This window comes from Nicotiana tomentosiformis, chromosome 11 (assembly GCF_000390325.3).
Source record: "Nicotiana tomentosiformis chromosome 11, ASM39032v3, whole genome shotgun sequence".
Classification (NCBI taxonomy): domain Eukaryota; kingdom Viridiplantae; phylum Streptophyta; class Magnoliopsida; order Solanales; family Solanaceae; genus Nicotiana; species Nicotiana tomentosiformis.
The window spans coordinates 105308563-105380651 of record NC_090822.1 but is presented as its reverse complement, the minus strand read 5'-3'; the positions used below and the strand labels follow the sequence as shown (position 1 = coordinate 105380651).

Below are 72089 nucleotides of genomic sequence, written 5' to 3'. Positions count from 1 at the left end.
CACTGCACGATATATGGAAAGGTATAGAACAATAGTAAAAGAGTTCCCCAACAATGATATGACGGAGAATATAATTCAACAAACTTTCTATCGGGGGATCAATACCACCAACCAATGTGTAGTGAACCAACTTGCCGGTGGGAACTTCATGACTACGCCCTATGCAGAGGCGTGTGATATTTTGGATGAGATGGCAAAAAATCTAGAGCCAATGTTCCACAAGGTGACTCAAATATGATTCTTCTTCATAAAGAAGTACATGACCATGGGCAAGCCATAGCCGAGTTGACAGCCACCATGAACCAATTGGCAAAGGCTCAACTTCAACAAGTGCGAAACCCAAGGCAAGTCAATTCTATGGAGGGAGTCAATATGATAGTAAACAAAAGAAGAACAAGAAGTCCACAAGTGCAACAAAGAGTGGACAATTTTGTGCAAGATAATAGTGGATTTGATAAAGGTGATTCTTATAATAATCAAGAAGAAGATGTCCAATATGTGAACAACTTTCAAAGGCAAAGAAACAACTTCCAAGGCCCTAGTCAACAACAATGGAGACCTTCAAATAATCAAGGCAATTGGAATTCTAACAACTAAGGTATTTGGAATAGTGGAAACAATCAAGGCAATTGGAATAACAACAATCAAGGCAATTGGAGTGGAAGCAATAACCAAGGGAATTGGCAAAACAATAATAACCAAGGCAATTGGGAGGCAACAACCATGGTGGGTGGAACAACAACCAAGAAAATCGGGGGCCGGGTTTTCAAAGTCCCCCGATGAATCAACATCCGGGCAACCCACCTCCTTATCCTTCTCATGGTCTTAGTTCCTCCAACAATGAAATGGGTCATTCAAGCAAATTATGGAGAAGAATGCTGATTTTGATGCCCAACTTGCTTCACACAACACATCAATCCGAAACTTAGAAGTGCAAATGGGTGAAATCTCTCAAGCTTTAAATTCTCATCCTAAGGGGGCACTACCAAGTGATACGGTGGTGAACCCGAAGGATAGTAACAATACGGGACATGTCATGGCCATTACTACAAGAAGTGGAAGAGGTGGGAATGCACCTACCTCAAGTCAAAGGCAACTTGTGGATGATGAGCAACTAGTAGAGGAAGAGGAGATCCCAAACAATGTTGTGCACTCAAATGAGGAAGTGCGGATTGATATTGATAACACGGTGGAAGAGACTCAAGAGGATGTGAACCCGTCTAGGGATCATGTGATTGACATACCGGAACCGATAGTGCAAAAAGCTATGGCACCATTGCCTAAGACACCTCCTCCATATCCTCAAAGGTTTGCCAAGAAAAATGGCGAGAATCAATTCAAAAAGTTCATTGATATGATGAAGAGACTCTCGATAAATATACCATTAGTTGAATACTTGGAGAAAATGCCCGGATATGCAAAGTTTATGAAGGACTTGGTGACAAAGAAGCGGTCTATGAATTTTGAAACTATCAAAGTCACTCACCAAGTGAGTGTAATTGTGCATTCGATGGCTCCTAAGTTGGAAGATCCTGGTGCTTTCACAATCCCTTGTACCATTGGAAGTGCCGAGTTTGAAAAAGCTCTTTGTGATCTTGGGGCGAGTATCAATTTGATGCCTTATTTGGTTTTTAAGACATTGGGAATTGGGTAACTAAGACCCACATCTATGAGATTACAAATGGTCGATCGTACAATGAAGAGACCGTTGGGGGTGATTGAGGATGTATTGGTTCAAGTTGACAAGTTCATTCTCCCGACGAATTTTGTTATTCTTGATTGTGAAGTGGACTATGAGGTCCCGATTATTCTTGGTAGACCCTTCCTTGCTACGGGGAAGGCTTTTGTTGATGTGGAAGCCGGTGAACTCACTTTTCGGGTAGGTGATGAAAAGGTAGTGTTCCACGTGTGCAAATCTATGAGGCAACCGAATAGCAATGAAGTGTGTTCGTTCGTGGACTTGGTGACCGATGTGATTATTGATGATACAAGTGCCACGATTGATGTGGGTGACATGTTGGAGGCCGTTTTGCTAAATTTTGATGAGGACGAGATGGATAGCTTCATGGAATATGTTAATTCTTTGCAAGGGATGGGGTCGTATAACTATGCACCCTGGATACTTTTCTTAGATCTTGAGAATAGGAAAACTCCTCCTACAACGCCTTCAATTGAAGAGCCTCCTATCTTGGAGTTGAAGCCATTGCCTTCACATCTCAGGTATAAATTCCTTGGCCCTTGTTCTACTTTACCAGTTATTATTTCATCTTGTTTGACTAACGTGCAGGTTGACTATATATTGACGGTGCTCTACAAGAGGAAGAAAGCTATTGGGTGGACTTTGATGGATATTCGGGGAATAAGCCCCGCATTTTGCATGCACAAGATTAACTTGGAGGACGATGCCAAACCATCCATTAAACATCAAAGGAGACTCAATAAATCCATGCAAGACGTGGTCAAAAAGGAGATTATCAAATAGTTGGATGCCGGGGTAGTCTACCCTATTTCCGACAGTTCATGGACTTCTCTGATGCAATGTGTAAGAACGAGTTGATTCCCACAAGAACGGTGAATGGATGGAGAGTGTGTATGGAATATCGGAAGCTAAACAAAGTCACAAGGAAAAACCATTTTCCGCTCCCCTTTCTTGACCAAATGCTTGATAGGTTGGCCGGCCGTCCTTACTATTGCTTTCTAGATGGATATTCAGGCTACAACCAAATTCTTATTGCCCCGGAAGATCAAGAGAAAACAACTTTCGCTTGTTCCTATGGAACTTTCGCTTTCAAGCGGATGCCATTTGGCTTATGTAATGCACGGGTCACTTTTCAACAGTGTATGATGGAGATCTTTACGAATATGGTAGAGGACTACCTTGAAGTCTTCATGGATGACTTTTTGGTAGTCGAGGATTCCTTTGATGATTGCTTGGCAAATTTGGATAAAGTATTGGCAAGGTGTGAAGAAACGAACTTGGTGTTGAATTGGGAGAAATGCCATTTCATGGTCGAGGAGGGCATTGTCCTTGGCCACAAAATTTCAAAGATGGCCATTGAGGTCGACAAGGCAAAAATAGAGGTGATTTCTAAACTTCCACCTCCAACATTCGTGAAAGGCGTGAGAAGTTTCTTGGGTCACGCGACGCGGGTTCTACTGGCGCTTCATAAAAGATTTTTTCAAAGTGGTGAACCCCTTGTGCAAGCTTTTGGAGAAAGATGCTAAATTTCACTTCAATGATGATTGCATGAGAGCCTTTGAATTTCTCAAGTTCAAGCTTACAACAACTCCCATCACCACCGCTCCTAATTGGAGTATTCCTTTTGAGCTCATGTGCGATACTAGTGGTGTAGCGGTTGGAGCAGTTTTGGGGCAACGTATCAACAAGATTTTTCATCTGGTCTACTATGCTAGTAAGACCATGAATGATGCCCCAGTCAATTACACCATTACCGAAAAAGAGCTCCTTGCCATTGTGTTTGCTATTAAGAAGTTCCGCCCATACTCGATGGGTGCAAAGGTTATTGTTCATATGGATCATGTGGCACTTCGCTATCTTATGAGTAAGAAAGATTCAAAAGCTTGGTTGATGAGATGGGTGCTATTATTGCAAGAGTTTGATATTGACATCCAAGATAGAAAAGGGAGTGAAAATTAAGTGGCGGACCACTTGTCTCGTTGGAGGAGGAGGGGAGGCCGCATGATGGCCTTGAAATCAATGACTCCTTCCCCGATAAGCAACTCTTGGCTATTTCAATGAAGGAGGTGCCATAGTTCTCCGATCTAGTAAACTTCCTTGTGTGTGGAATCATCCCGGATGAGTTCTCTTCAAATCAAAGGAATAATCTCAAACGGGACAAAACTATTATTGGGATGAGCCTTACCTCTTCCAGATTTGCACGGATGGGGTAATTAGAAGATGTGTACCGGATGAAGAGCAAAATATTATTCTTGAGGCTTGCCATTCTTCGCCTTATGGTGGTTACCATGGCGGAGTGAGAACAGCGGCTAAAGTGCTAAGTTGTGGTTTCTATTGGTCTACTCTTTACAAAGATGCACGTGATATGGTGAAAAGATGTGATGAATGCCAACGGGCTGGTGGAATCTCGAAAAAGAATGAAATGCCACTAACTACCATATTGGAGATTAATATCTTTGACGTGTGGGGTATTAACTTCATGGGTCCTTTTGTGAGTTCTTGTGGAAATATCTACATCTTAGTCGCGGTTGATTATGTGTCTAAATGGGTTGAGTCCATTGCTCTACCCAACAATGAAGCGAGAAGTGTGGTGGCATTTCTGAAGAAGAATATTTTCACAAGATTTGGTATGCCGCGGGCTATCATAAGCGATGGGGGATCGCATTTTTATAACAAGGCTTTTGATACCTTGCTTAACAAGTATGGTGTCACTCATAAAGTTACGACTCCCTATCATCCTCAAGCTAGCGGTCAAGTGGAAGTCTCCAACCGGGAGATAAAGAGTATCTTGTCCAAAACAGTGAACTAACCAGACGGATTGGTCGAAGAAGCTTGATGATGCATTATGGGCTTATCAGACTGATTTCAAAACTCCTATCGGGATGTCTCCATACCGGTTGGTGTTTGGAAAAACTTGTCATCTTCCGGTGGAACTTGAGCACAAAGCCATGTGGGCTTTAATAAGTTGAATCTTGATTGGGATGCAACCGCTAACTTGCGGGTTGCACATTTGAATCAATTGGATGAGTTCTGGTACCATGCATATGCAAGTTCGTCCTTATACAAAGAGAGAATGAAGTACTTTCATGATAAATACATCCAAAATAAGGAGTTCAAGGTGGGCGATCTTGTTTTGTTGTTCAACTCATGATTGAAGATATTTCCCGAAAAGCTGAAATTCAAATGGAGTGATCCCTTTGAAATTATGGGTGTGACACCTTTTGGTGCATTGGACTTGAAGAACAAAAATGATGAGGTATTCCGAGTCAATGGTCACTGGGTAAAGCATTATTTGGGACAAGCTGATGATGGCCGCGTGGTGGCAGTTATTCATTTGAAATGATGCTAATCTGTGTCGTGCCGCGACGTTAAATCAGGTGTTTCTTAGGAGACAACCCATGTTTTTTTTTTCTTTTTCTTTTTCTTTTCCTCTTTTTTGGAGAAAGTGCGGACCGTACATGAAATGTGCGGACCGCACAATTTTGAATGCTACAACAGAAGGCAACTGAAGCTGCACAATTCTTATGCAGACCGCACAAATTGAGATGGGAAATTGCAAACTCTCTGAAGTTTAGTACGTTAGAGAATTGGCCATTTTGCGGCCGCACGTCGAATTATGCGATCCGCAGCCAAAATCTGAGGTCGCACCACAAATTATGCGGACCGCAGATCAATAAGGCTATTGAGCCTTCAGGTAATAGCAGTCGCACTCCTCCTTTGATTCCCCAAGTCTGCATCTAAGTATAAATAGTAATCTTGGGCTACTATACAAGTTTTTCCCTCTCTGAACACTCTTAATTCTAAAACTTAGAAATCATATGTTCAATCATCTGCCACACTCCATACACATCTGTGATCACTTAGTTGCACTCCTTAATATCTAGTATGTTGAATTTCTCATAGTATTTTTCACTTTTTAGTTAAATTTATAATTTGTTAGATAGTTTTAAGACAGTTGTCAATAGATTTCAATTTTACTACCATGTGTTATTACCATGTGGGGGTTAATCTGTGTTGGGTCAATTGCTAATTTCTTTATGGGGAGTGGGTAACTTGATTTTCATGCATAATTATTAATACCATGTTGAAACTGTGCAAAAACTTGAAAACCCTAGAGGTCTGATCGAGTTGATTTTGAAATCTGCGGCAGCATAAGCAATCGTGCGGTCCGCAGAGTTAAGATCTAGGGTCCTTGGTCAAGTAAGATTCTGCGGCCGCACTTGAAATTGTGCGGACCGCAGAAATTCCACCGCGGCCGCAGAAAAGTGTATGCGGTCACATATTAGGCCAATCTTTGTCATCAGAGAGTTGGCACTTTTGGGAATTCTTATGTGCGGCCGCAATGAGAAATGTGCGGACCGCACTTCAATTCTGCGGCCACACTTCCAAATTATGTGGTCCGCACAACCTAGTCTACGGCCGCACTTGCAATTGTATGGACCGCACTTCCCCACCCTGCACTCATGTTCTGCAATGTGATATACTGTCTGTGTTCAACTGAATTACAACTGACTCATGTTGTTGCTTGTTACAGAAAATTGTCAGATCTCGAGGTCATGGTGACACTTCAAAGGGGAGGGGTGACCCTTCCAGAGGCAGAGGCAAAAGAAATTTATCCCTTGCCCTCCAAAGGGTAATCAGCAAGAAAGCTACAAATAGGCAGAGGACGACAGCTTGAGCCTTCCGAATCTAGTTCATATGCCCAATCTCGAGAAGCATCGGAGGGCGACTCAGTGCAAGAGCAGCCTGCTGTTCAATCAAAGCCACAACAGCCACAGGGAAGGTACCAACTTAGAGACGAACCTTCCTCCTCACATAGCACTTCCGAGGGTTCGAAGAGTGCAAGTCAGGCTTTAGAGCCCTCTGCTTCACCTGTCCTTGAGGCACCAGCAGCTGATGTTGATGATATTCCAGACGATGGTCGAGGGGGTGATACTACAGTTGCCGACCTTGAGAGGTTAAAGAATAAAGAGGTCTGGGAGGACCGTTTTGTGAGCCTAGCTGCCTTAACCAGCTTTCGTGAGTGGTGGCTAGTGAGATCGCTCACTCTAGAGCGACAATTCCAACTCAAAGATCTTGACAAATACAATCCAGAAGTGTTGAGGCAGTTCCGAGTGAGAAAAGGTGGATGTGGTTCACCCAGTCAGTTGTGGACGCTAAAGAGTATTTGGTCCAGGAGTTCTATGCCAATGTGGCACATATCAAGAAAGGGACCAAAGTTATAAAAGTGAGAAATCTGAAGGTGCGGTTCGACCAGCTCACATTGAACTCCTACTTGGGGTTTGAGGATGTGTACTTAGTGCAGTACTTGGAGAAGTTGGCGATGGGTGATGCAGCTCGCCCTTGGCTAGTTGAGCTTCTTGCAGCCCCGGGGCCACCACCACCATGGATCACTGCAGGGGTTCCTATTCAGTGGAACACCCTAAATTTTGAGGCGAAGGGATGGCAGACCTTCGTATGCAGCAGACTAGACCCGTGCCAGAACGAGACAAACTTACCTATTCTACGGGCAGTTCTAGTCGCCTCTATTATGGCCGGGTAACCGATCAATGCGGGTGTTGTGATGTCGGCTAACATGTCAGTGATTGCCATGCAGGCTGATACTTCCTACCCGTATCCCAACACCATCACTGAGTACCTTACGGATGCACAGGTATAGCCCAGAGACTATGACACGAATTTTCGGGCGAATAAGCCCTTTTCTTGGTATTCTCTGATGGATGCACACAACCCAAAGAGAAAGAGTCAGCCGACTACCACCGTAGGCCAGTCTGATGAGCCATCGGTGGTGGGTACAGAGACAGCTGATATGCCATCCACTTCAGCAGAACCTTCTACCACTACAGCTGACCTGGTTCCACCTTCAGCCTTAGTACCTCCCACCTCGGCTTTGAAGCCTGTATCGATTCCATCTGCTCCACTCTCTGTGCTTCGAGTCTCCCAGACACTGGCGAGCCTCAACAACTGGATGTAGACAGCTACTGCAAAGCTGACTGACATATCTAGTCATGTTGTAGCACAGTCATCCTCTCCGGTACCCAGATTCCTCCCACAGTCGAAGAAACATTGAAGAAGATCCTAGACAACTAGAACACTATCATGGCTACTCTGGTATAGCATGGGTCCATGATTGAAGAATTGGTCAAAGAAGTAAAAAAGATACGGAAGTCACAGGCTTCGAAGAAATCGGTGGATAAGCTCCGGCGACAGGTCACCAACCTTGCAGCAGCCGAAAACATTCCATTCAACATGTTGATAGACCCGAACCACCCAGGACCAGATCCCATAGAGCCCATCACAGCAGCTGGCTAGTCTGAGGAGCCAGACCTTACTGCTGACACAGCTGAGGCACTCTGTCAGATGTTCACCAGCCCAGCTACTCTCGTACTTAAGGATGATGAGATCCAATTAGAGACTGAGGTCGGTGCCACTGCTGGCGACACAGAGATGGCCACAGAGCCATAGGGAGTTTTCTTCACTCTCACCCTTCTTATACTCTTATTTTGTTAAGCATTGGGGACAATGCTTATTTTTATTCAGGGGTTGGAGTTTATTTGACATTTTGATGATTCTGATTCTGTATTTTTATAACTATGACACATTTGGCCTGTAATTAACTTATTACTATTTTCTTCTTCTTTATCATTATGTATATATTCTCTCTATTCCCTCATTATGTATATTCGTTTAGCTTTCAATAGTTTTTGTTTTATAGCTTCTTTATCTTTTTGTTTGTCTTCCTTTTGACTTAGTAGCTTCTTTTGGATTTGCCTTTTGAATTAGTAGCTTCTTTTTGTTTTAATAGCTTCTTTTTATGATTTAGTGGATAATAAGCCTTTGGTTTTCTTAATGCCACGGTTCTTTCCAAAGGTATTTTGTGTGAACCGGGTGACCCTTCCCAATGATGGATGGCGTGACAACCTTCGTAAGGGATTGAGTCCGTTTTTGGTGTTTAGGTAAGAATAGTAGTAATAATGAATAAAAAGATCTAATTGAGTCATGCTCGAAGAGTCAAACATGCTTCACTTAGTACCAACACACTTAACTACATGCTTATGGTTAAAAATAAGGTTTTTGGAAAGAAATAACTTTAGTTAGTGACCTTTTGACTCTTGTGTTGACTTAGGCAATCATCGAGTGGTTTAGTCGAACCATAGTGACTTTCAATCTTGAATATGGTCGTTGTGGGCCCTCGACTTTATCCTCTTTAACAATCTAGTTGCATGAAAGGTAAGATGTTGTTGTTACAAGTCCAAGTACTCGTGTGAATGGTCTAGAACTTGCCATGAATATGTTTCTAGGCAAAATTTTAAGTTTTGCTTGGCTTGAGAAGTGATTTTAGGCTCTCCTTGACCCACTTGAAATTTGCCATTGCCCACCAATGTTGTTATCCCTAGTCAACCCATTTGAGCCTAAAACCTTTCTCATTTGATAACCATGTTACAAGCCTTTACCTATTTTATCGTGATCCTCTCTTGGCACCCGAGCTTTCCTTAACACTCTTGTGAAACAATTGGCTAAAAATGTAAGTTTGGGGGAGAGACGTGGAGTTTAAAAAAAGGTATCAAGGCACAAAAGAGAAAAGAAATGAAGAGAAGGAAATGCAAGAAAAAAATGCAAAAAAAAAATGAATAAGTTGAAAAGTTGAAAAGATTCAAAGAAAAGTAATGATGCAAAGCATGGAGAAAGCAAAGAAGAAAAAAATGAATATCATGACCAAGGAAGAGTGATGTTAAGTCTCTCTAGTTCCCCTAAGGAAAATAAAATGCCTCAAAGAGTTGGCAAAACATGAGCCAATAAAATAAAATGAAGTGCTTAAGGAAAGATGAACCCATTCTATCATAGCATATCCAACCTTTGTCCAAAAGCCTTCATTGCATTCCGAAAAAGCCCTATGTGATTTCAAGTCGAGTGAGTTTATATTAGTGGTGATTTACATGAAAGGCAAGCCTATGGTACTTAAAGCCGTAATTGCGATATTTGTTTGAGAGAGATGAGTGAACTTCTCACAAATCTGTGGATTGAGTGCTAAAATCTTAAGTGAGATATGCAAACGGAGAGTAGAGGAGGAGGAGTTTGGGATCCACAATGACCTACATGAAAGAGCGAGCTTCGTTGATGAATAAAGTCAACTCTTGATGCTCAAGTGTCGCATCAGAACTATTTGTGCTTAAAAGTTTAACTTGTTGCCTTGTTAATAATTCATAAGTGGTGTGGGTAATTGTTGGTACCAATTGATTTGTGATTGATTCACCTTTGATTAGTTGGAATAGCTCTTAACTTGTGGAGGTGGAAACTACTTTATTTGCTTGAGAACAAGCAAAAGCTTAAGTTTGAGGGAATTGATAAGTGGGGATTTTAACTATTTATTAGCGCCTTTTAGCTTTCGTTTTAGTCCAAAAGCGGTTAATTATGTTCTCGAAAGCTGATGAAATGTGTTTAATTGCAGGAATATTGGAAGATGAGCTCCCAAGATGAAATCCAACTCAAGAAGGAGTAATCTGAACTCAAGGACAAAAACAGGCACAAAACCTCATAAGTGCGGACCGCAGAATATCATCTGCGGTGAAGAAATCCCCATCAGAGAAATGTGCAAAGTGCGGTCCGCACATAAATTGTGCGGCCGCAGAAGCTGGATTAGAGCAAAAGTTCATAGAACCTGCATCTTAAAGTGCGGATCGCACAATTATTGTGTGGCCGCAGAAGAAGAAACACGCGGCCGCACTCACATTTGTGCGGACCGCAAAAGAGCAAGGTGCGGCCGCACTCAGAATTGTGCGGACCGCAGAAAGACAACAGTCCGGCCGCACACCAGAATTATACGACCGCAAATTTCCACTTTCGTCAAGCTGAAGAAAAGTGCGGACTGCGCATGGAATTGTGCAGCCGCAAAACCTCCGAAAGGGTATTTTTGTCCAAAAATTCTAGCTTTGTATAAATAGAAGAGTTTCACCTTTTTAGGTTAACTTTTGACATCAGCTGCTACAGTAGATGGTTTCTATTACTCTTTTTAGTAGTTTTGGCTATTTTGAATTATTTGAACATAGATTTTGTCATCTTAATTACCAATATGAGTTTAATTATATTTCTTCTCCTATTTTCTCTAGTTTAAGCATGAGTAGCTAAATTTTTACTAGGGTTGTGAATCAACCCTAGTATGTAAAATTAATGGGTGTTTGATTTATTGCTTATTTGTGGTTATGTGTTTATTATCTAGCCTTGTTCTTATTTTTATTTGAAGAATTAATGGTTGAAAACATTAATTCATGCCTATTTGACTTGGTCTCTACTTGAGAAAGAGAGACTTAGTCTAGGAAAACTTGACTAGCAAGAAATTGGGTCAATCGAGAGATTGATAAGCCCAATTAAAGGGTTGAACCTAGAGATAGTAAAACTCAACTTGAGCTTCTTATCAACTATTTTGGTCAATACCCATTTGGACTTGAGAAAGCCAAATTGGACAAAATCACTCTCTGACCGAGAGGTATTAAGTGGGTACTTGAGTGTTGATAGCTATAATACACCCCGACTAATAAAACAAACTTTAAAGTTTACAACCCATTAGGCAAATACCTAGGTGAAGGTCATAGCCCTAAGCCTTTTATATCATTTGAAAAACAACAAAAATAATTTCCTAGTTTCATTCTTTGAATCGCAATCGTAGTTTAATTTAGATTTTCAAACAAAACCAAATATTGTGGAAGTGCAAATTTAGATATACAAACTAACGCGCTAAGATATATACTACTAACACACATTCATATAGCTCCCGGCGGAATTCAACCCCGACTCTTGTTTGGGTATTACTATTGCATCGACCGTTTTCATAACCTCAAAGAGGAGTGAAATTGGACGAGATCAGTCTTTAATTTCACCATGAACTTGAAAATTTGATAGTCATGACCCTCTTAGATGTTGATATGGCAAAAAGCGTGAATATACTCTCTTTTAGGGACATGAGACGGGAGAAAAATTGAAAGATTAGCTTCCAAATAGGGTATTTTACAAATATTAATTGCCACATAATCAAACATAACGATTTATTTGTTCCAATTGTATTTCTCATTTTTTCTTAATATACATTACATATTTTTTTCCAATTGTATTTTTTTAAATACAATGAATGTATGTTTCAACTATGTATTCAAATAAAGAAATCTACAAAAGGAAGTTGAAACTCCATTTATTTTAGTCCAATAAAAAGAAGATTTTGCTAAAGTAATGAAGTTAAAATGATATATTTTTTACAAAAAGAAAAAAGTATTGTGTATTTATATTTTTATTTCATGCAATGACTATTTATTTAAATTATGTATTTTTCGTGTCAAATTCGCAAATATTTAGTCGAAATTTTACTATTCTTAGCTAAAAATTTTATTTAGCCAATATATGGAGTTCCAACGGTGTATTTTATTTATTTATTTTATATACAATCTTTTTCTGACCAAATATATAGAAGTAACTTGATTAAAATATTATTATCTTTATCCAAACAAAAAATTATAGTCAAAATAATGTTGTTTCAAGTTTTTTTATATAGATTTTGGCACAAAAAATAATTTAAATAGTTGGTGGACTTAAAAAGATAAAAATATATATTTTAGGGATAATACATAATTATCCATTTAGGGTTGTCCCACTTTATCAGTTGCACTCTCATACTTTGCGCGGGTGCTATGACCCCGCCTTTGTTTGAATTATAATACCTCACGTAACTAACACGAGTTTCAACAACATGCACCAATCATATTTTGACATGTATTTTTTACACTATATAATTTCTTTTTCATTTATTATTTAGTTTATCTTCCCTTTCTTTTTCTTTTTTCGTTTTCATTATTTACCCCCCCCCCCCCCCCCACACACACACACAAAACCAAGTTTTCTTCTTCGTCCCAGCACTCCCTAGTCCCCAACTGATTAGCTCTTATGTTTGGTTTTTTAATTTCAAAATTTTCTATTTATGGCTTCTTCCTTTTCTCGTTACATCCCATCCCCCCACCCATTTCTTCATCCTTTTTTTATATTAAATATCCCCGTTGATTAAAGTGTCACCGGAATCATCATTTTTTCGGGCAAAATAAAGAAGAAAAAGAAAAAAGGAAAGAAGAGAAAAATGTACGGGAGATGAGTTTTAGGATGAAACGAAAAAGTTTTTAACCGAAAAAGGCGGAGGTGGAAAATTACGCAGAGATAGTCACCGGAAAAAATGGCAACTTTCAATTATTATTTTTTTACTAAAACTGAAGTATCTTTCTCAGTTTTATATATTCTTGCTTGACATTTTTCTTTCATTGGATTAGTGCTAATTTGACGGTCTTCAACATTGGATTTTCTTTTTCAGTTAATATGGCTTTTTAGTGCCTTTGACTGTTGGGTATTCTTTTGTTAAACTAAGATGAAAGGTGAAAAGAAGAAATAAAAGAAAAAGTAAAAGGACATTAATAAAAAAAAGTAAAAATGATAAAATAAATAGAGTTGTGGCATTTTTTTTATTGCACGCTCTATAATTTTTGTGAAAAATAATTCAGATGTCACGTGGGCTCAAAAGGTGGTACTTATACCACTTAGAACAAAGACACGGGGTAATTATGTATTATCTGCATATTTTATTAAAGATACTTATCTCAGCAAAGTTTAAAGGTGCAAGTGATAAAATACGACAACCACAATGGGTAATTATGTAATATTCTTATATTTTATCGTAAAAATTGTCACATGGACAAAAAAAAAGTGTGGCAGCGAGTGTATCACACTTCATGGATTGTCGGGGAGGTCGAGGCTATAAAATTGCCAAGTTTAGGGATATTAAAGACCACATAAAATTTAAAGGGAACTACACAAAAGTTGTCATATATTGTCATAATTTATGTTGTGTATGCATTGTATGTATTTATAAATTATATAACAGATTCCTGCTATATGTTAAGTGATGATTAGAATGGTAAATTCTTATAACCAGTTCATTCTAGTGATCTTAACTATATATAAACCATGAAACCTTGATTTCCTTCCGAGGAAGTATTTACTTGGAATGCTACTTTTAATAAAAATTTGTTATTCTTCTTTTATTCCCTTCCAAATTGGAGTGGCGTACTTATGTGTCTAATAAAGTTAAAATATTGTAAAACCAGTCAGTTAAGGCAGGTCACTTCTGGCAAAATGGATTTATTTTTTAATTTTTAGAATGCACTTAACCATAAGTAGTGTTACTATTAAAATCTTCCTCTATGATAAAAATCTAATCATAAAAAGTTAAATAAATTCAAATTATATCCCTTGACAATGTTACATCATTTTTAAACTTTCAATATGACTAGATTGCTTATATCAAGCTAGTTACCATTTATTTTATGTTATCAATCAATACTTTGATACTTTAGATCGTTATTTATGTGCTTCACATTGCAAATTAAAGGAAATTTATTAGATAAATGAGTGAATCACGCTTCACGTGGAAGAGTAAAATACTTATAAATAGATTCACAATAGAATCACAAAGAAACATTCATTACCAAATTCTTTTAATTTGCAATGAAGATGAATAGAATTTTCCTATTCCAATGGCTTCCTTTGCTTCTTTTATTGATCTTCTCAAAAACCTCAATTTCTGTAAAACCCCATAAAATCCCAAGGCTTACACCACTTCTTAAAAACATCCTTAAAGATTTTAATACCCTTTCTAATTCTTCTACCACTTTACCAAAAGAGTTTGAGACTTATTTCTATACACAAACACTTGATCACTTCAATTATGGACCTAAAAGTTATTCCACTTTTAAGCAAAGATACATAATTAATTCCAAGTATTGGGGTGGTTCCAATTCAAGCTCTCCAATTTTTGCTTATCTTGGTGCTGAATCTTACATTGATAATGATCCTCTTAGTATTGGATTTCTCACTGATTTTGCCCCTCGTTTTAAGGCTCTTCTCGTTTACTTGGAGGTAAATTCACTAATCCATCAACTATACCAACTAAAACCACAATTGTCATATTTTTTTCCTCATGTTTCTTGATTGTGAATAGTAAATATTTGAAAGTTAGGGGTATCAAATGGCGCATTGAGCTTAATTTAGGGGTTGCGGGAGTTAAAAAATTGTCATGCGTTTAAAAATAACTTGAATTGAGATGGGCTAAAAATAGGGTCGTAGCCCAAACCGTATAATTCTTTTCAAGTTTTAGTACTTTATCTTTGTTTATTAATTTATAATTTGTTTAATTATCAAATAAAACTAATATTTGTTTTCCTTTATTTTGACTATATGTAATATATTAAACCAGAAGTATTTTTTTATAAATAAATTGATAAGTTTTTTATTGGATCAATTTGGACTGTACATTTAATCCAATTAGTCCGACTTTTAAATGCTCTTAATTGGGTTGGTCAAAATAGGCTGAACGAATAAATGGCTGCATCAACTTGAACGGGTTGGACGAGTCAAGCTTTCATGTGCTAAACTTATGCTTTGGTTTTTTCAGCATAGGTACTACGGACAATCAATACCATTTGAGAAAATTGAAGAAGCTCTAAAAGATGAAGATAGAAGAGGTTATTTCAATTCAGCACAAGCAATAGCCGATTACGCAGAACTTCTGCTGCATGTTAAAGAACAATTCTCAGCACCTAATTCTCCTATTATTGTCATTGGAGGATCTTATGGAGGAAGTAAGAAAGAAAAATAACTCTTTTCTTTCTTTTTTTTAGTCTTTTAATTTTAAATAATGTAAAGTTTGAGCTTTATTATATTAAAACTCTATTTTTTTAAATGTGCAGTGTTGGCTTCGTGGTTTCGATTAAAGTATCCTCACATAGCTCTTGGTGCTCTAGCTTCATCAGCTCCTATTCTTTATTTTGATGACATTACTCCTCAAAATGGATATTATTCGATTGTCACTAAGGATTTTAAAGTAAGTAAATCATTGCGTATATTTTTCGTACTTTTAACACTTTTCTAAAACTAACAAGTTGAATCCCATAATTATTTTAGGAAGCGAGTGAGAGCTGTTACCAAACTATACGAGATTCATGGTCCATAATTGACAAGATTGCTTCTACAAAAGATGGACTCGCCTATCTCAGTCAAAAATTCAAGACTTGCTCGTAATCTTTTCTTTCCTTTTATATTTCAAAAAAACAGTTTCGCCTTTTTCTAATCTTTATATTCAATTTTGGGTGTGTTTTATATGAAGCGAAAATATTTTTCAGAAAATTATTTATCATTAAAATGGATAAAGACTTTCTTGCATATTTTTTTCTCCATTATTCCATTTGAAATTGTTTCTAAATTTTATAGAGCATTGGATAGCCTTGTAAAACAGTCACTAATGCTTGCATTAGGATAGGATGTCTACATGAGTCTCCCTCAGGGTGCTTCCCTTTGCAGGACCATATGTGGACGCGGGATGACTTGTACACCGTACTACCATTTTAGAAAATTATTTTCCTCAATACCAAACACATCCTTAATATTGATTTTTGGATTTCAGGCCGTTGAATAATTCTTCCGATTTGAAGGGATATTTGGATTCGACATATGCCGTTGCTGCTCAGTATGACGATCCCCCTAGGTATCCAGTGACAGTGATTTGTGGAGGAATTGATGGTGCAACCAATGGAAGTGATGTTCTTGATCGTATTTTTGCTGGAATTGTTGCATATGAAGGGAATAAATCTTGTTATAATATTCTCCCTGGTCAAACTGACTTGGGATGGGATTGGCAAGTAAGTACACCAATTATACTGAGCTAACACAGTTTGCTGAAGTTTTTCATTTTTCCGAATTATCATCCCATGTTTGAAGTATATAAAAGGCATTCCGGTGTACTAAGCTCCCACTATACGGGGGTTCGAGAAAGAATTGGACCACAATAATCTATCGTACATAGTCTTACTCTACATTTCTGCTAGAGACTGTTTTCACGACTCGAACCCATGATCTGGTCACATAGCAACAAATTTACCAATTATGCCAAGGCTCCCCTTTCCATATTTGAATGAAGTATATAATATTTAGAAATTAATTCTACCTAGTTTTGTTTTTGTAGACATGCAGTGAGATGGTGATGCCTATAGGACGAGGCGAAAATGATACAATGTTCTATTCAGCTCCTTTTAGTTTGGATGAGTTCATAGAAGATTGCAAGAGCGACTATGGTGTCTCCCCTCGTCCACATTGGGTCACAACTTATTATGGCGGACATGTATTCTTCTTTTCATACTCTAATTTACATCATTCTATAACTTTTCCTAGTTATGTATGTTATTCCCGGTCAATATTCCTGTATTTGTAAATATTAATTCTGCAAAATATAAGTTAACGTAATGAAACAATAATAATAATGAATTCGAGCCCACTGAATTCACAGTGTTTCCTTAAGGAATTTAATCCCCTCCTAGTACCCAAGGTAATGGATTATTTCCTCCCAGGATAGAACGAATTACACACTGGTGTAGCGGTACTTCAAACCCCAGTGTTTCGGCGAACACAAAGTTCGGTAGCAAATCACACTTACAGTTGCTTTGTTTGAAGTTTAAAAACAATGCAGAACAAAGGAGGAGATACTCAGAAAATCGAATGGAAATGCTGAGAGGAAGCAATGCAATGTATAGCTAATTGTATGTTGAGTTCTTCTATCTTCCTTCAACATTGCTGCTCATTTATATAGCAACCAAGAAGGAGTGCAAGACCAAAACGTCCACCCTTCATGGTGGAGCAAGCATTAAGTGTTTGTGGAGCAAGCACTTCATGGTGTGTGGAGCAAGCACTTCATGGTGGGAAGACCATTATCCGGCTGCCAATTATCAATACACGGATTGGAAAATATCCGTTACAAATACGGATAATCTTACGTTAATATTTACTATTAACAAATAAATTTGGTCCAAAAAATTAATCAATCAATCGATCATTTGACCAAATCCAAATCCAAATCCAAATCCAAATCCAAATCCAAATCCAAATCCGAATCCGAATCCGAATCCGAATCCGAATCCGAATCCGTAGCCGTAGCCGTAGCCGTAGCCGTAGCCGAAGCCGAGCCGAGCGAGCGAGCGACGACGACGGCGCGAGGCTTGCTTTCTTCTTAACTCTTTAAGAGCTACAAGAAGAGCAATCATATATATACCCACCAAAAATGTCTTCCACTTCCAATATGGGACAATGTCTTATTGTTAAGAGGGGGAAACTTAAAATTTTACTCAAAATTTCATTTTCCCTCCATTTCCCATTCACCCTCATTTTAAGAATATTACATCTTAAAATAAAACCTCAACAATCCCCCACATGAATGGGGAATGGCTATATCACGGAAGTATGCATGAAAAACTGTGTGATTTACAAGCAAGGATTAATTGCATCTGGATAAGTAGGTTTCCCTTTGAACTTTCCGTAGTAAACTTATGTCGGATATACTCGGTCAATCGGTAGATTTGATATCTTTGAACCGTCGATCTTTGGTGTATACCTAGACAACCATAAGTCACACAATCAACCCTTAACCGTCTTTGGTTCTCATTGTTGTGTTCGTTTCAGCCATGAACACCGCCTGGTTCATAAGTGCGTAGAGAACTGGCCTTACAAAGTTCTCCTTGAAGCGGCTCACACTTCACACTTAAATAGGTGATTCCTAAACGTGTCATCCTGTAGATACACTATTTGATATACCCCGTATCAAATTTAGAAATCATTAAAAAGCCTTAATGCTTTATCCTTGGTACTGAACATTGTCTCATCACGAGAATGGACTAAAATTTTATTTGACAATGTTGAACCGTCATTAATGACTTTGTTTGATCTCTTTGAACCTAGATCTTGGGATCTCCAGTCTTCTAGGTAGAGTTACCGCCACAATGACTTGTTCTCGGCCATAGCCCCATTCCCCTTGATGATTTCTCAACTACCTCTCTAGTTAGGCCTTTTGTAAGTGGATCCGACACATTATCACTTGACTTTACATAGTCAATTGTGATAATTCCTCTAGAGAGTAATTGCCTAACGGTTTTATGTCTTCGTCGTATATGACGAGATTTACCGTTATACATGACGCTCCCAGCCCTTCCAATTGCCGCTTGACTATCACAATGTATGCATATTGATGTCAACGGTTTGGGCCAAAATGGAATGTCTTCCAAGAAATTCCGGAGCCATTCAGCTTCTTCACCGGCTTTATCTAAGGCTATGAATTCAGCCTCCATTGTAGAGCGGGCAATACATGTTTGTTTGGACGACTTCCAAGATACCGCTCCTCCACCAATAGTGAAAACATATCCACTCGTGGACTTAGAATCAGTTGAACCGGTGATCCAATTTGCATCACAGTATCCCTCAATCACCGCAGGGAAATTACTGTAGTGCAATTCAAAGTTCTGGGTATGTTCTAAATATCCCAAAACTCGTTTCATTGCCATCCAATGAGATTGGCCTGGATTGCTCGTATATCGACTCAGTTTACTTATAGCACAAGCTATGTCTGGTCGTGTACAATTCATGATATACATTAAGCATCCCAATACACGAGCATAATCCAATTGTGATATGCTTTGGCCTTTGTTCTTTGCTAATGCAAGATTCACGTCAATTGGAGTCTTTGCAACTTTAAAGCCCAAGTGCTTGAATTTTTCAAGTACTGTCTTTATATAATGAGATTGTGACAATGCCAGACCTTGAGGAGTCTTATTGATCTTAATTCCCAGAATTAAATCAGCAACTCCCAAGTCTTTCATATCAAATTTGCTATTGAACATACGCTTAGTAGCATTTATGTTGGCAATGTCATTACTCATTATCAACATATCATCCACATATAGGCAAACAATGACTATGTGATTTGGAACATTTTTAATGTACACGCATTTATCACATTCATTTATCTTAAAACCATTTGACAACATTGTTTGGTCAAATTTCGCATGCCATTGTTTGGGTGCTTGTTTTAGTCCGTAAAGAGACTTAACAAGTCTACATACCTTCTTTTCTTTACCTGGAACCACAAACCCTTCGGGTTGTTCCATGTAAATTTCTTCCTCCAACTCTCCATTTAAGAAGGCCGTCTTAACATCCATTTGATGAATTTCAAGACCATACACTGCAGCTAATGCTACTAACATCCGTATGGACGTAATTCTTGTAACTGGAGAGTATGTATCAAAGTAGTCTAGACCTTCTCGTTGTCTATACCCTTTGACTACGAGCCTTGCCTTGAATTTATCAATAGTGCCATCATCTTTGATTTTTCTCTTAAAAATCCATTTAGAACCCAAAGGTTTATTTCCAGGAGGAAGATCAACCAATTCCCAGGTATGGTTGTTCAATATGGATTCTATTTCACTATTGACTGCCTCTTTCCAAAACAATGATTCCGAAGAAGTCATAGCTTCTTTAAATGTTTGAGGCTCATTCTCCAATAAGAAAGTCACAAAATCTGGTCCAAATGAAGTAGACGTTCTTTGACGTTTACTACGTCTTGGATTCTCCTGATTACATGTACTTTCTTTTGTTTCTTCCCGAGGTCGTTTAGATCCTTTACCAAACGACTCACATTCCTTTTTATACGGATATATATTTTCAAAAAACTCAGCATTATCTGATTCTATAACCGTATTATTATGAATCTCGGGATTTTCTGATTTATGAACCAGAAATCGATATGCTTTACTATTTGTCGCATATCCTATGAAAACACAATCAACGGTTTTCGGTCCTATCTTTACCCCTTTGGGTTTAGGAACTTGCACTTTTGCCAAACACCCCCACACTTTAAAATAATTCAAGTTGGGCTTCCTTCCTTTCCATTGTTCATAAGGAATGGATTGTGTTTTGCTATGGGGCACTCGATTTAATATTCGATTAGCCGTAAGAATGGCTTCCCCCACAAGTTCTGTGGCAAACCAGAACTTATCAACAACGCATTCATCATCTCCTTTAATGTGCGATTCTTTCTTTCCGCAATCCCATTAGATTGGGGCGTGTAAGGGGCTGTTGTTTGATGAATAATTCCATATTCTAAACATATTTCTTCAAAAGGAGATTCATATTCACCACCCCTATCACTTCTTATCATTTTTACTTTCTTGTTAAGTTGCGTTTCAACTTCATTTTTGTATTGCCTGAATGCGTCTATTGCTTCATCTTTACTATTCAGTAAGTAAACATAGCAATATCGAGTACCATCGTCAATAAAAGTTATGAAATACTTCTTTCCACCGCGAGATGGTATTGACTTCATGTCACAAATATCTGTGTGAATTAAGTCTAAAGGATTCGAATTCCTTTCAACTGACTTATAAGGATGTTTAACATACTTACATTCCACACATATTTGACATTTTGATTTTTCGCATTCAAACTTGGGCAGTACTTCCAAGTTAATCATTTTCCGCAAGGTTTTATAATTGACATGACCCAAACGCACATGCCATAAATCATTTGACTCAAGTAAGTAAGAAGAAGCTGGAATATTATTATTATTTTCAACAACCATTACATTGAGATTGAAAAGGCCCTCGGTGAGGTAACCTTTTCCCACAAATATTCCATTCTTACTAATTACAACCTTGTTGGATACAAAAACGCACTTAAAACCGTGCTTAACAAGAAGTCCAGTAGAGACTAAATTCTTTCTCATTTCGGGAACATGAAGGACATTGTTCAAAGTCATGACCTTGCCAGAAGTCATTTTTAGAAATACCTTCCCATATCCTTCAACTTTTGCTGTTGAAGCATTTCCCATATAAACTGTCTCTCCGGGTTCAGCAAGAGCATAGGTAGCAAAAGCCTCTCTAACTCCACAAACATGGCGAGTGGCTCCTGAATCAAACCACCACAGTTTAGGATTTCCCACCAAGTTACATTCAGAGAGCATGGCACACAAGTTATCAACATCATCATGGTTTACTACCATGTTTGCTTGACCCCTTTTCTTGTCTTTCTTCGGAGCACGACACTCCGTAGATTTGTGTCCGGATTTCCCACAGTTGTAGCAGTTTCCACTGAACCGCTTCTTGCTTGGGTTGTATTTCGGACCAGAAGCCTTCTTCCTCTTTTTGTTAGCTTCAACAATATTTGCTCCCATTATTGTTGAATTTCCACGGCCTCTCCTTTCAGCAGCTTTATTGTCCTCTTCAATTCTCAACCGAACAATGAGATCTTCAAGGGACATTTCCTTTCGTTTGTGTTTCAAATAATTTTTGAAGTCCTTCCACAACGGAGGCAACTTCTCAATCATTGCTGCTACTTGGAATGCTTCGTTGATTACAAGACCTTCAGCAAGTAGATCATGAATAATCACTTGCAATTCCTGGACTTGAGTAATAACAGACTTGCTATCTATCATTTTGTAGTCCAGAAATTTTGCGGCAACGAATTTCTTCATCCCGGCATCTTCAGTCTTATATTTCTTTTCAAGCGCATTCCACAATTCTTTGGATGTCTCCATGCTACTGTATACATTATACAGATTATCATCCAGTCCGCTAAGAATATAATTCTTGCATAAAAAATCAGAATGCTTCCACGCTTCAATCACGAGAAAGCGTTCATTATCTGGAGTTTTATCCGGCAGATCAGGAACATCTTCCTTGATGAACTTCTGTAAACATAACGTAGTTAAGTAGAAGAACATCTTCTGCTGCCAGCGTTTGAAATCAATCCCGGAAAATTTTTCGGGTTTTTCTGCCGGTGCCAACGCCGGTGTTCGGCTTGTCGTTGCGTTGGCAGTCGCCATCGGAACAGCTTGGTTTTCGTTTTCAGTCATCATCTTTTCTGTAAAAGAATGACACAAACAAACGTTTAATACACGTTTTCAAACTGGAGTAAAAATCACGTAGATTTTAATATCCAACAAAACGCCACGAAGGCTTTACTCTCCAAAACGGGAGTACACAAAACCACAAAGGTTTTAGTTTGCAGAATAATAAGAATAACACAAGTACAGAAATAAATATTAAATTCCTTAAGATTGTTATTCCCGGTCAATATTCCTGTATTTGTAAATATTAATTCTGCAAAATATAAGTTAACGTAATGAAACAATAATAATAATGAATTCGAGCCCACTGAATTCACAGTGTTTCCTTAAGGAATTTAATCCCCTCCTAGTACCCAAGGTAATGGATTATTTCCTCCCAGGATAGAACGAATTACACACTGGTGTAGCGGTACTTCAAACCCCAGTGTTTCGGCGAACACAAAGTTCGGTAGCAAATCACACTTACAGTTGCTTTGTTTGAAGTTTAAAAACAATGCAGAACAAAGGAGGAGATACTCAGAAAATCGAATGGAAATGCTGAGAGGAAGCAATGCAATGTATAGCTAATTGTATGTTGAGTTCTTCTATCTTCCTTCAACATTGCTGCTCATTTATATAGCAACCAAGAAGGAGTGCAAGACCAAAACGTCCACCCTTCATGGTGGAGCAAGCATTAAGTGTTTGTGGAGCAAGCACTTCATGGTGTGTGGAGCAAGCACTTCATGGTGGGAAGACCATTATCCGGCTGCCAATTATCAATACACGGATTGGAAAATATCCGTTACAAATACGGATAATCTTACGTTAATATTTACTATTAACAAATAAATTTGGTCCAAAAAATTAATCAATCAATCGATCATTTGACCAAATCCAAATCCAAATCCAAATCCAAATCCAAATCCGAATCCGAATCCGAATCCGAATCCGAATCCGAATCCGTAGCCGTAGCCGTAGCCGTAGCCGTAGCCGAAGCCGAGCCGAGCGAGCGAGCGACGACGACGGCGCGAGGCTTGCTTTCTTCTTAACTCTTTAAGAGCTACAAGAAGAGCAATCATATATATACCCACCAAAAATGTCTTCCACTTCCAATATGGGACAATGTCTTATTGTTAAGAGGGGGAAACTTAAAATTTTACTCAAAATTTCATTTTCCCTCCATTTCCCATTCACCCTCATTTTAAGAATATTACATCTTAAAATAAAACCTCAACAATCCCCCACATGAATGGGGAATGGCTATATCACGGAAGTATGCATGAAAAACTGTGTGATTTACAAGCAAGGATTAATTGCATCTGGATAAGTAGGTTTCCCTTTGAACTTTCCGTAGTAAACTTATGTCGGATATACTCGGTCAATCGGTAGATTTGATATCTTTGAACCGTCGATCTTTGGTGTATACCTAGACAACCATAAGTCACACAATCAACCCTTAACCGTCTTTGGTTCTCATTGTTGTGTTCGTTTCAGCCATGAACACCGCCTGGTTCATAAGTGCGTAGAGAACTGGCCTTACAAAGTTCTCCTTGAAGCGGCTCACACTTCACACTTAAATAGGTGATTCCTAAACGTGTCATCCTGTAGATACACTATTTGATATACCCCGTATCAAATTTAGAAATCATTAAAAAGCCTTAATGCTTTATCCTTGGTACTGAACATTGTCTCATCACGAGAATGGACTAAAATTTTATTTGACAATGTTGAACCGTCATTAATGACTTTGTTTGATCTCTTTGAACCTAGATCTTGGGATCTCCAGTCTTCTAGGTAGAGTTACCGCCACAATGACTTGTTCTCGGCCATAGCCCCATTCCCCTTGATGATTTCTCAACTACCTCTCTAGTTAGGCCTTTTGTAAGTGGATCCGACACATTATCACTTGACTTTACATAGTCAATTGTGATAATTCCTCTAGAGAGTAATTGCCTAACGGTTTTATGTCTTCGTCGTATATGACGAGATTTACCGTTATACATGACGCTCCCAGCCCTTCCAATTGCCGCTTGACTATCACAATGTATGCATATTGATGTCAACGGTTTGGGCCAAAATGGAATGTCTTCCAAGAAATTCCGGAGCCATTCAGCTTCTTCACCGGCTTTATCTAAGGCTATGAATTCAGCCTCCATTGTAGAGCGGGCAATACATGTTTGTTTGGACGACTTCCAAGATACCGCTCCTCCACCAATAGTGAAAACATATCCACTCGTGGACTTAGAATCAGTTGAACCGGTGATCCAATTTGCATCACAGTATCCCTCAATCACCGCAGGGAAATTACTGTAGTGCAATTCAAAGTTCTGGGTATGTTCTAAATATCCCAAAACTCGTTTCATTGCCATCCAATGAGATTGGCCTGGATTGCTCGTATATCGACTCAGTTTACTTATAGCACAAGCTATGTCTGGTCGTGTACAATTCATGATATACATTAAGCATCCCAATACACGAGCATAATCCAATTGTGATATGCTTTGGCCTTTGTTCTTTGCTAATGCAAGATTCACGTCAATTGGAGTCTTTGCAACTTTAAAGCCCAAGTGCTTGAATTTTTCAAGTACTGTCTTTATATAATGAGATTGTGACAATGCCAGACCTTGAGGAGTCTTATTGATCTTAATTCCCAGAATTAAATCAGCAACTCCCAAGTCTTTCATATCAAATTTGCTATTGAACATACGCTTAGTAGCATTTATGTTGGCAATGTCATTACTCATTATCAACATATCATCCACATATAGGCAAACAATGACTATGTGATTTGGAACATTTTTAATGTACACGCATTTATCACATTCATTTATCTTAAAACCATTTGACAACATTGTTTGGTCAAATTTCGCATGCCATTGTTTGGGTGCTTGTTTTAGTCCGTAAAGAGACTTAACAAGTCTACATACCTTCTTTTCTTTACCTGGAACCACAAACCCTTCGGGTTGTTCCATGTAAATTTCTTCCTCCAACTCTCCATTTAAGAAGGCCGTCTTAACATCCATTTGATGAATTTCAAGACCATACACTGCAGCTAATGCTACTAACATCCGTATGGACGTAATTCTTGTAACTGGAGAGTATGTATCAAAGTAGTCTAGACCTTCTCGTTGTCTATACCCTTTGACTACGAGCCTTGCCTTGAATTTATCAATAGTGCCATCATCTTTGATTTTTCTCTTAAAAATCCATTTAGAACCCAAAGGTTTATTTCCAGGAGGAAGATCAACCAATTCCCAGGTATGGTTGTTCAATATGGATTCTATTTCACTATTGACTGCCTCTTTCCAAAACAATGATTCCGAAGAAGTCATAGCTTCTTTAAATGTTTGAGGCTCATTCTCCAATAAGAAAGTCACAAAATCTGGTCCAAATGAAGTAGACGTTCTTTGACGTTTACTACGTCTTGGATTCTCCTGATTACATGTACTTTCTTTTGTTTCTTCCCGAGGTCGTTTAGATCCTTTACCAAACGACTCACATTCCTTTTTATACGGATATATATTTTCAAAAAACTCAGCATTATCTGATTCTATAACCGTATTATTATGAATCTCGGGATTTTCTGATTTATGAACCAGAAATCGATATGCTTTACTATTTGTCGCATATCCTATGAAAACACAATCAACGGTTTTCGGTCCTATCTTTACCCCTTTGGGTTTAGGAACTTGCACTTTTGCCAAACACCCCCACACTTTAAAATAATTCAAGTTGGGCTTCCTTCCTTTCCATTGTTCATAAGGAATGGATTGTGTTTTGCTATGGGGCACTCGATTTAATATTCGATTAGCCGTAAGAATGGCTTCCCCCCACAAGTTCTGTGGCAAACCAGAACTTATCAACAACGCATTCATCATCTCCTTTAATGTGCGATTCTTTCTTTCCGCAATCCCATTAGATTGGGGCGTGTAAGGGGCTGTTGTTTGATGAATAATTCCATATTCTAAACATATTTCTTCAAAAGGAGATTCATATTCACCACCCCTATCACTTCTTATCATTTTTACTTTCTTGTTAAGTTGCGTTTCAACTTCATTTTTGTATTGCCTGAATGCGTCTATTGCTTCATCTTTACTATTCAGTAAGTAAACATAGCAATATCGAGTACCATCGTCAATAAAAGTTATGAAATACTTCTTTCCACCGCGAGATGGTATTGACTTCATGTCACAAATATCTGTGTGAATTAAGTCTAAAGGATTCGAATTCCTTTCAACTGACTTATAAGGATGTTTAACATACTTACATTCCACACATATTTGACATTTTGATTTTTCGCATTCAAACTTGGGCAGTACTTCCAAGTTAATCATTTTCCGCAAGGTTTTATAATTGACATGACCCAAACGCACATGCCATAAATCATTTGACTCAAGTAAGTAAGAAGAAGCTGGAATATTATTATTATTTTCAACAACCATTACATTGAGATTGAAAAGGCCCTCGGTGAGGTAACCTTTTCCCACAAATATTCCATTCTTACTAATTACAACCTTGTTGGATACAAAAACGCACTTAAAACCGTGCTTAACAAGAAGTCCAGTAGAGACTAAATTCTTTCTCATTTCGGGAACATGAAGGACATTGTTCAAAGTCATGACCTTGCCAGAAGTCATTTTTAGAAATACCTTCCCATATCCTTCAACTTTTGCTGTTGAAGCATTTCCCATATAAACTGTCTCTCCGGGTTCAGCAAGAGCATAGGTAGCAAAAGCCTCTCTAACTCCACAAACATGGCGAGTGGCTCCTGAATCAAACCACCACAGTTTAGGATTTCCCACCAAGTTACATTCAGAGAGCATGGCACACAAGTTATCAACATCATCATGGTTTACTACCATGTTTGCTTGACCCCTTTTCTTGTCTTTCTTCGGAGCACGACACTCCGTAGATTTGTGTCCGGATTTCCCACAGTTGTAGCAGTTTCCACTGAACCGCTTCTTGCTTGGGTTGTATTTCGGACCAGAAGCCTTCTTCCTCTTTTTGTTAGCTTCAACAATATTTGCTCCCATTATTGTTGAATTTCCACGGCCTCTCCTTTCAGCAGCTTTATTGTCCTCTTCAATTCTCAACCGAACAATGAGATCTTCAAGGGACATTTCCTTTCGTTTGTGTTTCAAATAATTTTTGAAGTCCTTCCACAACGGAGGCAACTTCTCAATCATTGCTGCTACTTGGAATGCTTCGTTGATTACAAGACCTTCAGCAAGTAGATCATGAATAATCACTTGCAATTCCTGGACTTGAGTAATAACAGACTTGCTATCTATCATTTTGTAGTCCAGAAATTTTGCGGCAACGAATTTCTTCATCCCGGCATCTTCAGTCTTATATTTCTTTTCAAGCGCATTCCACAATTCTTTGGATGTCTCCATGCTACTGTATACATTATACAGATTATCATCCAGTCCGCTAAGAATATAATTCTTGCATAAAAAATCAGAATGCTTCCACGCTTCAATCACGAGAAAGCGTTCATTATCTGGAGTTTTATCCGGCAGATCAGGAACATCTTCCTTGATGAACTTCTGTAAACATAACGTAGTTAAGTAGAAGAACATCTTCTGCTGCCAGCGTTTGAAATCAATCCCGGAAAATTTTTCGGGTTTTTCTGCCGGTGCCAACGCCGGTGTTCGGCTTGTCGTTGCGTTGGCAGTCGCCATCGGAACAGCTTGGTTTTCGTTTTCAGTCATCATCTTTTCTGTAAAAGAATGACACAAACAAACGTTTAATACACGTTTTCAAACTGGAGTAAAAATCACGTAGATTTTAATATCCAACAAAACGCCACGAAGGCTTTACTCTCCAAAACGGGAGTACACAAAACCACAAAGGTTTTAGTTTGCAGAATAATAAGAATAACACAAGTACAGAAATAAATATTAAATTCCTTAAGATTGTTATTCCCGGTCAATATTCCTGTATTTGTAAATATTAATTCTGCAAAATATAAGTTAACGTAATGAAACAATAATAATAATGAATTCGAGCCCACTGAATTCACAGTGTTTCCTTAAGGAATTTAATCCCCTCCTAGTACCCAAGGTAATGGATTATTTCCTCCCAGGATAGAACGAATTACACACTGGTGTAGCGGTACTTCAAACCCCAGTGTTTCGGCGAACACAAAGTTCGGTAGCAAATCACACTTACAGTTGCTTTGTTTGAAGTTTAAAAACAATGCAGAACAAAGGAGGAGATACTCAGAAAATCGAATGGAAATGCTGAGAGGAAGCAATGCAATGTATAGCTAATTGTATGTTGAGTTCTTCTATCTTCCTTCAACATTGCTGCTCATTTATATAGCAACCAAGAAGGAGTGCAAGACCAAAACGTCCACCCTTCATGGTGGAGCAAGCATTAAGTGTTTGTGGAGCAAGCACTTCATGGTGTGTGGAGCAAGCACTTCATGGTGGGAAGACCATTATCCGGCTGCCAATTATCAATACACGGATTGGAAAATATCCGTTACAAATACGGATAATCTTACGTTAATATTTACTATTAACAAATAAATTTGGTCCAAAAAATTAATCAATCAATCGATCATTTGACCAAATCCAAATCCAAATCCAAATCCAAATCCAAATCCGAATCCGAATCCGAATCCGAATCCGAATCCGAATCCGTAGCCGTAGCCGTAGCCGTAGCCGTAGCCGAAGCCGAGCCGAGCGAGCGAGCGACGACGACGGCGCGAGGCTTGCTTTCTTCTTAACTCTTTAAGAGCTACAAGAAGAGCAATCATATATATACCCACCAAAAATGTCTTCCACTTCCAATATGGGACAATGTCTTATTGTTAAGAGGGGGAAACTTAAAATTTTACTCAAAATTTCATTTTCCCTCCATTTCCCATTCACCCTCATTTTAAGAATATTACATCTTAAAATAAAACCTCAACAATCCCCCACATGAATGGGGAATGGCTATATCACGGAAGTATGCATGAAAAACTGTGTGATTTACAAGCAAGGATTAATTGCATCTGGATAAGTAGGTTTCCCTTTGAACTTTCCGTAGTAAACTTATGTCGGATATACTCGGTCAATCGGTAGATTTGATATCTTTGAACCGTCGATCTTTGGTGTATACCTAGACAACCATAAGTCACACAATCAACCCTTAACCGTCTTTGGTTCTCATTGTTGTGTTCGTTTCAGCCATGAACACCGCCTGGTTCATAAGTGCGTAGAGAACTGGCCTTACAAAGTTCTCCTTGAAGCGGCTCACACTTCACACTTAAATAGGTGATTCCTAAACGTGTCATCCTGTAGATACACTATTTGATATACCCCGTATCAAATTTAGAAATCATTAAAAAGCCTTAATGCTTTATCCTTGGTACTGAACATTGTCTCATCACGAGAATGGACTAAAATTTTATTTGACAATGTTGAACCGTCATTAATGACTTTGTTTGATCTCTTTGAACCTAGATCTTGGGATCTCCAGTCTTCTAGGTAGAGTTACCGCCACAATGACTTGTTCTCGGCCATAGCCCCATTCCCCTTGATGATTTCTCAACTACCTCTCTAGTTAGGCCTTTTGTAAGTGGATCCGACACATTATCACTTGACTTTACATAGTCAATTGTGATAATTCCTCTAGAGAGTAATTGCCTAACGGTTTTATGTCTTCGTCGTATATGACGAGATTTACCGTTATACATGACGCTCCCAGCCCTTCCAATTGCCGCTTGACTATCACAATGTATGCATATTGATGTCAACGGTTTGGGCCAAAATGGAATGTCTTCCAAGAAATTCCGGAGCCATTCAGCTTCTTCACCGGCTTTATCTAAGGCTATGAATTCAGCCTCCATTGTAGAGCGGGCAATACATGTTTGTTTGGACGACTTCCAAGATACCGCTCCTCCACCAATAGTGAAAACATATCCACTCGTGGACTTAGAATCAGTTGAACCGGTGATCCAATTTGCATCACAGTATCCCTCAATCACCGCAGGGAAATTACTGTAGTGCAATTCAAAGTTCTGGGTATGTTCTAAATATCCCAAAACTCGTTTCATTGCCATCCAATGAGATTGGCCTGGATTGCTCGTATATCGACTCAGTTTACTTATAGCACAAGCTATGTCTGGTCGTGTACAATTCATGATATACATTAAGCATCCCAATACACGAGCATAATCCAATTGTGATATGCTTTGGCCTTTGTTCTTTGCTAATGCAAGATTCACGTCAATTGGAGTCTTTGCAACTTTAAAGCCCAAGTGCTTGAATTTTTCAAGTACTGTCTTTATATAATGAGATTGTGACAATGCCAGACCTTGAGGAGTCTTATTGATCTTAATTCCCAGAATTAAATCAGCAACTCCCAAGTCTTTCATATCAAATTTGCTATTGAACATACGCTTAGTAGCATTTATGTTGGCAATGTCATTACTCATTATCAACATATCATCCACATATAGGCAAACAATGACTATGTGATTTGGAACATTTTTAATGTACACGCATTTATCACATTCATTTATCTTAAAACCATTTGACAACATTGTTTGGTCAAATTTCGCATGCCATTGTTTGGGTGCTTGTTTTAGTCCGTAAAGAGACTTAACAAGTCTACATACCTTCTTTTCTTTACCTGGAACCACAAACCCTTCGGGTTGTTCCATGTAAATTTCTTCCTCCAACTCTCCATTTAAGAAGGCCGTCTTAACATCCATTTGATGAATTTCAAGACCATACACTGCAGCTAATGCTACTAACATCCGTATGGACGTAATTCTTGTAACTGGAGAGTATGTATCAAAGTAGTCTAGACCTTCTCGTTGTCTATACCCTTTGACTACGAGCCTTGCCTTGAATTTATCAATAGTGCCATCATCTTTGATTTTTCTCTTAAAAATCCATTTAGAACCCAAAGGTTTATTTCCAGGAGGAAGATCAACCAATTCCCAGGTATGGTTGTTCAATATGGATTCTATTTCACTATTGACTGCCTCTTTCCAAAACAATGATTCCGAAGAAGTCATAGCTTCTTTAAATGTTTGAGGCTCATTCTCCAATAAGAAAGTCACAAAATCTGGTCCAAATGAAGTAGACGTTCTTTGACGTTTACTACGTCTTGGATTCTCCTGATTACATGTACTTTCTTTTGTTTCTTCCCGAGGTCGTTTAGATCCTTTACCAAACGACTCACATTCCTTTTTATACGGATATATATTTTCAAAAAACTCAGCATTATCTGATTCTATAACCGTATTATTATGAATCTCGGGATTTTCTGATTTATGAACCAGAAATCGATATGCTTTACTATTTGTCGCATATCCTATGAAAACACAATCAACGGTTTTCGGTCCTATCTTTACCCCTTTGGGTTTAGGAACTTGCACTTTTGCCAAACACCCCCACACTTTAAAATAATTCAAGTTGGGCTTCCTTCCTTTCCATTGTTCATAAGGAATGGATTGTGTTTTGCTATGGGGCACTCGATTTAATATTCGATTAGCCGTAAGAATGGCTTCCCCCACAAGTTCTGTGGCAAACCAGAACTTATCAACAACGCATTCATCATCTCCTTTAATGTGCGATTCTTTCTTTCCGCAATCCCATTAGATTGGGGCGTGTAAGGGGCTGTTGTTTGATGAATAATTCCATATTCTAAACATATTTCTTCAAAAGGAGATTCATATTCACCACCCCTATCACTTCTTATCATTTTTACTTTCTTGTTAAGTTGCGTTTCAACTTCATTTTTGTATTGCCTGAATGCGTCTATTGCTTCATCTTTACTATTCAGTAAGTAAACATAGCAATATCGAGTACCATCGTCAATAAAAGTTATGAAATACTTCTTTCCACCGCGAGATGGTATTGACTTCATGTCACAAATATCTGTGTGAATTAAGTCTAAAGGATTCGAATTCCTTTCAACTGACTTATAAGGATGTTTAACATACTTACATTCCACACATATTTGACATTTTGATTTTTCGCATTCAAACTTGGGCAGTACTTCCAAGTTAATCATTTTCCGCAAGGTTTTATAATTGACATGACCCAAACGCACATGCCATAAATCATTTGACTCAAGTAAGTAAGAAGAAGCTGGAATATTATTATTATTTTCAACAACCATTACATTGAGATTGAAAAGGCCCTCGGTGAGGTAACCTTTTCCCACAAATATTCCATTCTTACTAATTACAACCTTGTTGGATACAAAAACGCACTTAAAACCGTGCTTAACAAGAAGTCCAGTAGAGACTAAATTCTTTCTCATTTCGGGAACATGAAGGACATTGTTCAAAGTCATGACCTTGCCAGAAGTCATTTTTAGAAATACCTTCCCATATCCTTCAACTTTTGCTGTTGAAGCATTTCCCATATAAACTGTCTCTCCGGGTTCAGCAAGAGCATAGGTAGCAAAAGCCTCTCTAACTCCACAAACATGGCGAGTGGCTCCTGAATCAAACCACCACAGTTTAGGATTTCCCACCAAGTTACATTCAGAGAGCATGGCACACAAGTTATCAACATCATCATGGTTTACTACCATGTTTGCTTGACCCCTTTTCTTGTCTTTCTTCGGAGCACGACACTCCGTAGATTTGTGTCCGGATTTCCCACAGTTGTAGCAGTTTCCACTGAACCGCTTCTTGCTTGGGTTGTATTTCGGACCAGAAGCCTTCTTCCTCTTTTTGTTAGCTTCAACAATATTTGCTCCCATTATTGTTGAATTTCCACGGCCTCTCCTTTCAGCAGCTTTATTGTCCTCTTCAATTCTCAACCGAACAATGAGATCTTCAAGGGACATTTCCTTTCGTTTGTGTTTCAAATAATTTTTGAAGTCCTTCCACAACGGAGGCAACTTCTCAATCATTGCTGCTACTTGGAATGCTTCGTTGATTACAAGACCTTCAGCAAGTAGATCATGAATAATCACTTGCAATTCCTGGACTTGAGTAATAACAGACTTGCTATCTATCATTTTGTAGTCCAGAAATTTTGCGGCAACGAATTTCTTCATCCCGGCATCTTCAGTCTTATATTTCTTTTCAAGCGCATTCCACAATTCTTTGGATGTCTCCATGCTACTGTATACATTATACAGATTATCATCCAGTCCGCTAAGAATATAATTCTTGCATAAAAAATCAGAATGCTTCCACGCTTCAATCACGAGAAAGCGTTCATTATCTGGAGTTTTATCCGGCAGATCAGGAACATCTTCCTTGATGAACTTCTGTAAACATAACGTAGTTAAGTAGAAGAACATCTTCTGCTGCCAGCGTTTGAAATCAATCCCGGAAAATTTTTCGGGTTTTTCTGCCGGTGCCAACGCCGGTGTTCGGCTTGTCGTTGCGTTGGCAGTCGCCATCGGAACAGCTTGGTTTTCGTTTTCAGTCATCATCTTTTCTGTAAAAGAATGACACAAACAAACGTTTAATACACGTTTTCAAACTGGAGTAAAAATCACGTAGATTTTAATATCCAACAAAACGCCACGAAGGCTTTACTCTCCAAAACGGGAGTACACAAAACCACAAAGGTTTTAGTTTGCAGAATAATAAGAATAACACAAGTACAGAAATAAATATTAAATTCCTTAAGATTGTTATTCCCGGTCAATATTCCTGTATTTGTAAATATTAATTCTGCAAAATATAAGTTAACGTAATGAAACAATAATAATAATGAATTCGAGCCCACTGAATTCACAGTGTTTCCTTAAGGAATTTAATCCCCTCCTAGTACCCAAGGTAATGGATTATTTCCTCCCAGGATAGAACGAATTACACACTGGTGTAGCGGTACTTCAAACCCCAGTGTTTCGGCGAACACAAAGTTCGGTAGCAAATCACACTTACAGTTGCTTTGTTTGAAGTTTAAAAACAATGCAGAACAAAGGAGGAGATACTCAGAAAATCGAATGGAAATGCTGAGAGGAAGCAATGCAATGTATAGCTAATTGTATGTTGAGTTCTTCTATCTTCCTTCAACATTGCTGCTCATTTATATAGCAACCAAGAAGGAGTGCAAGACCAAAACGTCCACCCTTCATGGTGGAGCAAGCATTAAGTGTTTGTGGAGCAAGCACTTCATGGTGTGTGGAGCAAGCACTTCATGGTGGGAAGACCATTATCCGGCTGCCAATTATCAATACACGGATTGGAAAATATCCGTTACAAATACGGATAATCTTACGTTAATATTTACTATTAACAAATAAATTTGGTCCAAAAAATTAATCAATCAATCGATCATTTGACCAAATCCAAATCCAAATCCAAATCCGAATCCGAATCCGAATCCGAATCCGAATCCGTAGCCGTAGCCGTAGCCGTAGCCGTAGCCGAAGCCGAGCCGAGCGAGCGACGACGACGACGGCGCGAGGCTTGCTTTCTTCTTAACTCTTTAAGAGCTACAAGAAGAGCAATCATATATATACCCACCAAAAATGTCTTCCACTTCCAATATGGGACAATGTCTTATTGTTAAGAGGGGGAAACTTAAAATTTTACTCAAAATTTCATTTTCCCTCCATTTCCCATTCACCCTCATTTTAAGAATATTACATCTTAAAATAAAACCTCAACAATGTATGGTTTGTCATTCTACTTTTTCTTATATACTCCGTCCGTGCCAAAAAGAATGACCTCTTTCTTTATTTAGAAACAATTTACCTTTATGCAATGATTTATAGTCACACAAAATATTTGTGCCTCATTTTACACCACAAATTCAAAAATCTTCTCTTTTTTCTTAAATTTCGTGTCCAGTCAAATGAGTTCATATAAATTGAAACGGATGGAGTATTAGATATTAATATTTAGAGCGATAATAAAATTATTTTTGTGTTAGCAACCATATGTTGACCTTTGTGTCAGTGTACATCACACCCTTTTGAGGTATGACTCTTTCCCAAATTACGTGAGTGAATTTGCAGGACATAAAATTAATTCTTCATAGGTTTGCTAGCAACGTCATTTTCTCCAATGGACTAAGAGATCCTTATAGTAGTGCAGGGTACGTACTTGACAAAAGTCTTTTCCTTCTTTCTATGTGGTGACATATGTTAAACTTTTATCCTCTTACATTTGTTTTTGTTTGTGTTTCTGTTTTAGGGTTTTGCAGGACCTATCAGATAGTCTAATAGCTGTCACGACGCGTAACGGTATGCCATTAATAAGAAAATATTTTTTTCTTTAGAATTTAGAATTTCTTTTTACAAACGTATCAACTATAAATTATAAGTTTAAATTCTATACATCGATGGTGTAAATCTATTTGCACAATTAAATTATTTATAAAGTAATTAATGTATTACTATAAATTATAAGTTTAAGTTCTATATATATATATATCGATCGTGTAAAACTATTTGCACAATTGAATCGCTTATTAAGTAACTATAAGTAAATCTCTATACAAACATCAATTAGAATGGTAGCTAACATGGAGAGGCAAATCGAGAATTTGAACTCTTTAAGTTCAACTTATAAGGTTTTCAACAATAAACTCATTATATTTTAAAGGTTATGGGTTCATATCTACTATTTTTATAATTTTAACGAATTTTTACTCCGTGTCAAAAGTTATGGATTCAATTGAACATGTGATTTTCACACTACATATGCCCTGCTAACATGCATGTTATTGTTTCGTCAAATTTCTTTTCATGATTTTATTTGTTTATTTTTGTAGGTTCCCATTGCCTAGACATTCTTACTAGCCAGCCAACAGATCCAGATTGGTTAACAATGCAAAGGAACAGAGAGGTTGAAATCATTGAAGGATGGATAACAACGTACTATGCTGATCTCAAAGTCCTCAAAAATGGCACAATGACCTAAAAGAAGATGTTCTAGCTAGTTTCTCATGAGTTTGATGAGTAATGAATACATGTTTAAATTAGCAACAAAAAAAAAAAAAAAAAAAAGGTTACACACTTGTTTTATTTGAAGGTGAAATAAGATCTATTAATTAGTTGGTGTTATGAAATGAATTTTATGAAACTTAAAGATCTTGACGGTACCTTATGGACAGTTCAACTCATGTCGGCTATGTCGGGAAATTTAAAATTTTCTAAAAGACACCTAGTTAATAAAGCGTTACCTTAATTGTGCATAGTGAAAATACTCTATCAGGTACATGTAGATAGTTAAATTATCTGAGTATAGGTTTTGTACGTTGTCGGTATATAATGTTTATGCGAATATGCGTCACTTGGACAAAACATATGAAATGGTTCAAATTTGTCCCTCTACTATACGAAAACGATCAATTGTACCCTTGTTATATTTTTGGCACAAAAATATCCTTACCATTTCACAAATGGCTTAAATATACCCCTTCTCTGTTAGGGCTGTCGTTAGGAGTGTGCAAATGAAACTGACAAATTATACCAACCCGATAATCCAAGTCAAACCGAAAAAAAAAACCCGACTATGATTTGGTTTGGTTTGATTTGGTTTGGTGTTGGGAAAAAATACCCAACCATGTTTGGTTTGATTTGGTTTTAACTAAAAATACAGTCAAATCGAAACCAAACTAACTCGACACTATATGTATAAAAGTTTTAAATATATTTAATACATAAAAATATTTATTGTAGTGTAGTTTATAAATATTTCTTAAGCTTTTTCATAGTTTTATCTTTTAACGTATTATTTCAAGTTTGGGCTTATATAACTCAAAAAAAATCCTAAATCAAAATCAAATCAATACTAATGCTAATAAAAAATATACAATTTAATTGTAGTATGAATGAAAATATTGTTGATATCTATTTTATTCTTTAATGCTATGTTGAGAGCTTAGGCGTACATTAGCCTTCTTGCTAATAACGTGCACTGAAAACCCTATTCCATGGCAAAGCGAGGTCGGGGAAGACCTCAGAATCAATAGGAAAGCAACGCGAGAATCACCATGGGCAAACAAACCAAGGGAAATGTGATTAACAATACTTCGTGTAAGCAAACAATAGGTGTGGCAGCAAGTTTGAGGGTTCCGGCGAACAGGAGTCCCATAACTCATCTTACTCAGTCGGCGACATCTGGATCTCAAACGGCAGGGAAGCGGAACACACCAGAAGGGAAGACAAACACTGGTACTCAATTCGATTTGGCTGGGACAGCTGAAACTCCATTTTCTCAATGAAACCTTCTGAGGAAGTGGTGAAGGATAAGGTCGCAACACCTATGAAATTGGTGAAGATTCCAAAATTAGCAGTCAACCCAGTGCAACAAGCTCGAAACCCACAGGAATCTATACCAAATCAATAAGAACCAGACCCGATTCCACAGGAAAACGAGGCAGAGAACGACCTGTCACGAAATTGGGTTGGATTGTTCCCTCGAAATCGAGTAGCTGCTAATGGTATGGCTCTGAATTTTATCCCTCCCCAAGTGATTAATGGAAAACCTACAATTGTGTTGGAGGAAGAGGAAATTAAAGAGCAAACAGAGATATGGAATAATGCACTAGTGATCTATACCATGGGTGAGTTACCTAGATATACAGTTATGAGTAACTACATATCTAAGAATTGGAATGAAGTGAGCACAACAGAATTATATCTACATGATGAAGAATTCTATATTGCTAAATTCTTAGATATTCATGATAGAAATGAGATACTATATTCAGTCCCATACACTTTGCGCAGTAGACCATTAATTCTTAAAATATGGACCCCTACATTTGATTTCCAACATGAATTTCCTCGTACAATGCCTATTTGGTCTAGATTGCCCAACCTGCCTTTGAACTGCTGGGGAGCTAAGACCTTGAGCAAAATTACAAGTGGATTAGGGAAACCTATTTTTGCGGATGAATGTACCCGAAAGCAGGTTCGCATATCTTATGCGAGGGTCCTAGTTGACATGGATGTCACTCAACCCATGCCATAGGTGTTGGACATCACAGATCCAACAGGCAGAGTGTTTTCTCAGAACATTGAGTACGATTGGAAGCCTTTGTTCTGCAAAACAATGTGTGAAATTTGGTCATGTCTGCCCTGAGGAACCAAAGAGGGTCAAAACTCAACAGCAAGGGCATGTACTAGAGAACTTGAACAAGAAGAATTCCAAAGCAAGAGGCGAGAATAAGGGTCACAAACCAGGGATGAATATGCAATGGAGACCCACAAGGGATACATATAGGGCAACATGTACCTCACCAAACAGCGGTGGTATGGGCACCTGTTAGGATGCGTGAGAAGCAACATAAGAATCTCATTCCAGAAAGCAGTCCAGTCAAGAATGATTACAATTTCCATATGCTACAAGGGAAGATGAGTCAGGGCCCACTAATAGGGGAGATGACTGCTACTGGATCTACTTCAACTCCAGGTGGTATTCATAAATCATGTGTAACTGCAGTGGTGCAACAGACAGTTGTGATGCCTAGTAAGTCTCCTGTTAGGTTGCAGAATACTTACTCACCACTTGATGGAGGAATTGTAGGGATATTGGGAGCTGGTAGACCTCCTGAGGGAGGAACTCAAATACCTGCTCAATGAATGGTGTATTGTGGAATGTGAGGGGAATGAATAAGCCTTACAAATAAGGGGAGATGTGTAAATATCTTAAGAAATTTAATATTGTGTTTGCTGGTTTGTTGGAAACTAAGGTGAATGAGAGGAACTTTGCTACTAGTATTGCTAGAGTAGCAAAGGAATGGACATTTGCTAATAATTATGTTGAGGTAGATAATGAGAGAATCTGGATATTATGGCAGCAGAACCATGTTAATGTCACTATCATAGAAAGTAATGCTCACTTCATCTTAAAGGTGACAAACGGGTGGGACGGGTCAGGAAAAATAGTGACCGGCCGGTCACCAATCCGGGCCGGGTTCCGGGTTTAACAAACCGGGCTTAACGGGTCCGGCCCCATCCGGTCAAAAATTGAACCGGAACGGTTCCGGGCCTAAGGGGTCGGGCCGGGCCGGGTTTATGTTTTTTTTTTAATTTTGTATAACTAAAGTAAAAATATATAACAAAAAAAAAATCTTATAAAAAGAGTGTTTGAATAAAAGATGCAAAGAGTTTAAAATTCTTATATTTGAATATTTCATTAAGAATTTAAGATAATAGAATACAATGAAGATGAAAAAAAAATTGCACTTATAATTTGTAAGTTCAAACTTGCAAATTAAAGTTTACATTTAACAACTAAATTAATGAAAAAAGAGTAAATTCAAAGTTTAATTATTAAATATAAATCTAGAACTTCAAAGGTTTTGCATTGCCTTAGTAAGTTCTTCATAATCAATATGATCTTCTTGGCCATCTTTTGGAATGTTAAATTCAAAGGCTTTCATAGTTTCATTTCAAATTTTCATTTCATAATAATACTTCAAATTAATCTAACAAACTAAAACATTAAGCATAATACGTCTAATAATTTAAAATAACACAAATTGTCTCAAATCAACTTAAAATCTTAAATATGAATTTCTGGAGGACGCTCGAGAAACCTCTTCATATGCCTCCTTAAACAGCCTGCGCCCTCCCACTTTCGATGAAGATTTAAGATTTGACCACAGTTCTTGCACTTTACTTTGTGAACTTCTTCATTTTCTTTTACCACCTCAAAGTGTTCCCAAACATATGAGCGCACTCTAGAATCACGGGGCATGATTTAATTTGAATTGAGAATTTGAGTTTGAGAAATGAGAGATGAGTGAAGAAATGAAGAAGAAGGGGGGTGTATTTATAGTTTTTCAAAAGGCTAAATTAGTAATTACTAAAAGTATTATTTTTTAAAATAATTGCCCAAAAAGGGCTATTCTTGCAAAAATGGTCAAATTGAACCGTTACCAACGGTCAAATGAATTTAAAAAAAAAAAATCAGAAAATCACTATTGAACCGGGTCGGGCCGGTTAATCGGTTCAACAGTAATTTTTCTTGATCGGGTTTAACCGGTCCGGTTAATCGGTAATGAAAATGTAAACGTCCTAACCTCCTAACCCTCCAAACCCAGCCCTACACGGCCCCCTACCACCGGTCTGAGCCGGTCTGGGTTAATACCGGTCTAGGCCGGTTCGGAACCGGGTCAATCCGACCCGTTAAACACATTTAGTTTGTCCATTGTCTTTTGGTGGATAGGTACTCTTTATTTTCCTGTGAATTTATTGTGATATATGCGAGAAATACTATTTAAGAAAGGAAAGCACCATGGGCTGGTTTGCAAAGCATTGGCACAAACATAACTAGACCTTGGTACCTAGCAGGAGATTTTAATACTCCCTTATGCTTGGATGATAGAATTGGAGGACAACCAGTGGTTGAGGCAGAAACTAGAGATTTCCAGCATACTATTGATTCTCTTAATCTGGTGGATATGTTTCACGACCCGAATTTTTTACTTTCGGGACCGTGATGACACCTAACATTTCACTTGCTAGGCAAGCCAACGTTAGAATATAATTAGTCATTTTGACACATTTTTTAAATTAATAAATAACAAAGAAACAAATACGGAAATAAAATCTGAAATAAAATGAATAATCCATAATAATCGAGATATCTAAATACCATCATAAGTACACGAGCTTCTAGAATAATACAAATAAGGGTGTGAATAAAATAAAGATGTTTGAAAGAAAACACACAGCTAGAATTGTAACGACCCGGCCAGTCGTTTTAAAGGTTTTAGCCATATTTTTCCATTTACTGCTCATTCTGTACTTTATAACTATTATGTGACTTGCCGGGGTAATTGGTTTGGGTCCGATGAGGTTTTAGAATGAATTGGAATACTTAGTTCCAAAGTTTAAAACATAAGTTGAAAAGGTTGGCTGGATGTCGACCTATGTGTAAACGACCCCGAAATAGAATTTTGATGATTCCAACAGCTCCATATGGTGATTTTGGACGTAGGAGCGTGTTCGAAATTTTATTTGAAAGTCCGTAGATAAATTAGGCTTGCAAAGGCTAAAATAGGAATTTAAGTTTGGAAGTTTGACCGGGGAGTTGACTTTTTGATATCGGGTTCGGAATCCAGTTTTGAAACTTTTCATAGCTTTGTTATGTCATTTATGACTTGCGTACAAAATTTGAGGTCAATCAGACTTGATTTGATAGATTTCGGCATCGAATGTAAAAGTTAGAAATTCTTAAGTTTCATTAAACTTGAATTGGGGTGATTTGTGATTTTAGCATTATTTGATGTGATTTGAGGCTTCGACTAAGTCCGTATGATATTTTAGGACTTGTTGGTGTATTTGGTTGAGGTCCCGAGGGCCTCGGGTGAGTTTCGGAAGGTTATCGGATCAATTTCGGACTTGGATTGTTGCTGGAAATTTTTTGATGCCTGTTCTGGTTTCCTTCTTCACGTTCGCGAGGGGAGTCTCACGTTCGCAAAGAGGAAATTTGGACTGGCACATTTTGTGCTTCACATTCGCGACCGAGGGCACGCGTTCGCGAAAGGTCGAGATGCAAAGCTTCGCGTTCGCGATCGAAGCCTCGCGTTCGCGAAGGGGAAATGGTCGGAAAGGATTTTTGCCTTCGCATTCGCGAAGGGCAGCTCGCGTTCGCGAAGGCCAAGCCAGACAAGGCATCGTATTCGCGAGGTTTCCTTTGCGTTCGTGAAGGGCAATGTTTGGAAGCACAATTTTGTGCTTTGCGAACGCGAGGCACTGACCGCTTTCGCGAAGAAGAAACCACTGGACAGAATGTTTAAATTCTGAAAATGGGACTTCGTCCCATTTTCCATTTTTACCAAATTGGAGCTCGGGAAGAGGCAATTTTGGGAGATTTTCAAGAAAAATATCGGGGTAAGTGTTCTTAACTCAATTTTGGTTAGATTACTTGAATCCATCACTATTTTTATCATTTAATTGGTGAATTAAGTTGGAAAAGTTTGAAAACCCTCTTGGATAAATTTGAAGATTTGAAGGCCGAATTGCTATTGGAATTTAGTCATTTTGATATAGTTAAACTCGTGGTTGAATGGTCGTTCAAATTTCGTAACTTTCGCCGGATTCCGAGACGTGGGCCCCACAGGCGATTTTTGGGTTAATTTTGAATTTTTATTGAAAAATGTAGTATTTTCTTATGGAATTGATTCTATAATTTTTGTTGACTGTATCGAATTATTATGACTAGATTCGAGCCGATCGGAGTCGGAAAATCGAGGAAAAGGCATACTATTTGACTAATTGAGCGCGTTTTGAGGTAAGTGACTTGTCTAACTTTGTGTGGGGGAAATTCTCCCCTAGGATTAGTATTGATGTGATAATTGTAATGTGTTGAAAGTCGTGTACACGAGGTTGCGAGTGTGTACACAGGCTAAATGTGGAAGATTATGTTTTTAAATTGTGTAGATCACTGTTGCATATTAATTAAATTATTTTATTTTGTTATATTCTTCATAATTAATCAGATTTTTATACTTTAAATTTGCTTGAACTTTTCCCTACTAGTTGTTTTACCTGTTTAGTTGAAACTTGGTTCCTTTTATTCTGTGCATTATTTGAAGGTCGAATTTCTTTAAAAAAAATATTTTTTAAAAAAAGTATTTTACATTTAAATTTTTTTGATGTTAAGTCAAGATGTTAAATTTGTGAAAGTGTTATTTTTGCTGAATACTTTGTGAAGATTTTTGTATTCATTGTGAATGAGTCGTGAGCTCCGTATTGTGGAAATAATGGATATTATTTTACTGATTGTGATTGAGCCGTGAACTCTTTATTGTGAAAAATATTCTTTTTGTTGAATTATTTTGGCAAGTTAAAATATTTGGGCACTTGAGGTACAAATTGTGATATATTATAATATTGATATGCATGCGGTGGTATAAGGTTTGGGTGTTGAAATGCATGCGGTGAGATAAGGGTGGATTGATACGCGTGGCTAGTAGGAGAACTACTAGAAGTCATGTGGTATGATAAGAGTGGATAAAACGCGGGATGCTATTTCGGAAAAAAATATTTTCTTTAAAATTAAATGTGAAGGCTCCCGTGGTAATATAAGAAAATGAGATATTGTGAATTTATTTATGATTTGGGACTACGAGGCAGTACCTCGGGAGTGCCCTTGTTGATATTTCTTTATGGTTGCATTTGCCTTTGGTTATTTTGGTAATTTCTTTAAAGTTGTGAATTTCTGTTTTCGTCCCGCGAGGTATTATTTTCTCTTATTTTATGTAATTTAATAGTGACATACTACTTACTTGATTCATTTGGATTGTCATTTATTGTTATTATATTGTTAAACATGTCACCATGTCTTTTATTATTCCAGTAGGGCCTGACCTAATCTCGTCACTACTCTACCGAGGTTAGGCTTGGCACTTACTAGGTACCGCTGTGGTGTACTCATACTACGCTTCTGCACATCCTTTTGTGTAGATTCAGGTACATCTTACCAGCCTAGACATTAGTGAACTACCTATGTACGGAGACTTCGAGGTATATCTGCCAGCGTCCGCAGACTCCGGAGTCCCCTTCTATCCTTATTATGTTGTTTTCCCTATTCACATTAGACTCTGATGTATAAAGATATTCGTACTACTTCTTTAGAGCTTGTGACTTGTATTTCACCGGGTTTTGGGAATTTCTTTATGTACTGAGAGGTTGATATTTTAAAAGTTTTTAATTGTTATTTTGATTATTCCGCATATTGATAGGCTTACCTAGTCTTAGAGACTAGGTGCCATCATGACATCTTACGGAGAAAAATTTGGGGTCGTGACAGTTGGTATCAGAGCTCTAGGTTCATAGGTGTTATGAGTCACAAGCAGGTTTAGTAGAGTCTTGCGGATCGGTACGGAGACGTCTGTACTTATCTTTGAGAGGCTATAGAACTGTTAGGAAATATTCACTTCTTCGATTCCTTATCGTGCTTATCTGTTGACTTCAAAATTTTAAACCATTGTCTTTCTATTCTCTCACAGATGGTGAGGACACGCACAACTGGATCCGAAGATCAGACACTTGTTCCCCTTGCTGGAGCCGCAAGAGGTTGGGGCCGGGGTAGAGGCCGATCCAGAGGCCGAGAAAGACCATGTGGTGCAGCTAGAGCACCTGCACAAGCTGCTGCAGCAGAGCCACCAGTAGCTCCAGTTGGAGAACAGGCACCTGAGACGCCTGTTACTACCCCTGCACTTCAGGAGACTCTTGCCTAGTTTCTGAGAATGTTTGGCACTCTAGCTCAGGCAGGGTTAATTCCACTTGCTCCTGCCATATCTCAGGCTGGGGGAGGAGCACAGACTCCTGCCGCCCATACCCCAGAGCCACGAGCCCAAGTTGACCATGCCCCAGAGGTTATACCAATGCAGTCAGTTGTCCCAGTTCGGCCTGAGGTTAGGATAACAGTTTCAGAGGGGGAGCAGCTCAGGCTCGAGAGGTACAAGAAGTACCACCCTCCCACTTTCAACGGTTTAGCTACAGAGGATGCTTAGGATTTTCTTGAGGAATGTCACTGTATCCTCCGTACCATGGGTATTGTGGATTCCAGTGGGGTTTCTTTCACAGCATTCCAGCTTAAAGGAGCGGCCTTCCAGTGGTGGCGGGCATATGAGTTGGATAGTTTGGCTGAGGAAGCTTCACTTACTTGGACTCAATTTTCTGATATGTTCTTGAGGGAATATGTTCCTCAGAGTCTTAGAGATGCATGGCGTGCAGATTTTGAGCAGTTGCGCCAGGGTTCTATGACCGTGTCAGAGTATGCGGTCTGATTCAGTGATTTGGCTAGGCATGCACCAGCCTTAGTTGCTACTGTTCGAGAGCGGGTTCATAGATTTATTGAGGGTTTCCACCCTAGTATCAAATTCAGTATGGCCCGAGAGCTAGAGATGGGCATCACATACCAACATATGGTGTCAATTGCTAGGAGATTGGAAGGTATACGGACCCGGGAGAGGGAAGAGAGGGAAGCTAAGAGACCCCGAGATTCTGGAACATATAATAATTCTCGTGCCCCAGCTGTAGCCCGTCATGGTAGAGGCTATGTGAGTCGTCCTATTCATTCAGCACTTCTAGCTTTCAGCGGTATTCCGGCTACTCCCAAACCTCAGGTTCCATATTATGCATCGCCAGTGTCTACAGTACCTCTTGTACGGGGTGCTTTCACCAGGCAGTCTAGTCGATCATGCCTGAGCTAGTCCCAGCATCCACATCCTTCGAGATCTTATTTTGAGTGTGGTAACACTCGTCATATACTGAGGGATTTCCCCAGATTTAGGAGGGGTGCACCTCCACAGATTTCTCAGGCCCCACCCATTCCACAGGGCCCTCAGGCTTCTCAGGCCATAATTACTGCACCAGTTGCCACTCCACCTGCACATCCAGCCAGAGATGGAGGTTGGACAGGTAGAGGTTGCCCTAGAGGCTGAGGCCAGACCAGATATTATGCCCTTCCTGTTAGGACGGAGGCAGTTGCATCTGATTCTGTTATCACATGTATTATTCCGGTCTGTCATAGAGATGGATCAGTCTTATTTGATCCATGTTCAACTTATTCTTATGTGTCATCTTATTTTACCCCGTATTTGGGTGTATCCTGTGATTCCTTGAGTTCTTCTATTTATGTATCTACACCCTAAGGTGAATTTATTATTGTGGACCGCATGTATCGATCGTGTTTAATTATTATCAGTGGTTTTGAGACCAGAGCTGATTTATTATTGCTCAGTATGGTAGATTTTAATATTATTTTGGGCATGGACTGGTTGTCGCCCTATCATACTATTCTTGATTGTTACACCAAAATGGTGACATTGGCTATGCCAGGTCTACCGTGGCGAAAGTGGAGAGGTATCTCGGATTATGTTCCTAGCAGGGTTGTTTTATTTCTTAAGGCTCAACGGATGGTTGAGAAGGGGTGTGATACGTATCTAGCCTATGTGAGAGATGTTAGTGTTGATACTCCTACTGTGGAGTCAGTTCTTATAGTAAGGGATTTTCTTGATGTATTTCCCGTGGATCTTCCGGGTATGCCACCCGACAGGGATATTGACTTTGACATTGATTTGTTACCGGGCACTCAGCCCATTTCTATTCCACCATATCGTATGGCCCTAGCAGAGTTTAAAGAATTAAAATAACAATTATAGGAGTTGCTTGATAAGGGCTTCATTCGGCCCAGTTTATCCTTGGGGTGCTCCTATCTTATTTGTGAAGAAGAAGGATGGTTCTATGCGGATGTGTATTGATTACCGTCAGTTGAACAAGGTTACAGTGAAGAACATGTATCCATTGCCATGTATTGATGACCTATTTGATCAGCTTCAGGGTGCCAGAGTGTTCTCTAAGATCGACTTGCATTCAGGCTATCATCAGTTGAAGATTCGGGAGCCAGATATCCCGAAGACTGCTTTAGGACTCGGTATGGTCATTATGAATTCCTTGTAATGTCATTTGGGCTAACCAACGCCCAGCAATATTTATGCACTTAATGAATAGTGTATTTCAGCCCTATATTGATTCTTTTGTCATTGTGTTTATTGACGACATTCTGGTGTATTCCTGAAGTCGGGAAGATCATGAGCAGCACATGAGGACTATGCTTCAGACTTTGAGAGAAAAGAAGTTATATGCAAAATTTTCAAAGTGTGAATTTTGGCTTGATTCAGTGGGATTTTTGGGTCATATAGTTTCGTGCGAAGGAATCAAGGTAGATCCGAAAAGTATTGAGGCAGTGCATAGTTGGTCCAGATCGTCCTCAGCTATGGAGATCCGGAGTTTCCTTGGTTTGGCAGGGTATTATCACCGATTTGTAGAGGGTTTCTCTTCTATTGTTGTATCTATGACCAAATTGACAAAGAAGGGTGCTCCATTTAGGTGGACCGAGGAATGTGAGGAGAGCTTCCAAAAGGTCAAGACAGCTTTGACTACAGCCCTAGTATTGGTATTACCTACAGGTTCAGGGTCTTATACTGTGTATTGTGATGCGTCGCGTATTGGTCTCGGCGCAGTGTTGATGCAAGACGGTAGGGTGATTACCTACGCGTCTAGAAAATTAAAGGTACATGAGAAGAATTATCTGGTCCACGACCTTGAGTTAGTAGCTATTGTTCATGCCTTGAAGATTTGGCGGCATTATTTGTACGGTGTCCACTGTGAGGTCTACACCGATCACCTGAGTCTACAGTATCTGTTTAAACAGAAGGATCTTAATTTACGACAACGGAGATGGTTGGAGTTGCTTAAGAATTATGATATCAACATTCTCTATCATCCTGGGAAGACCAATGTAGTGGTTGATGCCTTGAGTCGTAAGGCGGAGAGTTTGGGCAGCTTAGCATATTTACCGGTAGTAGAGATGCCTTTAGCCTTGGATGTTCAGGCCTTGGCCAACCAGTTTGTTAGATTGGATGTTTTAGAGCGGGGCCGAGTTTTGGCTTGTGTGGTTTCTCAGTCTTCTATTTATAATCGTATCAGGGAGTGTCAGTATGATGATGCTTGTCCTTAAGGATACAGTTCGGCACGGTGATGCCAAGGAAGTCACTATTGGAGATGACGGTGTATTACGGATGCATGGCAGGCTATGTGTACACAATGTAGATGGCTTGCGTGAGTTGATTCTTCAGGAGACTCACAGTTCGCGGTACTCCATTCATCCGGGTACCGCGAAGATATATCAGGACTTGAGGCAACATTACTGGTCGAGGAGGATGAAGAAAGACATAGTGGAGTATGTGACTCACTGTCTAAATTCGCAACAGGTGAAATATGAGCATCAGCGGCTAGGTGGGTTGCTTCAGAAGTTAGAGATTCCGGAGTGGAAATGGGAGAGGATCACTATGGATTTCGTTGTTGGACTCCCACGGACTCAGTGGAGGTTTGATGCAGTCTGGGTGATTATGGATAGGCTGACCAAGTCAGCTCATTTCATTCCTGTGATGACTACCTATTCTTCTGAGCAATTGGCTCGAATTTATATCTGTGAGATCGTCAGGATTCATGGCGTACCGGTATCCATCATTTCTGATCGGGGTACACAATTTACATCATGGTTCTGGAGGGTTGTACAGTAGCAGTTAGGTACTCGAGTTGAATTGAGCATAGCATTTCACCCTCAGACGGACGGACAGTCCGAGCGCACTATTCAGATACTAGAGGATATGCTCCGCGCTTGTGTGATAGATTTTTGGGGTGCTTGGGATCAGTTCTTGCCACTTGCGTAGTTTTCCTACAACAACAGCTATCAGTCGAGCATACAGATGGCACCGTATGATGCTCTATATGGTAGGCGGTGTTGGTCTCCAGTGGGTTGGTTCGAGCCGGGCGAGGCTAAATTATTGGGCACATATTTGGTTCAGGATGCCTTAGATAAGGTGAAGGTGATTCAGGATCGACTTCGCACAGCCCAGTCCAGACAGAAGCATTATGCGGATCGGAAGGTTCGCAATATTGCATTCATAGTTGGAGAGCGGGTCTTGCTCTGGGTTTCTCTTATGAACTGCGTTATGAGGTTCGGGAAGAAGTGAAAACTGAGCCCAAGGTTCATTGGTCCCTTTGAGGTGTTGCGGCGAGTTGGGGAGGTTGCTTATGAGATTGCCTTACCTCCCATTCTAGAAGGAGCTCATCCGATATTCCATGTTTCTATGCTCCGGAAGTATCACGGTGACCCGGCCTATGTGTTGGATTTCACCTCAGTCCAGCTAGACAAGGATCTATCTTATGTTGAGGAGCCAGTGGCTATTTTGGACAAGCAGGTTCGAAAGCTGAGGTCAAAGAACATTGCTTCCGTGAAGGTTCAGTGGAGGGGTCAGCCGGTCGAGGAGGCGACTTGGGAGACCGAGCAGGATATGCGCAACCGTTATCCTCATCTTTTCACCACTTCAGGTATGTCTCTATGCTCGTTCGAGGACAAATGATTATTTTAAGAGGGGGAGGATGTAACGACTCGGCCAGTCGTTTTAAAAGTTGTAGCCTCGTTTCCCCATTTACTGCTCATTTTGTACTTTATAACTGTTATGTGATTTGCCGGGGTAATTGATTGGGTCCGATGAGGTTTTTAGAATGAATTGGAACACTTAGTTCCAAAGTTTAAAACTTAAGTTGAAAATATTGGGTGGATGTCGACCTATGTGTAAACGATCCCAAAATAGAATTTTGATGATTCCAATAGCTCTGTATGGTAATTTTGGACTTAGGAGTGTGTTCGGAATTTTATTTGAAAGTTCGTAGATAAATTAGACTTGAAATGGCTAAAATAGGAATTTAAGTTTGGAAGTTTGACCCGGGAGTTGACTTTTTTATATCGGGGTCGGAATCCAGTTCCAAAATTTTTTATAGCTCTGTTATGTCATTTATGACTTGCGTGCAAAGTTTGAGGTCAATCGGACTTGATTTGATAGGTTTCGGCATCAAATGTAGAAGTTAGAAATTCTTAAGTTTCATTAAGCTTGAATTGGGGTGATTTGTGATTTTAGCTTTATTTGATGTGATTTGAGGCTTCGACTAAGTCTGTATGATGTTTTAGGACTTGTTGGTGTATTTGGTTGAGGTCTCGAGGGCCTCGGGCGAGTTTACGAAGGTTATCGGATCAATTTCGGACTTGGATTGCTACAGGAAATTTTCTGATACCTGTTCTGGTTTCCTTCTTCACGTTCACGAGGGGAGTCTCGCGTTCGCGAAGAGGAAATTTGGACTGGCACATTTTATGCTTCGCGTTCGCGACCGAGGGCACGCGTTCGCGAAGGGTCGAGGTGCAAAGCTTCGTGTTCGTGATCGAAGCCTCGCGTTCACGAAGGGGAAATGGCCGGAGAGGATTTTTGCCTTCGCATTCGCCAAGGGAAATGTTTGGCAGCACAATTTTGTGCTTCGCGGACGCGAGGCACTGACCGCGTTCGCGAAGAAGAAACCACTGGACAGAATTTTTAAGTTCTGAAAATAAGACTTCGTCCCATTTTCCATTTTTACCAAATTGGAGCTCGGGAAGAGGCGATTTTCGGGAGATTTTCAAGGAAAACATCGGGGTAAGTGTTCTTAGCTCAATTTTGGCTAGATTACCCGAATCCATCACTGTTTTTATCATTTAAATGGTGAATTAAGTTGGAAAACCCTCTTGGATAAATTTGAGGATTTGAAGGCCGGATTATTATTGGAATATAGTCATTTTGGTATGGTTAGATTCGTGGTTGAATGGGCGTTCATATTTCGTAACCTTTGCCGGATTCCGAGACGTGGGCCCCACAGGCCATTTTTGGATTAATTTCAGATTTTTATTGAAAAATGTAGTATTTTCTTATGGAATTGATTCTATAATTTTTGTTGACTGTATCGAATTAATTATGACTAGATTTGAGCCGATAAGAGTCGTAAAATCGAGGAAAAGGCATACTACTTGACTAATTGAGCACGGTTTGAGGTAAGTGACTTGTCTAACCTTGTGTGGGAAAAATTCTCCCCTAGGATTGGTATTGATGTGATTATTGTAATGTGTTGAAAGTCATAGACACGAGGTGACGAGTGTGTACACGGGCTAAATGTGAAAGATTATATTTTTAAATTGTGTAGATCACTGTTGCATAATAATTAAATTATTTTATTTTGTTATATTCTTCATCATTAATCAGATTTGTATACTTTAAATTTGCTTGACCTTTTCCCTGCTAATTATTTTACCTGTTTAGTTGAAACTTGATTCCTTTTATTCTGTGCATTATTTGAAGGTCGAATTTCTTTTAAAAAAATATTTTTAAAAAAAGAAGTATTTTACATTTAAAATTTTTTGATGTTAAGTCAAGATGTTAAATTTGTGAAAGTGTTATTTTTTGCTGAATACTTTGTTAAGATTTTTGTATTTATTGTGAATGAGTCGTGAGCTCCGAACTGTGGAAATAATGGATATTATTTTGCTGAATATTTTGTGAGACTTTGTACTTATTGTGATTGAGCCGTGAACTCCTTATTGTGGAAAATATTCTTGTTGTTGATTTATTTTGGAAAGTTGAAATATTTGGGCACTTGAGGTGTAAATTGTGATATATTGTGCTATTGATACGCATGCGGTGGTAGAAGGTTTGGGTGTTGAAACGCATGCGGTGAGATAAGGGTGGCTTGATATGCGTGGCTAGTAGGGGAACTACTAGAAGTCATGCGGTGTGATAAGGGTGGCTAAAACGCAGGATGCTATTTCGGGAAAAATATTTTCTTTAAAATTAAATGTGAAGGCTCCCGCGATGATATAAGGAAATGAGATATTATGAATTTATTTATGATTTGGGACTACGAGGCGGTACCTCGGGAATGCCCTTGTTGATATTTCTTTATGGCTGCATTTGCCTTTGGTTATTTTGGTAATTTCTTTAAAGTTATGAATTTATGTTTTCGTCCTGCGAGGTATTATTTGCCCTTATTTTGTGTAATTTAATGGTGACATACTACTTACTTGATTCATTTCCATTGTCATTTATTGTTATTATATTGTTAAATATGTCACCGTGTCTTTTATTATTCCAGTAGGGCCTGACCTGACCTCGTCACTACTCTACCGAGGTTAGGCTGGGCAGCTACTGGGGTACCGCTGTGGTGTACTCATACTACGTTTCTGCACATATTTTTGTGCAGATCCAGGTATATCCTACCAGCCCAGACATCAGTGAGCTACCTGTGTACGGAGACTTCGAGGTATATCTGCAAGCGTCCGCAGACTCCGGAGTCTCCTTCTATCCTTATTATGTTGTTTTCCCTATTCACATTAGACTCTGATGTATAAAGATATTCGTACTACTTCTTTAGAGCTTGTGACTTGTATTTCACCGGGTTTTGAAAATTTCTTTATGTACTAAGAGGTTGAGATTTAAAAGTTTTTAATTGTTATTTTGATTATTCCGCATATTGACATGCTTACCTAGTCTTAGAGATTACGTGCCATCACGACATCCTACAGAGGGAAATTTCGGGTCGTGACAAGAATAAAGTAGACGGGGACTTCAGAACTGCGGACGTTGTGTAGTTATACCTCAAGTCTCCTCTGGGTAGCTGAAATCCGAGCAAGTCTATAGTACGCCGCTGGGACCAACTCCGAAATCTGCACAAGAAGTGCAGAGAGTAAAATTAGTACAACCGACCCCATGTACTGGTAAGTGTCGAGCCTAACCTCGACGAAGTAGTGACGAGGCTAAGGCAGATCACTTATATTAACCTGTACGTAATAGTATTAATAACAACAATAATAAAAATAAATCAGGTAACTCATTATAACAGTTGAAGCCAACTCAACAGTCATAACCATTTATTATTTCAATCAATTTCCGTTGCGGCGTGCAACCCGATCCCACAATATATTCACATTCAACTTTGTTGCGGTGTGCAACCCGATCCCATTATATCTTTTCAATCAATTCTGTTGCGGCGTGCAACCCGCTCCTCTAATATATTCATTTCAATCAATTCTGTTGCGGCGTGCAACCCGCTCCTCCATTATATTCATTTCATTCAATTCTGTTGCGGCGTGAAACCCGCTCCTCCATTATATTCATTTCAATCAATTCTGTTGCGGCGTGTAACCCGCTCCTCCATTATATTCATTTCAATCATTTCTGTTGCGGCGTGCAATCCGTTCCTCCAATATATTCACTTTCATTTCCATTGCGGCGTGCAACCCGTTCCTCCAATATATTCACTTTAATTTCCGTTGTGGCGTGAAACCCGCTCCTCCAATATATTCATGTACCAATTCTTATAAAAGAAATTACTCCAATAAATGCAACTATTAATATGAAATTATAAGACAACAAGCATACAATAATTATTATTTATTAGAAATAAGTTATGACAAGTAGCAATTAATTATTGAAATTAAGGATGTACTAGGCACTTTAATAATTATTATGCTAAACGTCAAGTAGCAATTAAGTCACATTAATCAAATAAGCATATAGCAATTATAGCATGGATTCAAGGCATGATATTGATCAAAGAACACGAGAGAAACAATTAATATAATAATTAATTCATGATTTAAAACGATTTATGATTTTTCAAGTAATTATGCAAACAATTAATTTGACGACGTATAGACACTCATCACCTCGCCTATACGTCATTCACATGTATTTCACATAACAAATAATTTAAGGGTTCTATTCCCTCAAGTCAAGGTTAACCACGATACTTACCTCACTTTACAATCAAATTCAATATTGCCTTACGAATTCGTATCTGAAATCCTCAAATCTAGTCATAAACAATTTAATATACTCAATATAAATCGTAAAATTAATTCCATATGAATTTACTAATTTTCCGGATTAAAATCTGAAATTCATCTCAAAAATTGATAGTGGGGCCCACATCTTGAATCTCGGAAAAACTCACAAAATCCGAATACTCGTTCCGATACGAGTTCAACCATATAAAAATTATCGAATTCCGACATCGAATTGGCTTTCAAATCTTCATTTTACATTTTTGAAAGATTTTATAAAAATCTGATTTTTCTTCCATAACTTCACGGATTTATGATGTAAATGAGTATGGAATCATGAAATATAATCAATATAGGATAAGAAAAACTTACCACAATATTTTTCCCGTGAAAATCGACCAAAACTCTCCTTACCCGAGCTCAAAATGTTGAATAATGAAAAATGGGACGAAATCCCATTTCGAGAACTTAAGTTCTGCTGTCAAGGAATTTCTTCTTCGCGAACGCGATAGCACCCTCGCATTCGTGAAGCACATTTTTGTGCTGCCCCAGATTTCTTCTTTGCGAATGCGAGGTCAGTCTCGCGAACGTGATGCCTTGCCAAACTTGGCCTTCGCGAACGCGGTCTCCCCTACACGAACACGAAGCCTTATCGCCTGGTGCCCGGCCAGGCCTCGCCCTTCTACGCGAACGCAAATGCTTCCACGCGTTCGCGATGAACACTGCCCTCTTCCCCTTCGTGAATGCAAAGAGTAAATTTTGCTTGCCTCCAGTTCTTCTTCGCGAACGCGAAGAATGAAATCATACAGTGCATCAGAAAAATTCCAGCAGAGTTCCAAGTCCAAAATTCAACCTTTTAACCATCTGAAACTCACATGAGGCCCCCGGGACCTCAACTAAATACACAACCAAGTCCTAAAATATCATACGAACTTAGTCGAAACCTCAAATTACATCAAACAACACTAAAAACATGAATCACACATAGATTCAAGCCTAATGAACTTTGGAACTTCCAATTTCTACAAACGACGCCAGAACCTATCAAATCAAATCCGATTGACCTCAAATTTTGCACACGTCATAAATGACATAACAGACCTATGAAAATTTTCAGAACTCGAATCCGACCCTGATATCAATATAAGTCAACTTGTGGTCAAACTTTAAAATCTTTAAGCCTTTAGGCTTCTAGTCTTCGCCAACTGACGATAATTCAAGCTAGGGACCTCCAAATTAAATTCTAGGCATACGCCCAAGTCCCAAATCACGATACAGACCTACCAGAACTGTCAAAATACTTATCCGAGTCTGTTTTCTTAAAATGTTGACCAAAGTCAACTAAGTTGGGTTTTAAGGCTCTATTTCGCATTTTAATCAATTTTTCATATAAAAACTTTCCGAAACACTAAGTTGAGTTTTAGTGCTTTTTGAGGTCTTATAACACATAATTAATTATTAAATTTAAAGATGACATTTTGGGTCATCACATTCTCTACCTCTAAAACAAACGTTCGTCCTCGAACGGAATTAGAAAAAGTACCTGAGCTTGTAAAAAGGTGTGGATATTTACTCCGCATGTCCGACTCGGACTCCTAGGTAGATGCTTCTACCGGCTGACCTCTCCATTGTACCCAAACTGAAGGATAACTCTTAGACCTCAATTATCGGACCTGCCGGGCTAGAATAGCTACCGGTTCCTCTTCATAAGTCAAATCTTTGTCCAATTGGACTGAGCTGAAATCTAGTACATGGGACGGATCACCATGATATTTTCGGAGTATAGACACATGGAACACCGGATGAACTGCTGATAAACTAGGTGGTAATGCAAGCTTGTAGGCTACTTCACCCTCCCTTTCAAGAATTTCGAAGGGTCCTATATACCTAGGGCTCAACTTGCCCTTCTTTCTAAACCTCATTACACCTTTCATAGGTGAAACTCGGAGCAATACTCTTTCTCCAACCATGAATGCAATATCATGAACTTTATGGTCGGCATAACTATTTTGCATAGACTGAGCTGTGCAAAGTTGATCCTGAATAATTTTGACCTTTTCCAAGGCATCCTGTACCAAATCGGTACCCAACAACTGAGCCTCTCCCGGTTCAAACCAACCAACTGGCGAACGACACTATCTTCCGTATAATGCCTCATATGAAGCCATCTGAATGCTCGACTGATAGCTATTATTATAGGCAAACTCCACAAGTGGCAAGAATTGGTCCCAAGAACCTCCAAAGTCTATAACACAAGCGGTAAGCATATCTTCCAATATCTGAATAGTGCGCTCTGACTGTCCGTCTATCTGTGGATGAAATGTTGTACTCAACTCAACCCGTGTGCCTAACTCACGTTGTAAAGCCCTCCAGAAGTGTGAGGTAAACTGTGTACCTCAATCTGAAATAATAGACACGGGCACACCGTGAAGCCGGACAATCTCACGAATGTAAATTTCAGCTAATCGCTCTGAAGAATAGGTAACTGCCACTGGAATGAAATGTGTTGACTTGGTCAACCTGTCCACAATGACCCAAATTGCGTCAAATTTTCTCTGAGTCTGTGGGAGTCCAACAACAAAATCCATAGTGATACGCTCCCATTTCCACTCAGGAATTTCTAACTTCTGAAGCAAACCACCAGGTCTCTGATGCTCATACTTAACTTGCTGACAATTTAGACACCGAGCTACATATGCAACTATATCCTTCTTCATTCTCCTCCACCAGTAATGTTGCCATAAATCTCGATACATTTTGGCGGCACCTGGATGAATATAATACCTGGAACTGTGTGCCTCTTCAAGAATTAATGCACGAAGCCCGTCAACATTAGGCACATAAATACGACCCTGCATTCGCAGAACTCCATCTTCCCCAACAACAACCTATTTGGCATCACCGTGCTGCACCATGTCCTTAAGGACAAGAAAATGAGGATCATCATATTGCCGCTCTCTGATGCGCTCATATAAAGAAGACCGAGCGACTGTGCAAGCTAGAACCCGACTGGGTTCTGAAACATCTAAACTCACGAACTGATTAGCCAAAGTCTGAACATCTGCAGCTAACAGCCTCTCACCAATAGGAATATACGCACGACTGTCCATACTCACAACCTTTCTACTCAAAGCATCGGCTAACACATTGGCCTTTCCGGGGTGATACAAAATGGTGATATCATAGTCTTTTAACAACTCCAACCATCTTCTCTGTCTCAAATTAAGATCTTTTTGTCTGAAAAGATACTGAGGGCTACGATGATCACTAAATACCTCACACGAGACACCGTAGAGGTAATGCCTCCAAATCTTCAGCGCATGAACAATGGCTGCCAATTCTAAGTCATGAACATGATAATTTTTCTCGTGAACTTTCAATTGTCGCGACGCATATGTAATCACCCTGCCATCTTACATTAATATTGCACCAAGCCCAATGTGAGATGCATCATAATATACTGTATAAGATCCTGAACCTGTGAGTAATACCAATACTGGCGTCGTAGTCAGAGTAGTCTTGAGCTTCTGAAAGCTCAAATCACACTCGTCTGACCATCTGAATGGGGCACCTTTCTGGGTTAGTCTGGTCAATGGGCTTGCTATAGATGAGAACCCTTCCACGAACTGACGATAATAACCTGCCAAACCCAAGAAACTCCGGATCTCTGTAACTGAAGTAGGTCTAGGCCAATACTGAATAGCCTCAATCTTCTTAGGATCCACCTTTATGCCTTCTGCCGATACAACATGCCAAAAAAAGGCAACTAAGTCTAACCAAAATTCACATTTTGAAAATTTGGCGTATAACTGATTATTTTTCAAAGTCTGGAGCACACTCCGAAGATATTGCACATGCTCCTCTCGACTGCTGGAGTAAATCAAGATATAATCAATGAATACAACCATAAATGAATCCTGATAGGGCTTGAACACCTGATTCATCAAATCCATAAATATTGTTGAGGTGTTGGTAAACCCGAATGACATCACTAAGAATTCACAATGCCCATATTGGGTCCGAAAAGTTGTCTTAGAGACATCAGATACCCTAATCTTTAACTGATTTTAGCTAGACCTCAAGTCAATCTTCGAAAACACCTTGGCACCCTGAAGTTGATCAAATGGATCATCGATTCTTGGCAATGGATACTTGTTCTTGATAGTAGCCTTGTTCAACTGCTGATAATCTATACATATCCGCATTGAACTATCTTTCTTCTTTACAAATAACACCAGTGCACCCCAAGGCGAGATGTTGGGTCTAATGAATCCCTGATCAAGCAAGTCTTGTAACTGCTCCTTCAATTCCTTCAACTCCGGCGGGGCCATACGGTATGGTGGGATAGAAATGGGTTGAGTGCCTTGAGCTAAATCAATACAGAAGTCAATATCTCTGTCGGGTGACATCCCCGGCAATTCTGCAGGAAATACTTTTGGAAATTCACAAACAACTGGTACTGAGTCCATAGAAGGAACATCCGCACTGGGATCGCAAATATAAGCCAAATAGGCTAGACACCCTTTCTCGACCATACGCTGAGCCTTCATATAAGAAATAATCCTGCTGGTAGAATGACCAAGAGTTCCTTTCCACTCTAACCGAGGTAACCCCGGAATGGCTAGGGTCACCGTCTTAGCATGACAATCCAATATAGCATGATACGATGACAGCCAATCCATACCCAAGATGACATCAACTAGTCTCAAGACTACCAATAGTAATCACACACAAAAGACAGACATAGTCTACTACAACAGAGTCTCTCACCGGTGTATATACACATACAGAAGCACTCAGAGAATCACAAGGCACAACCAAATATGAAGCAAAATAGGAGGACACATAGGAATAAGTAGATCCTAGATCAAATAAAACTGAAGCATCTCTATAGCAAACTGGAATAATACTTGTGATCACGGCATCAAATGACTCGGCCTCAGGCCTAGCTGGAAAAGCATAAAATCGGGGCTGGGCCCCACCACTCTGAACCGTGTCCCTAGGACAACCTCTAACTGGCTGGCATCCACCTCTAACAGCCTGACCTCCACCTCTAGTTGCCTGACCCCTACCTCTAGCTGGCAGAGCAGGCGGTGAAGTAACCAGTGCCGGTATGATGGCACGAGAATCCTGCCGAGATCTGTAACTCGACAACCTAGGGCAATACATACGGATGTGACCAATGTTCCCACACTCATAGCATACATCCTGCTGCCGTGGCTGCTGAAGCTGAAGTTGCCCCGAACGGGACGGATAACCATTGTAGTGACTCTGGAGTGGTAGTGCACTGATAGGAGCTGAATGTGCACTAAATGTTGGCTGCCCAGAGTAAGGTATAATAGGACCGTGACTCCCTGAAGCATCGGGAGATGCCTGAAGTGCTGAATGAAATGGTCTAGGAGGATGGCCTCTACCAAAATTACCCCTGCCTCCAGACGAGGCACCACTGAAACCACCGACCTAACGAGGCCTCTTATCAGACCTCTGCCCTCTCTCTTGTGCAAGAACCATCTCGATCCTCCTCGTGACATTAGCAGCCACCTGAAAAGAAATCTCGCTTCTGGCATCCTTGGCCATCTGAAGCCCGAAAGGGTGAGTGAGTCCCTCTCACTCTCTCTCCCTCAGTAGGTAGTAAAAGGAGAGCATGATGGGCTAAATCCACAAAACGGGATTCATATTGGGTAACAGTCATACTGCCCTACTGTAGACGCTCAAATTGCCTACGGTAATCCTCTCTCAATGTGATAGGGAGGAACTTCTCTAGAAATAGCCGTGAAAACTACTCCCAGGTCAATGCAGGCAATCCAACTGGTCTAGTCAATGTATAATCTCTCCACCACCTCTTGGCGGAATCCGTCATCTGAAATACAGCAAAATCGACCCCATTGGTCTCAATTATACCCATGTTCCACAACACCTCATGGCAGCGGTCAAGATAATCCTATGGGTCCTCAAAAGGTGTACCACTGAAGTGAACTAGAAAGAGCTTGGTAAACTTATCCAGTCTCAATAAGGCCTCAAAAGACATGACAGGCCTATCACCGGTCTGTGCCGCAATAACTAGCTGAACTACCCCAACTGGCGGGGCTGCTGGAGCCTGATTCTGGGGAGCCATCTGCTCCAGAGCGGGAGTAGTGGGAGTTTGTGCTCCTCCCCCAGCCTGTGAAACTGCTGGTGCCACTGGAAATGTACCATTCTGAGCCACACCCTCCATAAGACTTACTAAATGGACTAGAGCGTCCTGAAGTACTGGAGTACCTATAAATCCTTTCGGTACAGTCTGAACTGGAACCTCCTCTTGAAGATCCACCTGAGGTTCTACAATAGGTGCGGCTACTCGAGCTCTAGACTGAGCTCTACCTCTGCCTCGGACTCTAGCACGACCTCGACCTCTACCCCTGGCCATAGTTTCCACCAGGGGCTCTGATCCCTATCCGTCGATAGGTGTATTATGTGTTCTCGCCATCTGCGAGAGAATAAGAATAGAATGGTTCAATTATCGATGATAGAATAAAATCGCACGACAGGATAAAAAGGAAGTGATATTGTTCCTAAACTTCATAACCTCTGAAAGATAAATACAGACGCCTCCGTACCGATCCTTCAGACTCTACTAAGTTTGCTTGTGACTCGTGAGACCTATGTAACCTAGTGCTCTGATACCAACTTTTATGACCCGAATTTTTTACCTTCGGGACCGTGATAGCGCCTAACATTTCACTTGCTAGGCAAGCCAACGTTAGAATATAATTAGCATTTTGACACATTTTTTAAATTAATTAATAACAAAGAAATAAATGCGGAAATAAAATCTGAAATAAAGTGAATAATCCATAATAATCGCGATATCTAAATACCATCCTAGAACTGGAGTCACAAGTGCACGAGCTTCTAGAATAATACAAATAAGGGTGAATAAAATAAAGTTGTCTGAAATAAAAAACACAGCTAGAATAAAGTAGACGTGGACTTCAGAACTGCGGACGTTGTGCAGTTATACCTCAAGTTTCCTATGGGTAGCTGAAATCCGAGCAAGTCTATAGTACGCCGCTGGGACCAACTCCGAAATCTGCACAAGAAGTGCAGAGTGTAGTATCAGTACAACCGACCCCATGTACTGGTAAGTGTCGAGCTAAACCTCGACGAAGTAGTGACGAGGCTAAGGCAGGTCACTTACATTAACTTGTACGCAATAATAGTAATAACAACAATAATAGAAATAATCAAGTAACTCATTTTAACAGTTGAAGCCAACTCAGTAGTCATAACCAATTATTATTTCAATCAATTTCCGTTGCGGCGTGCAACCCGATCCCACAATATATTCATATTCAATTCTGTTGCTGTGTGTAACTCGATCACATTATATCTTTTCAATCAATTCTGTTGCGGCAAGCAACCCGCTCCTCCAATATATTCATTTCAATCAATTCTATTGTGGCGTGTAACCCACTCCTCCATTATATTCATTTCATTCAATTCTGTTGCGGCGTGTAACCCGCTCCTCCATTATATTCATTTCAATCAATTCTGTCGCGGCGTGTAACCCGCTCCTCCATTATATTCATTTTAATCAATTCTGTTGCGGCGTGCAACTTGTTCCTCTATTATATTCATTTCAATCAATTATGTTGCGACGTGCAACCCGTTCCTCAAATATATTCACTTTCATTTTCATTGCGGCGTGCAACCCGCTCCTCCAATATATTCATTTACCAATTCTTATAAAAGAAATTAATCCAATAAATACAACAATTAATATGAAATTATAAGACAACAAACATACAAGAATTATGATTTATTAGAAATAAGTGTTGACAAGTAGCAATTAATTGTGAAAATTAAGGAAGTAATAGGCATTTTAATAATTAGTATGCTAAACGTCAAGTGGCAATTAAGTCACATAAATTAAATAATCATGTAGAAATTATAGCATGGATTCAAGGCATGATATTGAGCAAAGAACATGAGAGAAATAATTAATATAATAATTAATTCATATTTTAAAACGATTTATGATTTTTCAAGTAATTATGCAAACAATTAATTTGACGACGTATAGACACTCGTCACCTTGCCTATACGTCATTCACATGCATTTCGCATAACAATAATTTAATGGTTCTATTCCCTCAAGTCAAGGTTAACCACGACACTTACCTCGCTTTGCAACCAAATTCAAGAATCCAATAGACCTTTCACTCGCGAATTCGTGTTCGAAATCCTCAAAAATAGTCATAAACAATTCAATATACTCAATTTAAATCGTAGGAATTAATTCCATATGAATTTACTAATTTTCAGGATTAAAATCCGAAATTCATCTCAAAAATCGACAGCGGGGCTCACGTCTTGAATCTCGGAAATACTCAAGAAATCCGAACACCTGTTCCGATACGAGTTCAACCATACAAAAATTATCGAATTCCGACATCATATTGGCTTTCAAATCTTCATTTTACATATTTGGAAGATTTTATTAAAAACTGATTTTTCTTCCATAAATTTACGGATTTATGATATAAATGAGTATGGAATCATGAAATATAATCAATATAGGATAAGGAACACTTACCCCAATATTTTCCCTTGAAAATCACCCAAAACTTGCCTTACCCGAGCTCAAAATCTTGAATAATGAAAAATGGGACGAAATCCCATTTCCAGAACTTAAGTTCTAATGTCCAGGAATTTCTTCTTCGCGAACACGATAGCACCCTCGCGTTCGCGAAGCACATTTTTGTGCTGCCCCAGATGTTTTCTTCACGAACGTGATGCCTTGCCAAACTTGACCTTCGCGAACGTGGTCTCCCCTATGCGAACGCGAAGCCTTATCGCCTGGTGCTCGGCCAGGCCTCGCCCTTCTATGCGAATGCGAATGCTCCCACGCGTTCATAATGAACACTGCCCTCTACCCCTTCGCAAACACGGTCCCCTCTTCGCAAATGCGGTCCCCTCTTCGCGAACGCGAAGAGTAAATTTTGCCTGCCTCCAGTTCCTCTTCGCGAATGCGAGACCTCTATCGCGAACGCGAAGAAGGAAACCAGACAGTGCATCAGAAAAATTCCAGCAGAGTTCCAAGTCCAAGATTCAACCCGTTAACCATCTGAAACTCACCCGAAGCCCCCGGGACCTCAACCAAATATACAACCAAGTCATAAAATATCATACGAACTTAGTCAAAACCTCAAATTACATCAAACAATACTAAAAATATGAATAACACATATATTCAAGCCTAATAAACTTTGAAACTTTTAATTTATACAAACGACGCCGGAACTTATCAAATCAAGTCCGATTTGACCTCAAATTTTGCACACAAGTCATAAATAAAATAACGAACCTATAAAAAATTTCAAAACTCGAATCTAACCCCGATATCAATAAAAGTCAACTTGTGGTCAAACTTTGAAATCTTTAAGCCTTTAGGCTTCTAGTTTTCGCCAACTAACGATAATTCAAGATAGGGTCCTCCAAATTAAATTCCGGGCATACACTCACGTCCCAAATCATGATACGAACCTACCGGAACTGTCAGAATACTGATATGAGTCTGTTTGTTCAAAATATTAACCAAAGTCAACTCAGTTAAGTTTTAAGGCTCTATTTCATATTTTAATCAATGTTTCATATAAAAACTTTCTGGAAAATTATACGAACTACGCACGAAAGTCAAAAAATAATGAGTAGTAATTTTTGAGGTCTTAGAATACAGAATTAATTATTAAATTTAAAGATAACCATTTGGGTCATCACAATATGAAGGCTACTGGTAAGTTCTTTACTTGGACTAATGGACATGTATGGAGCATAATGGATAGAGCTTTATGCAATAGTGTGTGGATTTTGGAGTATAGTAACATTACAGCTCAATATAAAGAGAACCATTTCTCTGATCATTCACTCATACACATAGAATTCACAACTAATAAGCCTTAAGGTAGGAAGACATTCAGATTTATCAATATATTAGCTGAACATGACAAGTATCTACCATAAGTAGCCTCAGTATGGAGTCATACTATTCAGGGGTCCTATATGTATCAGGTGTGGTAGAAGTTGAAACTTTGCAAAGAGCCTCTGAAGCAGTTGATGCATGAGGAGATGGGGTAGTATAGATAACAAAGTAAATGAAACTAGATATAAACTGCAGCACATCCAGTCCCTCCTAACCGTGCAAATTGACAATACTATTTTGGAGTTGGAAAAGTCTATATTAGGGGATCTGAATAAATGGCTAGCATTTCAGGAAAAAAATACGAAAACAGAAATCCAAGGCTCACTGGATAGCTGAAGGAGATGGCAATAATAAATACGTTTTCTCTTGTATGAAGGCTAGGTAAAGTTTTAACAATGTAGTTGTGCTGAAAGATGATAATGGAAACCTACTTCAATAATATAAGGATATTTAAAAAGATTTCCTACAGTTCTACAGCAACCTCTTAGGTTCAGCTACTGAGCACATCCCTGGTGTGGATCTAAATATTATGAGAAAGGGTACAAGCTTATCAGAATCACAACAACAAAATATGACCAAAGAAATCACAGATACTGAGATTAAAGAGGCTCTATTCGAAATAGAGGACAACAAGGCCTCTGAAATAGATAGCTTCAATGCTTGTTTTTTCAAGAAAACTTGGAACATCATAGGGGGTGATATTTGTCTGGCAATACAAGAATACTTTCAAGGGAATATGATGCTGATGTCTATAAACAATACAGTGGTAACCTTGATCCCAAAAAATCTCACCCTGAAACAGTGAGAGACTTCAGACCAATTGCATGTTGTTCCATATTGTATAAAATCATATCCAAGGTGATTACTAAGAGATTGAAAAATGTGATTGATGTACTGGTAGGACCTAGCCAGTCAGTTTTTATCCCAAGAAAGTTGATAGCTGATAACATTATCTTAAGCCATGAGATGGTCAAGGATTATACCAGAAAACACTTGTCTCCTTATGATCAAGGTGGATTTACAAAAAATATATGATTTGGTTGAGTGGAACTTCATTAGATACATACTTATGGAACTTGGATTTCTCAGTATTATGATATCATGGATCACGACATGTATTACTACTGTTAGCTATACTTTCTTAATCAATCCTCACTTGGCAGACACTATGCAGGCTAAGAGGGGACTAAGACAAGGGGATCCTATGCCCCCTTATATATTTGTCCTCTTAATGGAATATTTGAACAGATGTTTGGCGACATTGGCAGAAAATCCTGATTTTAATTTTCATCCTAGATGTGGAAAGTTGAAGATTACACACATTTGCCTTGCGGATGATATCCTATTATTTGCTTGAGGGGATGTGCTTTCTGTTCAACTTCTTAGGGACAAATTTAATATCTTCTCAGCAGCTTCAGGATTAAAGGCTAACATGTCAAAAAGCCAAATATACTTTGGAGGGGTGGATGAAGCCACCAAATAAGCTATTCTGCATCTATTAGGATATGAGTTAGGAGAGCTCCGTTTCAAATATCTTGGTGTACCATTGTCTACCAAGAAGTTTACCATTGCACAATGTAAGCCCTTAGTTGGGAAAATCACTGTAAAGATCACTACATGGATGGCTAGAAGCTTATCTTATATTGGTAGACTCCAGCTCATAAGGGCGGTATTGTTTGGTGTTCAAGCTTATTGGACACAATTATTCTTACTCCCTCAAAAGATAATTAAGCTTGTTGAGGCTATATGCAGAAGCTATCTGTGGACTGGCGAGGCTAGCTTCTCTAAAATGGCATTGGTGGCATGGGAAAAAATTTGTTTGCCTAGGAGTACAGGTGGCCTCAATGTATTGAATATGAGGCTCTAGAGATCTATGTAAGCTGTTTTGGGCACTTAGTCAGAATAAGGAGAAGTTGTGGATTGCCTGGATCCACACATATTATATAAAGAAACGGGATGTTAACCTAGTGGAAAGCCCAAAAACTGCATCTTGGATGGTTAGGAAAATCTTTAATATGAGAAAGCACATGCCTGACATGAATGTTCATAATCAGATTGTTCAGTAAGGCAAATTTCAAATTTCTGCTATTTATATATGCTTAAGAGGTGATGCCAGTACTGTGCCATGGAGAAACCTGATCTATCATAATGTCTAATGTCTCAAACAAGTATTCATTCTATGGATTGCACTACATAGTAGATTGAGAACAAAGGAAGTGATGTTGGGCTAGGGTATGAATGTGGATGCAACATGTGTCTTATGTAATGTAGATGATGAATCTGCTAACTACTTATTCTTTCATTGCTCTTATGTAAGAGGTGCTTGGCAAAAAATTTGGAGTGGATGAAATGGAGAAGAACCATACTTAGTTGGGAACAGGAATGGCCTTGGGTGTTGCAAAACTCAAAGGGTAAAAGTGCACAAGGCAAGCTACTTAAAGTTGGGTTTGCTGCTATAGTATATGATGTGTGGATCGAAAGAAACGGAAGAGTATTTCAGAACAAATGCAGGGACCCAGAGGCTCTAGTACGCTCACTGAAGACTGCTCTATATATTAGAGTTAGAAACAATAGAGTCTTATATGAGTATGTGAGTTCTTTATAGTAGAAATTGTGTCTAGAATGGGATGTTGTAGAGTAGACAATGGCAGGGATGTTGTAGAGTAGAAATTTTTAGTTTTTCCTGGTTTAGATAAAATGTATAACTTATTTTTCTTTTAGTGATTAGTCATGTAAATAATAGTACTTATTAGTCGTAATTTTAAATTATATTTGTTTTCATTATGGCTTATTAATAAATTTATTTTATGTGATTTTATTATCTTTATTGTTGAATATTTTGGTACAATGCCATGACGCATCTCATATTTATGTTATTTTATTGAAAAATACCTTATATAGTTTTGTCTTACTTGGATTAAAAAAATATTTGGAGCACAAATTTTAAGTTTGTGCTATGAAGACTTTATGGAAGAAACAAAATCGAAAAAACCCGAAAAATCCGAGAAAAAACGAGATTAAAAAAACCAATTTTTATTGGTTTGGTTTGATATTTAGATTTAATAACCCGATACAATTGATTTGGTTCGATAATTAGAAAATCCGAATCAACCCGAACTATGCACAGCCCTAATTGTCGTAGGTGGACTACCAATCCTCATGGCACTAGCATTTTGGTGAGGTTGACACCACATGGCATGCCACCTCACCATCCTAACCCATTTACCCCCCTCCATTTCTTCTATCACTAGCACCTCCTATATATCCCTTCACCACAACCATCACCATCAACTACTACTGAGTCATCTTCGTTCGCTGCGAATTTGCCATCTATTTCTCCGGCGAAACCAGGTTGTAGCCTATAGGTTCTCTTTTTTGTTCCAGCGATTTTAGCGCTAGAAAATGTGAATAGAGTTGCAATTCGACTTCATAGAGAAATGCTTAAACTTTCGCTTGGCATAGTTCCTTGAGATTTTTACAAGTTGATTCGCATGCTAATTACTAATTCTTAAATGATAATGATGGCTTCAACTCTTATTGAAGCTTATAATTAAAGGTTACAAAATTTTCAAGTCAGTTACCTATGACCTCTAATTGTCCGGAAACCGATTTCCACTCTCGCCATTTATAATTAACCAAATAACTAAGCCTCAACTCCAAATTAATTGATGGAGTATATGTTATCTGTATATATCCATCAAGTCCTTCACATTCTCACAATTTCCAATCAATTGTGTTAAGATACCTGTAAATCCAAATGAATTATGTTAATAGCTCACGTTGTTTTGAAGGGCAGAAAACTAATCTCTTTTCATTCTTATGCACTGGATTATTAATATTACATTATGTCTACGTGTGCTTCTGTTGTTATATTAAGAATTTGTTTTTCTTTTACATAAGAACTATAACACTTAAATTGATGATCGATATTTGAGTATATTGGTCTAAATGTTGATGGTTGTGGTGGAAGGTGCTAGTGATAGAAGAAATGGAGGGAAGGGGGTAAATGGGTTGGGGTGGTGAGGTCATGTGGTGTTCACCTCACCAAAATGTTAGTGCCATGGCAGATTTGGAATCCGCCTAGGACAGTCCTAACGGAGGAGCGGTATATTTGAACCATTTGTGTAACGGCAGGAATTTTTTTGTGCCTAAAGTATAACCGAGGGTAAATTGATCCTTTGCGCATAATAGAGGGATAAATTTGATCCTTTTCCCTTCTTTAAATTAGCGCAAGTTGTACAATTAAGAATTTTGATTATGCATTGTGAAAATACTCTATCAGGTACTTGTAGATAGTTAATTTCGCGAATAGAACTAACATAAATAGGTTGGACCGATCGATAAGGAAGAAACGCTTTTGATGTCCATTCTTCAGTTCATATATTTAATCCCGAAGGATTGTTTTTTGATTCTGGACCACGAGAATTATTTCTTTAGATCTCCATCTTTTTACCTGTAATAGATATGGGTATATATCCAGATTTCGTTCTTTCATCAGCAATTGACAAGGTCGGAGTTATTCAATCTAATTGTTCTTTATAAATAATTTGGATGACTGAAATAAAAAAAATTAAAAAAACTTACGTTTTGCTTTTAAAAACATTCCTTGGACAATGAAAAAAATTAGGAAATCGTTTTGTTTGTAGTATATTATTATTTTGATTAACGGAGTTCATTATATTACTAGTTAAACTGTTGAAATAGATACATGAAATTAAAGGGGATATAAGGATCCCCTGTCGAATCCGGAAATTAAGCCAAAATATTAAGACTATTAATATTACAATCCAAAACAAGTCTAGAAAAGGTAGTTCCTAGGATGTCTGCTCAAAAAGCTTTATTCGCAAACATCGGAGGAACTACTAACATAGTCAATTTTCCAAAAATTGCCTTCCTAGCTACTTCCTTTGCTAGAAGATCAGCTACTCTGTTCTGTTCCCTGTAGTTGTGCTTGACCATTATCCTGTCCATCCTTTAAATCAGCAACTCGTACTCATAGATAATATGATGGTAAATGTCATTACCCATGTTAAGTATTCTTATAACCTCGGTAGAGTCGGTGGCTATTTCAAATGATGTGAGATTCCTTTGTTCAGAATTTTGCAAACCCCGTAGAAGAGCTGTTAGTTCAGCATGAGTGTTAGAGTTGTGTGATAGGTTATTGATCACGCCCAACTATACCTTATAAAAAGGACTAAGCGGTCGTTGCAAATATAATCCGGTTTATAAGTCCGGAGTCGAATCCCACAGGGAATTAACGTATTAATCATAACTTTTAGTTTAGCAAGAATCCAAATAATCAACTTCCAACAAGATTGAATAATGACTTGAGTGTTTACTAATAATTAACAAGGTAATTAAAAAGCTGTAAATTTTTATTACTAACAAAGCAACTATTATAGACAAGATTAGGAAGATCTAGAGTTACGACTTTCCCTCTTATCGGAATCCTCCCTGTAACGTCTGCTACAAATTCGCCTAGATACTCTCTACCGATCGTGAGCACTTTAGGTGTCGTAATTCGCTTGCGAGTAAATACAACAATTTACTAAATGTATTCTTCCGAATTATGCTAGCTAGCACTAGTTTACCGCTCACTACAATCGCACCAAGGTTTCGTTATTCCTAAACCCACCTTTAAACCCTCCGTATTGGTCCCTCATATACGTTAGGAGTGATGTTATTCAATGAGTACCTAAACGTGTACCCTTTTCCGAGTAATACACACTAAATAGGCATAGCCGATTGAGGGCCCTTCAATCAACCACAATAATCCTGTAGTTGAACAAGTAGAGAAAATTTCAATGGAAAATTTATATTAAACACAACAAAGATTCATCCTCCAAGAGGTTCCATCAAACCCTAGAATAAAGAGTTTAGCTACTCATAATTATTTTCACAATTACAACATAAGAATTCATCATCAATGATAAAAAAAGAGAGAAAGAAAGATAAAAACTCATTTCCAAATCTTCCGTCTTGCTCCTTGCCTGTTCTTGCCTTCAAAGTTCTTCTAAAAAACCAGATACCCTCTTTTTGGGTGAGCTGTGCTTCATATAGGTCAAGGATGGTCGCCTCTAGAATTATAATTTTAGCCTTGGAATATTTTTTTCTCGGAGGGACGTGTGTGGCCGCGCACCTGGGCAGGTGACCGTGCATTTGGCCGCGCACTTTGGCCAGTTTCTGCCTGACTTGCACGGCCCAATGTGCGGCCGCGCACCAACCACGCACCTGGGCAATCTCATGCACTCTTCTTCGTTCTTCTTTTTTTAAGTGTGCTAACCTCCTTCGATCCTCAAATGGGATTCCAATTTATTCCATAAGCTTTTACTTTGCCTTCAATCCTCCATATTAGCTCCAAAACGCTCATTAACTTCATCATAGCCCGGAATTTCTCCTGCAAAGCCTAAAGTTCTCAATCAGAGCAATTTATTATCATTTAGCGCTCAAACATTAATAAAGTGCAGCCAATTTAGAGTGCTAATAGTGGTCAAACTACATAATTATAGCCTACTATCAAGACTTCACACTTAAACCATTGCTAGCCCCCGAGCAATCAAACCACACACTACATAGACACAACTTCACTAAGCGACTTTCCTAACTCGTCACACCAAGAATATTTCACATAGATTAAGTACAATAGTGTAACATCTTCTCCTCAAGAGTTGGCTCACAAGTACCACGCATTACTCCCAACTTACTCACTTACTATAACACAGAGGTCAAGAATTACCTTCCTTCATGAATCAAGTGCCTGCTCACAACAAAAGAGACTCGTCCCACAATTAATAAAATTCACGAACAATGAAGAACTTCAAAATAGACAGAATTCACTCACTCTCAGAAACGATACTTATGTGCCACAAAAGATGCTCCATAGACTTGCCCGTAGTGTACTACTCTACTAATCGAGTTCATTCAGTCAAGGATCAAGTAGGACTTTTTACTGGTTGTAATGTAGGCTACGGGGCGGGTAGGATACATTTGTATAAAAGAGTGACTCAACCTCCCTAAGCACTTTGCTACATACACTTTAGCAGTCAGAACCCCACACTTATGTCAAACCATACTCCACTTTCAACTCAATATACATTAACTCCCAATTATTTAAGCACACTTACATCAAGAATCACCACTTATCAAGAAATATATATATATATATATATATATATATATATATATATAATTTTTTATTCCACTTCAAGTGACTCTTATTTTTTCAAAACATATATATATATATATATATATATATATATATATATATATATATATATATATATATATATATATATATAAATTTATTCCACTTCAAGTGACTCTTATTTTTTCAAAACGGTGCACCTTTCTCCTTGTTTTATTAGTTCCACTCAAAAGCCAAACCAACCACCCCACACTTTAACTTTTACCAAGTTCAAAACTATTCAAGTGCTTTTGCGAGGTTAAAGGGTTCAAATAGATGGCTAATTCAAACAAAAAGGTAAAGCCTGTAATGTGGTTGCCAAAGAAACAGGATTGCGGCTCAAAGGGTTTAACTACGATACATAACAATTAGGTGGGTAAGATATACATATCTAGCTCCACAAAGAAACGCCTATATCACTTCCAAGACTGAACAAAACTACTATTTCACTTTGCAAACAAACGGGGCAAGTTCTAGACATCAAATAAAATGCACAGAATACAACAAACCTCACACACACATGGCACATGACTCACTCCAGATTGGATCATCAAAACACTCTAGTCAAAGCACTTAAGCCAATTTAAGAACATACAATTTAAGGCACATATACAAGAGTCAACAATTGAACCTAAGCGACACATTACCGCACTCGCTATTCTCAAGGCATAACGAAGTTGAGAGACCCTGTTTTCATTTCAGCCTATAGCCCACTGGTTCTTACTTCTAAAAAAAATAAAAACTAAATACACCTGGTTCAAACGAAACCCTTGGAAAAGAACCGTGACCCAAAGAAAAACAAGGGGGAATTGATACACTCCTAACAAAAGAAATTATTTTTTTTCTTCGACTTTAATCCCTCAAGAAACCCGTCGAATGATATCCATCGTCGGGACAAATCGAAACTTTTGATTTTTTTTTTATATATATATTAAATTAACCAACAAAACTAACACTACTCTACATTACTATATACATACAAAATATCCCCCACCCCATACTTTAAATGGTGGCATGTCCCCATGTCACACAAAAAATATTTGCAAGGTAAAGGAAACTTCCCTGGGAACGTCAGTCCTGGTCGGAGATAGTGCCGGGGTCAAGATGGCAAGCCCTGCCAAGCGCACGCAGCCATACTATAACCTTTCTCTCAAATTTTGCATTTTGGGTAGCCAGTGCATCAACTCGAGCCCCCAAGTCCGTGACAGAAGTCTGTAACCTTGCCATTTCATGCTCTAAGGCCGCCATCCTCGTGCCTCTTCTGACCACGGATATTCCCTCAACCTCAGCAACCTGCTCGTGCGGGGGTGACACAGCCTTAGCCTGCCCTTCGTATCCCTCATCTGGCGCATCAGACTCATCGCTATTTGCTTTGATAGGTGCCACAGGATCCTTCCCAATGGTCACTTTATCAGCCCG

At 38.8% G+C, this 72089-nt stretch overlaps 1 protein-coding gene and 1 long non-coding RNA gene across 2 annotated transcripts; one reads left to right on the top strand and one right to left on the bottom strand.

The window, feature by feature from the left end:
* The first annotated feature begins 14239 nt into the window (after positions 1–14239).
* LOC104088818 (uncharacterized) lies at positions 14240–36284 on the top strand. The gene is made up of 9 exons (XM_070189772.1): positions 14240–14644; positions 15180–15366; positions 15475–15608; positions 15689–15801; positions 16188–16422; positions 16746–16901; positions 35364–35443; positions 35542–35591; positions 36122–36284. Exons 1-9 carry the CDS (start codon positions 14240–14242, stop codon positions 36268–36270), a joined length of 1509 nt encoding a protein of 502 aa, XP_070045873.1. The 3' UTR covers positions 36271–36284.
* A 1064-nt stretch (positions 36285–37348) lies between these two features.
* Positions 37349–39092, bottom strand: LOC117277053 (uncharacterized). Its single transcript, XR_011412246.1, has 2 exons — positions 38538–39092; positions 37349–38399 (listed from the first exon to the last, which is right to left on the bottom strand). It is a non-coding gene; the product is annotated as an uncharacterized lncRNA (long non-coding RNA).
* Positions 39093–72089: the final 32997 nt, after the last annotated feature.

What these genes read in the sequence shown, in the direction of transcription:
- LOC104088818 (XM_070189772.1), top strand. Translation starts at nt 14,240, where the DNA reads ATGAATAGAATTTTCCTATTCCAATGGCTTCCTTTGCTTCTTTTATTG. An exon ending in CTCTTCTCGTTTACTTGGAG is followed by an intron (nt 14,645 to 15,179) that starts GTAAATTCACTA and finishes TGGTTTTTTCAG; the next exon opens with CATAGGTACTACGGACAATC. An exon ending in ACTTGGGATGGGATTGGCAA is followed by an intron (nt 16,423 to 16,745) that starts GTAAGTACACCA and finishes TTGTTTTTGTAG; the next exon opens with ACATGCAGTGAGATGGTGAT.